This window comes from Pristiophorus japonicus, chromosome 10 (genome assembly GCF_044704955.1).
Source record: "Pristiophorus japonicus isolate sPriJap1 chromosome 10, sPriJap1.hap1, whole genome shotgun sequence".
Taxonomy (NCBI): domain Eukaryota; kingdom Metazoa; phylum Chordata; class Chondrichthyes; family Pristiophoridae; genus Pristiophorus; species Pristiophorus japonicus.
The window spans coordinates 200,176,076-200,248,164 of record NC_091986.1 but is presented as its reverse complement, the minus strand read 5'-3'; the positions used below and the strand labels follow the sequence as shown (position 1 = coordinate 200,248,164).

General features: G+C 47.2%; 1 protein-coding gene across 1 annotated transcript; it reads right to left on the bottom strand.

Moving 5' to 3' along the window:
* Positions 1-19,273: 19,273 nt before the first annotated feature.
* Positions 19,274-50,664, bottom strand: LOC139274900 (regucalcin-like). The gene is made up of 6 exons (XM_070891626.1): positions 50,502-50,664; positions 47,790-47,972; positions 36,095-36,310; positions 34,980-35,111; positions 32,784-32,938; positions 19,274-19,343 (listed from the first exon to the last, which is right to left on the bottom strand). Exons 1-6 carry the CDS (start codon positions 50,662-50,664, stop codon positions 19,293-19,295), a joined length of 900 nt encoding a protein of 299 aa, XP_070747727.1. The 3' UTR covers positions 19,274-19,292.
* Positions 50,665-72,089: the final 21,425 nt, after the last annotated feature.

Sequence of the window (72,089 nt, the reverse complement as noted above, 5' to 3'; positions counted from 1 at the left end):
GACTCACCTCCTGACTCCCCAAAGCCTTTCCACCATCTACAAGGCACAAGTCAGGAGCGTGATGGAATACTGTCCACTTGCCTGGATGAGTGCAGCTCCAACAACACTCAAGGAGCTCGACACCATCCAGGATAAAGCAGCCCGCTTGATTGTCACCCAATCCACCACCTTTAACATTCACTCCCTCCACCACCAGCGCACTGTGGCTGCAGTGTGTACCATCTACAAGATGCACTGCAGCAACTTCGACAGCACCTCCCAAACCCATGACCTCTACCACCTAGAAGGACAAGGACACCCTGGCTTGGAAATATATCACCGTTCCTTTATTGTCGCTGGGTCAAAATCCTGGAACTCTCTTCCTAACAGCACTGTGGGAGTGCCTTCACCACACGGACTGCAGCGGTTCAAGAAGGGGCTCACCGCCACCTTCTCAAGGGCAATTGGGGATGGGCAATAAAGGCTGGTCTTGCCAGCGATCCTCACATCCCGTGAATGAACAATAAAAATTAAAATAGAGCCAGGTCCCCTTTAAGACAGAGCATTCTCGAGGGTCCAGAGAAATGCAGCAGTGCAGAGGATCTGGAGGGACTTGTGCTCTTCTCTAACATCAGAGTGCATTCTCGGAGGTAGGTGGAGCCCAGGAACCAGGTTGTATTATTTGCATGTCATTTAATATAAATAGAATCATTCACTGTAATAAAGCTTGTTATTATAAAAACCACTCGTGTGTGTATCCTGTCACCAGACTAACAACCCTTTGATATAAGAACATAACAACATAAGAACATAAGAAATAGGAGCAGGAGTAGGCCATACGGCCCCTCGAGCCTGCTCCGCCATTCAATACGACCATGGCTGATCTGATCATGGACTCAGTTCCACTTCCCTGCTGCTCCCCATAACCACTTATCCTCTGTCTATTTCTGTCTTAAATTTATTCAATGTCCCAGCTTCCACAGCTCTCTGAGGCAGCGAATTCCACAGATTTACAACCCTCTGAGAGAAGAAATTCCTCCTCATCTCAGTTTTAAATGGGCGGCCCTTTATTCTAAGATCATGCCCTCTAATTCTAGTCTCCCCATCAGTGGAAACATCCTCTCCGCATCCACCTTGTCAAGCCCCCTCATAATCTTATACCTTTTGATAAGATCATCTCTCATTCTTCCGAATTCCAATGAGTAGAGGCCCAACCTACTCAACCTTTCTTCATAAGTCAACCCCCTCATCTCCGGAATCAACCTAGTGAATCTTCTCTGAACTGGCTCCAAAGCAAGTGTATCCTTTCGTAAATATGGAAACCAAAACTGCACGCAATATTCCAGGTATGGCCTCACCAATACCCTGTATAGCTGTAGCAAGACTTCCCTGCTTTTATACTCCATCCCCTTTGCAATATAGGCCACAATTCCATTGGCCTTCCTGATCACTTGCTGTACCTGCTTGATTGTAACCACTAAAAAATCCATGAGCAAAAGTCAGCTGTGAATCAGTGGGTAACACACTCGCTTCTGAGTCAGAAAGCTGTGGTTTCAAATCCTACTCCAGGAGCTTGAGCACATAAATCTAGGCTGACACTCCAATGTAGTGCTGAGGGAGCGCTGCACTGTTGAAGTTACCATCTTTTGGATGGGACGTTAAACCGAGGCCCCGTCTACCCTCTCAGGTGGACGTAAAAGATCCCATGTCACTACATCGAAGAAGAGCAGGGGAGTTATCCTCGATGTCCTGGCCAATATTTATCCCTCAATCAACATAACAAAAACAGATTATCTGGTCATTATTGTCATGGATCTAGACATGTTACTGCCTGTACTATTACAAGGTGTGCCACCAGAGGGCACTATAGTGGGAGACTTGTAGGTTACCTGTACAAGTATGCCAGGCCTAGTATAAAAGACAGGCCACCATGTGTGATCCTCACTCTGGAGTTATATTAAATGGACTAAGGCCACTACAGTTCAAGTGCAATACATTGCCTCGTGGAGTCATTATCAGAGCATCCAAAGACATAAAAATTGGCGACGAGACTACAGACTACGAAAATGGCTAATCTTAGTACGTTGCAGCAGTTCACCGATGTGATGATTGGGATGCCTTTGTGGAGTGGCTCGACCATTTCTTCACAGCAAACGACCTGGCAGGCGACAATCCGGCCACACTGGCTGATAAGCACAGAGTTATCCTGCTAACCAGTTGTGGGTCCACCGTCTATGGCCTCATCAGGGACTTGCTGGCACCAGCGAAGACAATGACCAAAACATACGAGGAGCTTGTAACGCTGATCCAAGAACAACTCAAGCCCGAAGAGAGCATCCTCACAGCCAGACACCAGTTTTATACCTACCGACGGCCCGAAGGTCAGGAAATCGCGAAGTATGCTGCAGACTTCAGGAGGCTGACGGCCTTGTGATTTCGGCAACCACCTCACCGAGACGCTGTGGGATATCTTTGTCATCGTAATCGGCCACAAGGGCCTTCTTCACAGGCTACTATCTGCGGATACCACAGTCACACTGCAGAAGGCCATCACCGTGAGCCAGGCATTCATGACCTCGACCTGCGGCTCTAGGCGGATGACTCATCCTCAGGACTCAAACCTGGCAAGTACTGTACTTGGCGCCTTTTAGAGGCTGGACTGTAGAACATGAATCTCCTCAGGGGAGAGAGAACAGACCCCAGAGTCCCTTAACTCAGAGTCCGCCGAGGGGGGCTAATCATGCAGCACCATGCTGGCATTGCAGAGGGAATCACAGGGCTCACCAGTGCCGTTTTAAGGACTATGTGTGTGACAGCACACAGGGCCACTTCCAGCGAATGTGTAAAAGAAATATGACTCACTGTGTTGATGAAGAGTCTGCAGATGGCCATGAATCCAGCGTGGATTGTGAAGCGATAGTCAGAGAGGCAGCTCAGCCCACGATGAGGTGCATGGAATGTTTACCTGCACCACAGAATGTTCCCCGTTGAGGATGGAAGTCGAGATAAATGGCATTCCAGTCTTCATGGAAGTGGACACAGGGGCGACCCAGTCAGTAATGAATCAAGAAGCCTTTGAGAGGCTATGGGACAATCAAGTTGAATAACCCAAGTTGGTCCTAGTTCAGGCAAAGCTATGCACCTACACCAATGAACTTATCCCAGTCGTTGGCACTGCGGATGTAAAGGTACTCCATGATGGCGCGGTGCACAAGTTACCACTGTGGATTGTTGCAGGTGATGGACCAACGCTACTCGGAAGAAGGTGGATGAAGAAGATTCATTGGAGCTGGGAAACATAGAAACATAGAAAATAGGTGCAGGAGTAGGCCATTCGGCCCTTTGAGCCTGCACCACATTTCAATAAGATCATGGCCGATCAATAACCTCAGTACCTCTTTCCTGCTTTCTCTCCATACCCTTTGATCTCTTTAGCCGTAAGGGCCATATCTAACTCCCTCTTGAATATATCCAATGAACTGGCATCAACAACTCTCTGCAGTAGAGAATTCCACAGGTTAACAACTCTCTGAGTGAAGAAGTTTCTCCTCAACTCGGTTCTAAATGGCTTATCCCTTATTCTTAGACTGTGACCCCTGGTTCTGGACTTCCCCAACATCGGGAACATTCTTCCTGCATCAAACCTGTCCAATCCCGTCAGAATTTTATATGTTTCTATCAGAACTCCTCTCATCTTTCTCAACTCCAGTGAATACAGGCCCAGTCGATCCAGTTTCTCCTCATATGTCAGTCCTGCCATCCGGGAAACAGTCTGGTGAACCTCCGCTGCACTCCCTCAATAGCAAGAATGTCCTTCCTCAGATTAGGAGACCAAAACTGAACACAATATTCCAGGGGAGGCCTCACCAAGGTCCTGTACAACTGCAGTAAGACCTCCCTGCTCCTATACTCAAATCCCATAGCTATGAAGGGCAACATGTCATTTGCCTTCTTCACTGCCTGCTGTACCTGCATGCCAACTTTCAATGACTGATGTACCATGACACCCAGGTCGCGTTGCACCTCCCCTTTTACTAATCTGCCGCTATTCAGATAATATTCTGCCTTCGTGTTTTTGCCACCAAAGTGGCTAACCTCACATTTATCCACATTATACTGCATCTGCCATGCATTTGCCCACTCACCTAACCTGTCCAAGTCACCCTGCAGCCTCTTAGCACCCTCCTCACAGCTCACATCGCCAACCAGCTTAGTATCATCTGCAAACTTGGAGATATTACACTCAATTCCTTCATGTAAATCATTGATGTATATTGTAAATAGCTGGGGTCCCAGCACTGAGCCCTGCAGCACCCCACTAATAACTGCCTGCCATTAACTGTTTATCCCTACTCTCTGCTTCCTGTCTGCCAACCAGTTCTCGATCCATATCAATACATTACCCCCAATACCATGTGCTTTAATTTTGCACACCAATCTCTTGTGTGAGACCTTGTCAAAAGCCTTTTGAAAGTCCAAATACACCACATCCACTGGTTCTCCCTCGTCCACTCTACTAGTTACATCCTCAAAACATTCTAGAAGATTTGTCAAGCACGATTTCCCTTTCATTAATCCATGCTGACTTGGACTGATCCTGTCACTGTTTTCTAAATGCGCTGCTATTTCATCTTTAATAATTGATTCAAACATTTTCCCCATTACTGGTGTCAGGCTAACTGGTCTATAATTCCCTGTTTTCTCTCTCCCTCCTTTTTTAAAAAGTGGTGTTACATTAGCTACCCTCCAGTCCATAGGAACTGATCCAGAGTCGATAGACTGTTGGAAAATGATCACCAATGCATCCACTATTTCTAGGGCCACTTCCTTAAGTACTCTGGGATGCAGACTATCAGGCCCTGTTGATTTATCGGCCTTCAATCCCATCAATTTCCCCAACACAATTTTCTGACTAATAAGGATTTCCTTCAGTTCCTCCTTCTCATTAGACCCTCGGTCCCCTAGTATTTCCGGAAGGTTATTTGTGTCTTCCTTCGTGAAGACAGAACCAAAGTAATTGTTCAATTGGTCTGCCATTTCTTTGTTTCCCATTATAAATTCACCTGATTCTGACTGCAAGGGACCTACATTTGTCTTCACTAATCTTTTTCTCATCACATATCTATAGAAGCTCAGTTTTTATGTTCCCAGCATGCTTCCTGTCATACTCTATTTTACCCCTCCTAGTTAAGCCCTTAGTCCTCCTCTGCTGAATTCTAAATTTCTCCCAGTCCTCAAGTTTGCTGCTTTTTCTGGCCAATTTAAATGCCTCTTCTTTGGATTTAACACTATCCTTAATTTCCCTTGTTAGCCACGGTTGAGCCACCTTCCCTGTTTTATTTTTACTCCAGACAGTATGTACAATTGTTGAAGTTCTTTAACTTAATTTAAAGAATGTGATCTTTAAATGTTTGCAATTGCCTAACCACCGTCAACCCTTTAAGTATCACTCAACAAGTCTATTCTCGCCAATTCACGTCTCATACCATCGAAGTTACCTTTCCTTAAGTTCAGGACCCTAGTCTCTGAACTAACTGCGTCACTCTCCATCTTGATGAAGAATTCTATCATATTATGGTCACTCTTCCCCAAGAATTCTATCATATTATGGTCACTCTTCCCTCGCACAACAAGATTGCTAATTAGTCCTTTCTCATTACACATCACCCAGTCTAGGATGGCCAGCCCTCTAGTTGGTTCCTCGACATATTGGTCCAGAAAATCATCCCTAATACACTCCAGGAAATTCTCCTCCACTGCATTGCTACCAGTTTGATTAGCTCAATCTATATGTAGATTAAAGACGCCCATGATAACTGCTGTACCTTGATTGCACGCATCCCTAATTTCTTATTTGATGCTGTCCCCAACCTCACTACTACTGTTTGGTGGTCTGTACACAACTTCCACTAGCGTTTTCTGCCCTTTGGTATTCCGCAGCTCTACCCATACAGATTCCACATCATCCAAGCTAATGTCCTTCCTTACTATTCCGTTAACTTCCACTTTAACCAGTAACACTACCCTACCTCCTTTTTCTTTCTGTCTATCCTTCCTGAATGTTGATTACCCATGGATGTTGAATTCCCAGCCTAGGTCACCCTGGAGCCATATCTCCGTAATGCCAATTATATCATATTCGTTAATAGCTGCCTGCGCAGTTAATCCACCTTATTACACATACCTCTCACATTGAGGCATAGAGCCTTCAGGGCTTGTCTTTTTAACACACTTTGCCCCTTTAGAATTTTGCTGTAATGTGGCCCTTTTTGATTTTTGCCTTGGGTTTCTCTGCCCTCCACTTTTAGTTTTCTTCTTTCTATCTTTTGCTTCTGCCCCCATTCTACTTCCCTCTGTCTCCCTGCATAGGTTCCCATCCCCCTACCATATTAGTTTAACCCCTCCTCAACAGCGCTAGCAAACACTCCCCCTCGGACATTGGTTCTGGTCCTGCCCAGGTGCAGACCGTCCAGTTTGTACTGGTCCCACCTCCCCCAGAACCGGTTCCAATGTCCCTGGAATTTGAACCCCTCCCTCCTGCACCACTCTTCAAGCCACGTATTCATCTTAGCTATCCTGCGATTCCTACTCTGACTAGCACGTGGCACTGGTAGCAATCCTGAGATTACTACCTTTGTGGTCCTACTTTTTAATTTAACTCCAGCTCCATAAATTCGCCTTGTAGGACCTCATCCCATTTTTTACCTATATCATTGGTACCTATATGCACCACGACAACTGGCTGTTCACCCTCCCCCTCCAAAATATCCTGCAGCCGCTCCGAGACATCCTTGACCCTTGCATCAGGGAGGCAACATACCATTCTGGAGTCTCAATTGCAGCAGCAGAAACGTCTATCTATTTCCCTTACAATAGAATCCCCTACCACTATAGCTCTCCCACTCTTTTTCCTGACCTCCTGTGCAGCAGAGCCACCCACGGTGCCATGGACTTGGCTGCTGCTGCCCTCCCGATGAGTCATCCCCCACCAGCACCCAAGGCGGTGTATCTGTTTTGGAGGGGAATGACCGCAAGGGACCCCTGCACTACCTTCCTTCCACTGCTCTTCCTGATGGTCACCCGTTCCCTATCTGCCTGAGTAACCTTTATCTGCGGTGTGACCAACTCACTAAAAGTGCTATTCACGACATCCCTCCAGCGACCCCTCCAGCGATCGATGTCCCCTGTGCTAAGAGGCAAAGCAAACCCCCACCTGAGGTTGGATCCGGCACCAGAGAGCAGACCAGCACAACACCCGAGGCACAGACCGCTCAGCACGACTGCGTGGAGATGATCCAGCTGAGATGACCTGAACGCACCTTCCAGGCTCCAGTGGCAGAACCCGGGGAGAAGAGGATCAAAGCAGTCGACATCGTGGAGGGAAGAAAGATGGCGCCCAAACCATGAGGTGAGGCGCTGAAGAAAAAGATGGTGGAGGCCAGACCACGAGGTGCAGCGCTGATGAAGCAACACGTGGCACCAAGCGAAGAAGAGGATTGGGGTAAAGATAGCAAGGCTCTCTTAAAGGAGGCCTGCAACCCACCACACTTAAAGGGACAGTTCCACATTCTCAATTAATGTAATAGCAACTGTGAGTTAAATGTAAAGCTTGTAATTGATGATCAGAGTTTTATACACATAATAAGCAAAGAAAAGACTACCGATTGTGATCGGAGCTACAGTTTATCTAGAATGAGTAATGAAACGTTGTGCGATGTAGGGTTTCAACTGCATTCTGATTATGTAGCGGGCAAACACCCATCGGAGCACACAGGTCCAGCGGGCTACCCAACGCTGTAGCCTGCGTCCCTGGGACCAGTGATGCACCATGAAGTGTGGCCACAAGCAACCAATATAGACAAGCTGCAGAGCAAGCGATCTCAGGAGGGCAATGGCACCAACATCGATACCCTGCCCCTGATCGGCTCCATCTCTCAGGCACCCAATGGCACTAACTGCCACGAGCCGAAAGAGCAAACCGCGCTAAGGCGCAGCCCCCAGACCCTATCGCCACCAAGGCTACACCCGGGAACGAAGGGTCACCCACAACAGTCCTCCCAAATGGGACCGGGACCAGCCAGGATCTCAACCCAAATAACGCCCAGGCAAGTGAGTCAGCAGTTCCCTGTGCACTGCCGGACGACTGCTCCTCAGGAACAGCAGCGACCCGGACCGCAAGGATAGGACAGGGCAGTCACAGGCATCTGTGAACCTGCCTGACGCTAGGAGCAATGGCAAAGGCCCCGAGAGTAGGCAACTTGAGCCAACCGGGTTCTCACTGCCAGCACTGGGCACCACGCCGCCACCAGACACCTGGACACCACCCAGCAGTTCTGGCACTAGTTTGTCCTCACGCACTGGTGCTGACACCAGTACTGAGTCCAAGTATGTATCAAGAATGTACCTCACCAGTCAAATGTACTTGCCTCACAACAGTACCACAAATGGAACAATGTGATTGCAAAATTTTTTTTCTGGACTTGAATGTAACTAGCCACCGGCATAATCTATATGTGGGGGGAAGAGAATGGAGTGGTCATGGACTCACAAACAGAAGCCACCAGCACCTCTACTGCCAACGAAACACCACCTACTCACCCAAGATGGAAACGACACTCCGAGGTTCAACCAGATAGAGCTACGCCCAGAGCACAGCCAATGAAGGTGATTTGCACGAAGGACTTGGGGGAGAGTGATGTCATATATCTAGACATGTTACTGCCTGTACTATTACATATGATGTGCCACCAGAGAGCACTGCAGTGGGAGACTTGTAGGCTACCTGTACAGGTGGGCCAGGCCTAGTATAAAAGGCAGGCCACCATGTGTGATCCTCACTCTGGAGTTATATTAAATGGACGAAGGTCACTACAGTTGAAGTGCAATGCATTGCCTCGTGGAGTCATTATCAGAGCATCCAAAGACATAACAATTATCAAATTGCTGTTGGTGGGAGCTTGCTGTGCGCAAATTGGCTGCCGCCTTTTCCACATTACAACAGTGACTACACTTCAAAAGTACTTCATTGGCTGTAAAGTGCTTTGAGACGTCCGGTGGTCGCGAGAAGTGCTATATAAATCAAAGTCTTTCTTTATATAGCACCTTTCACAACCTCAGGATGTCCCAAAGTACTTTACAGCCAATGAAATGTAGTCACTGTTGTAATGCAGGAAACACAGCAGCCAATTTGCACACAGCAAGCTCCCACAAACAATATTGTGATAATAACCAGATAATCTGTTGGTTGAAGGATAAACATTGGTGAGGACACCAGGGATAACTCCCCTGCTCTTCTTTGCATAGTGCCATGGGATTTTTAACCTCCACCAGAGAGAGCAGACGGGGTCTTGTTTTAACGTCTCATCCGAAAGGCGGCACCTCCAGAGGGTAGTACAACATGACGATCCAGGCCGAATTGAACAACCTACCATCAACCCGTCTCAAATCTAGAAGGCCATTTTGGACCGTCACCGAAGCCCTTCAGCGATCTCTCCTCACCCTTGATGACTGATGGTGAAATGCTTGGAAGAACTGCGACCTATGGAATGGATTCCTTATAGAGGACCCCACATTAAACATGAAGGATCAAACCTTCCTCGCAAACAGTGGACAACCATTAACCGCCTTAGAACCGGTCATGGTAAATGCTGCCACCGTCTGCATAGGTGGAAGATTAAAGCAGCCCCATCATGTGATGTGGCGCTCCTAATCAGACCCTGGAGCACCTCATTGAGCACTGCCCTCAGAGGGAATTTGCAGGCAGCCTACAAGATACACTGGGAGCTTTGGCCTGGATATCTGACATAGATATTGACATTTGATTTGCTTTGCTACTATCATACGAAAAAAGAAGGAAAAAAAAGACTTGGATTTATATAGCACCTTTCATGACCACCGGACGTCTCAAAGCACTTTACAGCCAATGAAGAATAGTCACTGTTGTAATGTGGGAAACACAGCAGCCAATTTGCACACAGCAAGCTCGCACAAACAGCAATGCGATAATGACCAGATAATCTATGTTAGTGGTGTTGGTAGCGGGATAAACATTGACCAGGACACCAGGGAGAACTTACCTGCTCTTCTGTGAATAGTGCCATGGGATCTTTAACGTCCACCTGAGAGGGCAGACGGGGCCAAGTTTTAACGTAAGACTGCACCTCTGACAGTGCAGCGCTCCCTCAGCACTGCACTGGGAGTGTCAGCAAAGGTTGTTTGTTCAAGTCTCTGAAGTGGGGCTTGAACTCACAACCTTCTGACTCAGATGCGATGACTCAGAGGCAAGTGTGCTACCAACTGAGCCCAAGTGTTTAATATTTAAATATGAGCAGTGGAAAATAGCTAATGTGGTAGCCTGAAGCATATCCTGCAGAGGGTAGTACGACATGATGATGCAGGCCGACTTGAACAACCTACCACCAACCCATCTCAAATCTAGAAGGCCAAAGCCCTTCAACGATCTCCACTCAGTCTTGATGACCGATGGCAGAATGCTTGGAATAACTGCGACATACGGAATGGATTCCTTATAGAGGACCCCACAGTACAACCTGAAGGATCAAACTTTCCTCGCAAACAGTCATCATCATCATCATAGACAGTCCCTCGGAATCGAGGAAGACTTGCTTCCACTCCTGAAGTGAATTCTTTAGTGGCTGAACAGTCCAATATGAGAGCTACAGACCCTGTCACAGGTGGGACAGATAGTCGTTGAGGGAAGGGGTGGGTGGGACTGGTTTGTTGCACGCTCTTTCCGCTGCCTGCACTTGATTTCTGCACGCTCTTGGCGTTGAGACTCGAAGTACTCAGCGCCCTCCCGGATGCACTTCCTCCACTTAGGGTGATCTTTGGCCAGGGTCTCCCAGGTGTCAGTGGGGATGTTGCACTTTATCAGGGAGGCTTTGAGGGTGTCCTTGTAACATTTCCGCTGCCCACCTTTGGCTTGTTTGCCGTGAAGGACCCCCGCATGGAGCACTTGCTTTGGGAGACTCATGTCTGATATGCGAACAATGTGGCCTGCCCAGTGGGACTGATCGAGTGTGGTCAGTGCTTCAATACTGGGGATGTTAGCCTGGATGAGGATGCTGAGAATGTTGGTGCGCCTGTCCTCCCAGGGGATTTGTAGGATCTTGCAGAGATATTGTTGGTGGTATTTCTCCAGTGACTTGAGGTGTCTACTGTACATGGTCCATGTCTCTGAGCCATACAGGAGGGCGGGTATTACTACAGCCCTGTAGATCATGAGCTTGGTGGCAGTTTTGAGGGCCTGGTCTTCAAACACTCATTTCCTCAGGCGGCCGAAGGCTGCACTGGCGCACTGGAGGCGGTGTTGGATCTCGCTGTCGATGCCTGCTCTTGTTGATAGGAGGCTCCCGAGATATGGGAAGTGGCCCACGGTGTCCAGGGTCACACCATGGATCTTGATGAAGGATCAAACTTTCCTCGCAAACAGTGGACAATCATCAACCGCCTCAGAACCGGTCATGGTAGATGCTGCCACCTTCTCCATAGGTGAAAGATTAAAGCATCCCCATCATGCGACTGAGGAGTTTTTAATCAGACCCTGGGGCACATCATTGAGCACCGCCCTCAGAGGAAATTTACAGGCAGTCTACAAAATATCCACGCTGTTACACCAAAGCTTTGAACTGGATATCTGACATAGATATTAACATTTGATTTTCTTTGCTACTACTATACGAAAGAAGGCGAAGAAGCCCATGTTAACCAGCCATTGGAGAATCCGAGGACCTACATTTGTAAGAATGTATAGAGCTGGGCTTTTCTGTAACTGTGTGACTGGTGAGAAAAAACATACTTCACATCTGGTCTACCCGACTTTGTTCATTAACTGTGCACACTGAGGGTTGAACAGATTTTTTTATTGTGATTACCCGTAGTATCAGATACCACCAATGTTAGGAGGCAAGGAGAAGTAAATCAATTGCAGTACCAATGGTTAGATGCTGCTAATGCTCTCAATCAGTGGTGGGCAAAATCCGGCCCGCAGGCTATATCCGGCTCGCTGGATGGGACAGAAATAGAACGCGAGCCAGAGCTCAAGCTGCACATTCACCTATCCACTTTCACCTCTCATGGGTCAGAGACAGACCCGAACTGCAGCCAAGGAAAAAACATAATAATACTTCATTCAAATTAATAATTTGCAAAAGCGATTCTCTATGGCCTGTTCTTAAAATGATGCTCTCCGTGATTCTGGGTCCCAATGGCGGAGTTCTCATCTGGTACCAATTGGGACGGCATTAGTAATCTTTGCAGCGGGACATAAGGATGACTGAGGTGGAGAATTGATGCTCACACAGGCTCTACAGAGGGTAATGTCATGTATGTAACCTTTACAAAACAACACTGCAATACTGTATATATGTAAGAAATGCACACCTTAACCACAGGGGGTGAACTTGTGGAAGACACTCCTCACCTGGTCATCCAGGTATATAAAGGGAGGTCCCACGCAGGGTCATCACTTCTTGGTCCTGTGAATAAAGGTTCAGGTCATGGAGTGACCTTGTCCGTAGAATGTGCCTCGTGTGGATTTGTGGTATTGTGTCAGGTCTTTACATTGGCGACGAGAAACGGAAATCAACGACCCACGAGAATGGCCACCGGCAGCACAGATGAACGGTACTGTGTTGGTGAGGACTGGGACGATTTTATTGAGAGGCTCCAGCAGAGTTTTGTCACGCAGGACTGGCTGGGAGACGCAGCGGCCGACAAGCGAAGGGCTCATCTGCTGACCAGCTGTGGACCTAAGACTTACGCGCTCATGAAAGACTTGCTAGCACCAGAGAAGCCGGCGGACAAAACTTTTGAAGAGCTCAGCAAACTAATCAGTGAGCACCTCAAACCAGCAAGCAGCGTATACATAGCCCGATACAGGTTCTATACCCAGCGACGTCAGGAAGGACAGAGCATACCGGATTTCGTTGCGGACCTCCGGCGCTTGGCCAGCCTCTGTAAGTTCACAGATGCCTGCAGGTGGGAGATGCTAAGGGATTTCTTTATTGAGGGCATTGGTCATGCTGGGATTTTCAGAAAACTAATTGAGACCTTGGAGGCGGCAGCATTGATGGCTCAGACTTTTATGGCGGGGGAAGAGGAAACCAAGATAATATACAAGCGCAATTCTGCTTCCAACAGATCAGGGAGTCAATATCATAAATGCGACTCAGAGCCCCGCAGGCAAGCAAGGGCAGTTCGACACACCCCAGGCAGCAATAGACCCAAGAGTAAGTCTCCAACAGAGACAATGGCAGGCTGAACGGACATTTACGCCACCCCAGTGGACAATGTGGCCCAGGATGAGGCCATTGACCCCACTAACAGGGTGCTCAAGAGCAGTCAAAGGGACAATCATAGAAACATAGAAACATAGAAAATAGGTGCAGGAGTAGGTCATTCGGCCCTTCGAGCCTGCACTGCCATTCAATGAGTTCATGGCTGAACATACAACTTCAGTACCCCATTCCTGCTTTCTCGCCATACCCCTTGATCCTCCTAGTAGTAAGGACTACATCTAACTCCTTTTCAGCGAGGAATGCCTTGTAACAGCTCTTTTGTTCACAACAATGGGAATCTCAGTTCATGCTGGAGGTGTGGGGGCAGACATGCTGCCAGGACTTGCAGGTTTCGACAGTTCGTCTGCAGAAATTGTAACCTCAGTGGCCATTTAGCCAGAATGTGCAGAAAGCCTGTAATCAGGCTAATATATGAGGCGGATGAACCAGATGAGGGGTCTGCGAGACAGGATGATGCTTGGGGCAAATCAATGGACACTGAAGTTCAGCGGGTTCATGTGGCAAACATTCACAGCTCATATACCAAAACGCCACCTATGATGATGAAAGTCCTATTAAACGGCATCCCTGTACGCATGGAGCTGGACACGGGGGCCAGCCAGTCACTCATGAGTGTTCAACAATTCGAAAAGCTATGGCCACTCAAAGCCAGCAGACCCAAACTAGAACACATTGAGACACAATTACGGACGTACACCAAAGAAATCATTCCAGTGCTAGACAGTGCAATGTTGGCGATCACACACAATGGATCAGTGAACTGGCTGCCGCTCTGGATTGTCCCGGGCAATGGCCCCGCACTGTTGGGGAGGAGCTGGTTAGCTGAGATGAACTGGAAATGGGGGGATGTGCACGCCATGTCATCTGTGGAGCGAAGTTCATGCTCACAGGCCCTACAGTAATTTGAGTCACTATTTCAACCTGGTATCGGGACGTTCAAATGTACCAAAGTAGTGATATGCATCACCCCGGACGCCAGACCAGTGCACCACAAAGCCAGAGCTGTGCTGTATGTGATGCGGGAGAAAATTGAGAGCGATTTGGACCGATTGCTGAGAGAGGGCATCATCTCACCTGTTGAATTCAGCGACTGGGCGAGCCCCATCGTTCCCGTCCTAAAAGCGGATGGCTCGATCAGGATCTGTGGCGACTACAAGGCCACTATCAACCGGGTGTCCCTACAAGACCAATACCCGCTCCCGAGAGCAGAGGACCTTTTTGCCACGCTGGCAGGCGGCAAGCTGTTCACCAAGTTGGACCTCACTTCAGCCTACATGACCCAAGAACTGGCCGACGAATCTAAACAACTGACCACCATCACCACGCACAAGGGACTGTTTGTTTACAACAGATGTCCATTTGGCATTCGATCAGCGGCCGCGATTTTTCAAAAGAACATGGAAAGCCTGCTCAAATCCATTCCTGGAACAATCGTATTTCAGGACGACATCCTCATCACCGGTCGTGACACCGAGGAACACCTCCACAACCTGGAGGAGGTGCTACGCCGACTGGACTGGGTAGGCCTGCGACTCAAGAAGTCGAAATGTGTGTTTTTGGCTCCCGGGGTCGAGTTTCTGGGCAGGAGGGTTGCTGCTGATGGGATTCAGCCTACCCAATCCAAAACGGAGGCGATTCGATGAGCACCCAGGCCCTGCAACACATCGGAGTTGCGTTCATTTCTGGGACTCTTGAACTATTTCGGGAACTTTCTGCCGAACTTAAGCACATTGTTGGAGCCGTTACATGTGCTCCTGCATAAGGGCTGCGATTGGTTTTGGAGGGACTGTCAGGAACGGGCTTTCAATCGGGCGCGGAACCTACTTTGTTCAAATAAGTTGTTGACTCTGTAGAACTCCTGTAAGAAATTGGTTCTGACATATGATGCATCGTCCTATGGGGTTGGGTGTGTGTTGCAGCAGTGTAATGCTGAGGGCCAACTCCAACCTTGGCTTATGCCTCCAGGTCGCTCTCTCAAGCTGAACGTGGATATAGGATGGTTGAGAAGGAAGCACTCGCATGTATCTATGGGGTGAAAAAGATGCATCAGTACCTCTTTGGCAGGAGGTTCGAATTAGAAATGGACCACAAGCCATTAACATCCCTGCTGTCAGACAGCAAGGCTGTCAAGACCAATGTATCAGCTCGCATACAGCGATGGGCTCTCACGCTGGCTGCGTATGACTACACCATCCGGCACCGGCTTCCACTGGCCACCACTGAGGGAGCAGCGGAGCAAAGCGCCGAGATGGTCATAGCTGTCGATGCCTTTGACACCGCAGGCCCCCCCATCACAGCCCGCCAGATCAAAATCTGGACCAACAGAGAACTCCTCCTATCCTTGATTAAGAAATGTGTCCTGACTGGGATTGGGTGCCCACACACGGAGCATGTCCTGAGGAGGTCAGACCATTTCACAGATGGATGGATGAGCTCTCCATCCAAAGCCGACTGCCTACTATGGGGCAGCCGGGTGGTCCTGCCCCAGAGGGTCAGGGAAGCATTCATCAGGGAACTCCACAGCGAGCACCCAGGCATTGTGCTGATGAAGGCCATTGCCCGGTCACATGTGCGGTGGCCTGGAATTGATGCAGACTTGGACCACTGTGTTCGCAGTGCACGACATGTGCCCAGCTAAGTAATGCCCCCAGGGAGGCTCCGCTCAACCCATGGCCCTGGCCCACCAGGCCATGGTCATGTATTCACGTAGACTAGGCAGGCCCGTTCATGGGAAAAATGTTTCTCATTGTGATTGATGCGTCCTCGAAATGGATCGAGTGCATCATTTTGAATTCGTGCACGACATCCACCACCGTGGAGAGTCTGTGTGCAGTCTTTGCGACCCACGGCTTGCCGGACATCCTTGTTAGCGATAATAGCCCATGTTTCACAAGCTACGAGTTCCGGGAGTTCATGTCGGGTAATGGCATTAACCATGTCAGGCCTCCAATGGCCAGGCGGAACATGCGGTCCAAATCATAAAACAAGGCATGCTCCGGATTCAAGGACCCTCCCTTCAATGCCGCCTATCGCGCCTCCTGCTGGCCTATAGGTCCCGACCACACTCGCTCACGGGGGTCCCGCCCGCGGAGTTACTCATGAAATGAACACTCAAAACTCGGCTGTCCCTCATTCATCCAGTCCTGTCCGACATTGTTGAAGGCAAGTGCCAGTCCCAAAACGAGTACCATGACCGAAATTCAAGGGGGAGATGTATAGAAATTGATGACCCTGTATTTGTTATCAATCACACTTTGGGGCCCAAATGGCTTGAGGGTACTGTAATAGACAAAGAGGGGAATAGGGTCATAGTGGTTAAACTTAACAATGGGCAGATATGCCGCAAGCATCTGGACCAAATAAAAAAAAGGTTCAGCATGGACACTGAGGAACTTGAGGATGGTCATGAGATGGTATTCACACCACCGCCAGTGAACGAGCAACAAGAACATTCAGCAGCATGCACAGTCCCTGCGGTCAGCCCAGACAGGCCGGAATCACCACAGGTGACAGACACGCATACCAAGGCTCAACAACCAGAGCCCCAACTGCGGCGCTCCACGAGAGAGCGCAGACCACCCGAGAGACTCAACCTATGATCCCAATAAAATGTTAGGGGGGAGGTGATGTCATGTATGTAACCTTTATGTAACAACACTGCAATACTGTATATATGTAAGAAATGCACACCTTGACCACAGGGGGTGAACTTGTGGGAGACACTCCTCACCTGGTTATCCAGGTATATAAAGGGAGGTCCCACGCAGGATCATCACTTCTTGATCCTGGGAATAAAGGTTCAGGTCATAGAGTGACCTTGTCTGCAGAAAGTGCCTCATGTGAATTTATCATAGTGTGTAAGGACATTACAGGTACAGTTCTATTTCACAACACTGATTTACAGAGACCAGAAGATACCACAACTTTTTCAACTTTTAAATTTGATTCATTTCTCATCATCATAGGCAATCTTGCTTCCACTCTTAGCATGAGTTCCCAGGTGGCTGTACAGTTAAATACGAGAACCACAGTCTCTGTCACAGGTGGGACAGATAGTCATTGAGGGAAAGGGTGGGCAGGGAGCCTGGTTTGCCGCACGCTCCTTCTGCTGCCTGCGCTTGATTTCTGCATGCTCTCGGGGACAATACTCGAGGAGCTCAGCACCCTCCCGAATGCACTTCCTCCACTTAGGGCGGTCTGTGGCCAGGGACTCCCAGGTGTCAGTGGGGATGTCGCACTTTATCAGGGAGGCTTTGAGGGTATCCTTGTAATGTTTCCTCTGCCCGCATTTGGCTCGTTTGCCGTGGGCGAGTTCCGAGTAGAGTGCTTGCTTTGGGAGTCTCGTGTCTGGCATTTATGGAATACATGCAGTATTGAATACATATAGTGTATGTAAGATAGCATCTGACTACTATCTGAATTTTGTTTATGCAATGTTTATGCAATGTGCACTTGCTTGCAGTCCCTTTAAATTTGCTGCGCGGCTGACCACTATGCAGCCACACATGCGCAGTATCTCTTCCAGTGGCAGGAGCTGGGGAGCAGCCTGCATGGGACCGTGCAATTGGTGGAACATTGGTGGGCAGCCCTCAACAGCTCACCAAAGCGTGTTAACTGGACCTCCAGTCCAAATAATTGCTCTGCTCTGCTCTAGATTGTCCAAGGAAAGGAGGGAAAGAGCACCACAGTTTGAGGCCCTGCAGTTATAGTATTACTTGCAGTCACAGGCTGCAAGCACAGACATTAGTCGGTCTCAGGATGTGGGCGTCACTAGCAATGCCAGTAGTTTGCCCTATCAGGAGCAAGCTCTGCTCATGCAGCCTTAGAATCTGCATAACATTATGTTACCTTGGTAGCTATTATAAGAAATAGGAGCATATAAGAAGTAGGCCATATGGCTCCTCGAGCCTGCTCCGCCATTTAATACGATCATGGCTGATCCGATCATGGACTCAGCTCCATTTCCCCGCCCTCTCCCCTTAACCCTTTATCCCCTTATTGTTTAAGAAACTGTCTATTTCTGTCTTAAATTTATTCAATGTCCCAGCCGCCACAGCTCTCTGAGGCAGCGAATTCAACAGATTTATAACACTCTGAGAGAATAAGTTCCTCCTCATCTCAGTTTTAAATGGGCCCTTATTCTAAGTTCATGTCCTCTAGTTCTAGTCTCCCCCATCAGTGGAAACATCCTCTCTGCATCCACCTTGTCAAGCCCCCTCATAATCTTATAGGCTTCGATAAGATCACCTCCTATTCTTCTGAATTCCAATGAGTAGAGGCCCAACCTACTCAATCTTTCCTCATAAGTCAACCCCCTCATCTCCGGAATCAACCGAGTGAACCTTCTCTGAACTGCCTCCAAAACAAGAATATCCTTTCGTAAATATGGAAATCATCTAAGGTTAAACTACTAGATGGGAGCATCTGCTTTCTCATAGCATTAAAAAGGCTTGTATTGTGTTTACAAAGTGTGCTGGAGTTTCAATAGGCCACTTTTTCCAAACCCTACCCAGTGCCAAGTCCACATTGGGTGAGACCATTTCCTGGAGAGGATTCTCGCACCTTTTAGATTCAGTGTGTTACTGCATTAAATCCACAGACTAATTTGAGGTACTGTATTATAGTAAAGAGTTTATCATAGTTATGCAATGGTTAATTAACGGCTCTGTCTTCAATGGAGGGATGCAGACCCCATGGAGTACTACATCAGTAAGAGTCACTCCCATCAGGAGGGGGGAGGGAGAGAAATTGAGAAAAAAATAAAGCAACACACACCCTTTTTAAACAGAAGTAGCATGGATGGAAACATTGCCACACTCTGTGAGTTGGCACAACTCTGTCCAGTTTTAGGTGGGTACACATTACAGGGAAAATGGAAAGAAAGTAGAGTTTCCAGTAAGATTTTGTCCGGTTTTTCTTTTCCCTGTTTGAAAACCCTGCAGCAGTTCATTAGGTCTCTTTTCGGTTGGCACTGAACCAGCTTGTGGAAATATTCTATCCCATAAACGAATATGGTGGAATCCCCTTCACACCCAATCCAGAAACCTGGAAAGTAAAATAAAATGGTGCTCATTCATTTGGAAACTTCTCAGTTATTACCTCAGAGAGTGACTATCTGTCAATAAATAGAGTAAACCCTCAGCTCATACCATAAATAAGTCATTGAAAGTCACACTGAGTTTAGGTAGACTCGTCTCATATGGGGCTCCGCAATGGTTGAGGAGGTGTAGGAGAGGCGGAACAGCAGAGTCGGGAGGCCAACAAAAGGCCCATCAGTCGGGAGGCACCAGCGGGAGGTCGAGGAGGTGTAGGAGAGGCGGAGCAGCAGAGTCGGGAGGCCTACAAAAGGCCCATCAGTCAGGAAGGGCCAGCGGGAGGTCGAGGAGGTGTAGGAGAGGCAGAGCGGGACATCAGTGAGGCCTACAGAGGCCAATCAGTCGGGGAGCCAGCGGGAGGTCGAGGAGCCCAGCTGGTGCAGCTGCAGCAGGGACGCAATAAAGAAGTAGAAAGAAATCAAAAGGTGACATCACAGCCAAGGGGGTAAGTGATTGGCTGGTGATTGGTAAGTAGCTTTTCTTTTTTCTTGAGGTCCTACGAGACGAATTTAGGGAGCTAGGAGCTAAATTAAAAAGTAGGACCTCAAAAGTAGTAATCTCTACTACCAGTGCCACGTGCTAGTCAGAGTAGGAATCGCAGGATAGCTCAGATGAATACGTGGCTTGAAGAGTGGTGCAGAAGGGAGGGATTCAAATTCCTGGGACATTGGAACCGGTTCTGGGGAAGGTGGCACCAGTACAAACTGGAGGGTCTGCACCTGGGCAGGACCGGAACCAATGTCCGAGGGGGAGTGTTTGCTAGTGCTGTTGGGGAGGAGTTAAACTAACATGGCAGGGGGATGGGAACCTATGCAGGGAGACAGCGGGAAATAAAATGGAGGCAGAATCAAAAGATAGAAAGGGGAATAGTAAAAATGGAGGGCAGAGAAACCCAAGGCAAAAAACAAAAAGGGCCACATTACAACAAAATTCTAAAGGGGCAAAGTGTGTTAAAAAGACAAGCCTGAAGGCTCTGTGGCTCAATGCGAGGAGTATTCGGAATAAGGTGGATGAATTAACTGCGCAGATAGCAGTAAACGGATATGATGTAATTGGCATCACGGAGACATGGCTCCAGGATGACCAAGGCTGGGAAATCAACATCCAGGGATATTCAACATTTAGGAAAGATAGACAGAGAAGAAACGGAGGCAGGGTGGCGTTGCTGGTTAAAGAGGAAATTAATGCAGTAGTAAGGAAGGACATTAGCTTGGATGATGTGGAATCGGTATGGGTGGAGCTGCGGAATACCAAAGGGCAGAAAACGCTAGTGGGAGTTGTGTACAGAACACCAAACAGTAGTAGTGAGGTTGCGGACAGCATCAAACAAGAAATAAATGATGCATGCAATAAAGGTACAGCAGTTATCATGGGCGACTTTAATCTACATATTGATTGGGCTAACCAAACTGGAAGCAATGCGGTGGAGGAGGATTTCCTGGAGTGTATTAGGGATGGTTTTCGAGACCAATATGTCGAGGAACCAACTGGAGAGCTGGCCATCTTAGACTGGGTGATGTGTAATGAGAAAGGACTAATTAGCAATCTTGTTGTGCGAGGCCCCTTGGGGAAGAGTGACCATAATATAGTAGAATTCTTTATTAAGATGGAAAGTGACACAGTTGATTCGGAAACTAGGGTCCTGAACTTAAGGAAAGGTAACTTCGATGGTATGAGGCGTGAATTGGCTAGAATAGACTGGCAAAGGATACTTAAAGGGTTGACGGTGGATAAGCAATGGCAAACATTTAAAGATCACATGGATGAACTTCAACAATTGTACATCCCTGTCTGGAATCAAAGTAAAATGGGGAAGGTGGCTCAACCGTGGCTAACAAGGGAAATTAAGGATAGTGTTAAAACCAAGAAAGAGGCATATAAGTTGGCTAGAAAAAGCAACAAGCCTGAGGACTGGGAGAAATTTAGAATTCAACAGAGGAGGACAAAGGGTTTAATTAGGAGGGGAAAAATAGAGTACGAGAGGAAGCTTGCAGGGAACATAAGAACATAAGAATTAGCAACAGGAGTAGGCCATCTAGCCCCTCGAGCCTGCTCCGCCATTCAACAAGATCATGGCTGATCTGGCCGTGGACTCAGCTCCACTTACTCACCCGCTCCCCATAACCCTTAATTCCCTTATTGGTTAAAAATCTATCTATCTGTGACTTGAATACATTCAATGAGCTAGCCTCAACTGCTTCCTTGGGCAGAGAATTCCACAGATTCACAATCCTCTGGGAGAAGAAATTACTTCTCAACTCAGTTTTAAATTGGCTCCCCCGTATTTTGAGGCTGTGCCCCCTAGTTCTAGTCTCCTCGACCAGTGGAAACAACCTCTCTGCCTCTATCTTGTCTATCCCTTTCATTATTTTAAATGTTTCTATAAGATCACCCCTCATCCTTCTGAACTCCAACGAGTAAAGACCCAGTCTATTCAATCTATCATCTAGCAGCGTCGGAGGTGCGTGGAGAGGCGTGAGTTCCGGGGTCGGCGAGAGGCCTATAAAGGCCCAACGCGGCGGCAGTCGGGAGCAGCGTCGGAGGTGCGTGGAGAGGCATGAGTTCCGGGGTCGGCGAGAGGCGTACTTGTGCAGCTCCAAGGAGAAGGCAAAAAAGAAGTTGAAAGAAACAGAAAGGTGACGTCACAGCCAAGGGGGTAAGTGATTGGCTGGTGATTGGTGAGTAGCTGTTCTTTTTTCTCTTCTATAACAGTGAGTAAACTTTAGCATTGTTGTTGCTTATCAAAGGGTTAAGTCATGGCAGGACAGCTCGGTCACGTGTTATGCTCCTCCTGTACCATGTGGGAACTCAGGGACGACACCAGTGTTCCTGACGACTAAGTGCGCGGGAAGTGTATCCGCCTCCAGCTCCTGATGGACCGCGTTGCGGAGTTGGAGCTGAGGGTGGATTCACTCTGGAGCATCCACGATGCTGAGAATGATGTGAGTAGCACGTGTAGCAAGTTGGTCGTACCGCAGGGAAAGGGTCCACAGCCAGATAGGGAATGGAAGACCAGCAGGAAGAGCACTGCAAGGAAGGTAGTGCAGGGGTCCCCTGTGGTCAACACCTGAAAAACAGATACACTGCTTTGGGCACTGTTGGGGGGGATGACTCATCAGGGGAGGGCAACAGCAGCCAAGTTCATGGCATCGTGGCTGGCTCTGTTGCACAGGAGGGCAGGAAAAAGAGTGGGAGAGCGATAGTGATAGGGGATTCAATTGTAAGGGGAATAGATAGGCATTTCTGCGGCCGCAACCGAGACTCCAGGATGGTATGTTGCCTCCCTGGTGCAAGGGTCAAGGATGTCTCGGAGCGGGTTCAACATTCTAAAAAGGGAGGGAGAACAGCCAGTTGTCGTGCACATTGGTACCAACGACATAGGTAAAAAAAGGGATGAGATTCTACGAAACGAATTTAAGGAGCTAGGAGCTAAATTAAAAAGTAGGACCTCAAAAGTAGTAATCTCGGGATTGCTACCAGTGCCACGTGCTAGTCAGAGTAGGAATCGCAGGATAGCGCAGATGAATACGTGGCTTGAGCAGTGGTGCAGCAGGGAGGGATTCAAATTCCTGGGGCATTGGAACCGGGTCTGGGGGAGGTGGGACCAGTACAAACCGGACGGTCTGCACCTGGGCAGGACCGGAACCAATGTCCTAGGGGGAGTGTTTGCTAGTGCTGTTGGGGAGGAGTTAAACTAATATGGCAGGGGGATGGGAACCAATGCAGGGAGACAGAGGGAAACAAAAAGAAGACAAAAGCAAAAGACAGAAAGGAGATGAGGAAAAGTGGAGGGCAGAGAAACCCAAGGCAAAGAACAAAAAGGGCCACTGTACAGCAAAATTCTAAAAGGACAAAGGGTGTTAAAAAAAACAAGCCTGAAGGCTTTGTGTCTTAATGCAAGGAGTATCTGTAATAAGGTGGATGAATTAACTGTACAAATAGATGTTAACAAATATGATGTGATTGGGATTACAGAGACGTGACTCCAGGATGATCAGGGCTGGGAACTCAACATCCAAGGGTATTCAACATTCAGGAAGGATAGAATAAAAGGAAAAGGAGGTGGGGTAGCATTGCTGGTTAAGGAGGAGATTAATGCAATAGTCAGGAAGGACATTAGCTTGGATGATGTGGAATCTATATGGGTAGAGCTGCAGAACACCAAAGGGCAAAAAACGTTAGTGGGAGTTGTGTACAGACCTCCAAACAGTAGTAGTGATGTTGGGGAGGGCATCAAACAGGAAATTAGGGATGCATGCAATAAAGGTGCAGCAGTTATAATGGGTGACTTTAATATGCACATAGATTGGGCTAACCAAACTGGAAGCAATACGGTGGAGGAGGATTTCCTGGAGTGCATAAGGGATGGTTTTCTAGACCAATATGTCGAGGAACCAACTAGGGGGGAGGCCATCTTAGACTGGGTGTTGTGTAATGAGAGAGGATTAATTAGCAATCTCGTTGTGCAAGGCCCCTTGGGGAAGAGCGACCATAATATGGTGGAATTCTGCATTAGGATGGAGAATGAAACAGTTAATTAGAGACCATGGTCCAGAACTTAAAGAAGGGTAACTTTGAAGTTATGAGGCGTGAATTGGCTAGGATAGATTGGCGAATGATACTTAAGGGGTTGACAGTGGCTGGGCAATGGCAGACATTTAGGACCGCATGGATGAACTACAACAATTGTACATTCCTGTCTGGCGTAAAAATAAAAAAGGGAAGGTGGCTCAACCGTGGCTATCAAGGGAAATCAGGGATAGTATTAAAGCCAAGGAAGTGGCATACAAATTGGCCAGAAATAGCAGCGAACCCAGGGACTGGGAAAAATTTAGAACTCAGCAGAGGAGGACAAAGGGTTTGATTAGGGCAGGAAAAATAGAGTACGAGAAGAAGCTTGCAGGGAACATTAAGACGGATTGCAATAGTTTCTGTAGATATGTAAAGAGAAAAAGGTTAGTAAAGACAAACGTAGGTCCCCTGCAGTCAGAATCAGGGGAAGTCATAACGGGGAACAAAGAAATGGCGGACCAATTGAACAAGTACTTTGGTTTGGTATTCACTAAGGAGGACACAAACAACCTTCCGGATATAAAAGGGGTCAGAGGGTCTAGTAAGGAGGAGGAACTGAGGGAAATCCTTATTAGTCGGGAAATTGTGTTGGGGAAATTGATGGGATTGAAGGCCGATAAATTCCCAGGGCCTGATGGACTGCATCCCAGAGTACTTAAGGAGGTGGCCTTGGAAATAGCGGATGCATTGACAGTCATTTTCCAACATTCCATTGACTCTGGATCAGTTCCTATCGAGTGGAGGGTAGCCAATGTAACCCCACTTTTTAAAACGGGAGGGAGAGAGAAAACAGGGAATTATAGACCGGTCAGCCTGACATCGGTAGTGGGTAAAATGATGGAATCAATTATTAAGGATGTCATAGCAGCGCATTTGGAAAGAGGTGACATGATAGGTCCAAGTCAGCATGGATTTGTGAAAGGGAAATCATGCTTAACAAATTTTCTGGAATTTTTTGAGGATGTTTCCAGTAGAGTGGACAAGGGAGAACCAGTTGATGTGGTACATTTGGACTTTCAGAAGGCTTTCGACAAGGTCCCACACAAGAGATTAATGTGCAAAGTTAAAGCACATGGGATTGGGGGTAGTGTGCTGACATGGATTGAGAACTGGTTGTCAGACAGGAAGCAAAGAGTAGGAGTAAATGGGGACTTTTCAGAATGGCAGGCAGTGACTAGTGGGGTACCGCAAGGTTCTGTGCTGGGGCCCCAGCTGTTTACACTGTACATTAATGATTTAGACGAGGGGATTAAATGTAGTATCTCCAAATTTGCGGATGACACTAAGTTGGTTGGCAGTGTGAGCTGCGAGGAGGATGCTATTAGGCTGCAGAGTGACTTGGATAGGTTAGGTGAGTGGGCAAATGCATGGCAGATGAAGTATAATGTGGAAAAATGTGAGGTTATCCACTTTGGTGGTAAGAACAGAGAGACAGACTATTATCTGAATGGTGACAGATTAGGAAAAGGGGAGGTGCAACGAGACCTGGGTGTCATGGTACATCAGTCATTAAAGGTTGGCATGCAGGTACAGCAGGCGGTTAAGAAAGCAAATGGCATGTTGGCCTTCATAGCGAGGGGATTTGAGTACAGGGGCAGGGAGGTGTTGCTACAGTTGTATAGGGCATTGGCGAGGCCACACCTGGAGTATTGTGTACAGTTTTGGTCTCCTAACCTGAGGAAGGACATTCTTGCTATTGAGGGAGTGCAGCGAAGGTTCACCAGACTGATTCCCGGGATGGCGGGACTGACCTATCAAGAAAGACTGGATCAACTGGGCTTGTATTCACTGGAGTTCAGAAGAATGAGAGGGGACCTCATAGAAACATTTAAAATTCTGATGGGTTTAGAATGTTCCCAATGTTGGGGAAGTCCAGAACCAGGGGTCACAGTCTAAGGATAAGGGGTAAGCCATTTCGGACCGAGATGAGGAGAAACTTCTTCACCCAGAGAGTGGTGAACCTGTGGAATTCTTTACCACAGAAAGTTGTTGAGGCCAATTCACTAAATATATTCAAAAAGGAGTTAAATGAAGTCCTTATTAGTAGGGGGATCAAGGGGTATGGCGAGAAAGCAGAAATGGGGTACTGAAGTTTCATGTTCAGCCATGAACTCATTGAATGGCGGTGCAGGCTCGAAGGGCCGAATGGCCTACTCCTGCACCTATTTTCTATGTTTCTATGTTTCTATAAGGTAACCCCCTCATCTCCGGAATCAGCCTCATGCATCGTCTCTGTACCCCCTCCAAAGCTAGTATATCCTTCCTTAAGTAAGGTGACCAAAACTGCACGCAGTACTCCAGGTGCGGCCTCACAAATAACCTATACAGTTGCAGAAGGACCTCCCTGCTTTTGTACTCCATCCCTCTCGCAATGAAGGCCAACATTGCATTCGCCTTCCTGATTACCTGCTGCACCTGCAAACTAACTTTTTGGGATTCACGCACAAGGACCCCAAAGTCCCTCTGCACCGCAGCATGTTGTAATTTCTCCCTTTCAAATAATATTCCCTTTTACTGTTTTTTTTCCCAAGGTGGATGACCTCACACTTTCCGACATTGTATTCCATCTGCCAAACCTTAGCCCATTCGCTTAACCTATCTAAATCTCTTTGCAGCCTCTCTGTGTCCTCTACACAACCCGCTTTCCCACTAATCTTTGTGTCACGTGCAAATTTTGTTACACTACACTCTGTCCCCTCTTCCAGGTCATCTATGTATATTGTAAACAGTTGTGGTCCCAGCACAGATCCCTGTGGCACACCATTAACCACCGATTTCCAACCCGAAAAGGACCCATTTATCCCGACTCTCTGCTTTCTGTTAGCCAGCCAATTCTCTATCCATGCTAATACATTTCCACTGACTCCGCGTACCTTTATCTTCTGCAGTAACCTTTTGTGTGGCACCTTATCGAATGCCTATTGAAAATCTAATTACACCACATCCATCGGTAAAACTCTATCCACCATGCTCGTTATATCCTCAAAGAATTCCAGTAAATTAGTTAAACATGATTTCCCCTTCATGAATCCATGCTGCATCTGCTTGATTGCACTATTCCTATCTAGATGTCCCGCTATTTCTTCCTTAATGATAGCTTCAAGCATTTTCCCCACTACAGATGTTAAACTAACCGGCCTATAGTTACCTGCCTTTTGTCTGCCCCCTTTTTTAAACAGAGGCGTTACATTAGCTGCTTTCCAATCCGCTGGTACCTCCCCAGAGTCCAGAGAATTTTGGTAGATTATAACGAATGCATCTGGTATAACTTCCGCCATCTCTTTTAATACCCTGGGATGCATTTCATCAGGACCAGGGGACTTGTCTACCTTGAGTCCCATTAGCCGGTCCAGCACTACCCCCCTAGTGATAGTGATTGTCTCAAGGTCCTCCCTTCCCACATTCCTGTGACCAGCAATTTCTGGCATGGTTTTTGTGTCTTCCACTGTGAAGACCGAAGCAAAATAATTATTTAAGGTCTCAGCCATTTCCACATTTCCCATTATTAAATCCCCCTTCTCATCTTCTAAGGGACCAACATTTACTTTAGTCACTCTTTTCCATTTTATATACCTGTAAAAGCTTTTACTATCCGTTTATATGTTTTGCGCAAGTTTACCTTCGTAATCTATCTTTCCTTTCTTTATTGCTTTCTTCGTCATTCTTTGCTGTCGTTTAAAATGTCCCCAATCTTCTATTTTCCCACTCACCTTGGCCACCTTGTTCGCATTGGTTTTTAATTTGATACTCTCCTTTATTTCCTTGGTTATCCACGGCTGGTTATCCCTTCTCTTACCGCCCTTCTTTTTCACTGGAATATATTTTTGTTGAACACTATGAAAGAGCTCCTTAAAAGTCCTCCAATGTTCCTCAATTGTGCCACCGTTTAGTCTGTGTTTCCAGTCTACTTTAGCCAACTCTGCTCTCATCCCACTGTAGTTCCCTTTGTTTAAGCATAGTACGCTCGTTTGAGACACTACTTCCTCACCCTCAGTCTGTATTACAAATTCAACCATACTGTGATCACTCATTCCGAGAGGATCTTTTACTGGGAGATCGTTTATTATTCCTGTCTCATTACACAAGACCAGATCTAAGATAGCTTGCTCCCTTGTAGGTTCTGTAACATACTGTTCTAAGAAACAATCCCGTATGCATTCTATGAATTCCTCCTCAAGGCTACCCCATGCGATTTGATTTGACCAATCGATATGTAGGTTAAAATCCCCCATGATTACTGCTGTTCCTTTTTCACATGCCTCCATTATTCCCTTGATTATTGCCCACCCCACCGTGAAGTTATTATTTGGGGGCCTATAAACTACGCCCACCAGTAACTTTTTCTCCTTACTATCTCTCATCTCCACCCACAATGATTCAACATTTTGTTCATTAGAGCCAATATCGTCTCTCACAACTGCCCTGATATCATCCTTTATTAACAGAGCTACCCCACCTCTTTTCCCTTCTTGTCTATCTTTACAAATCGTCAGATACCCCTATATGTTTAATTCCCAGTCTTGGCCACCCTGCAACCACGTTTCTGTAATGGCCACCAAATCATACCCATTTGTAATGATTTGTGCCGTCAACTCATTTACTTTATTTCAAATACTGCGTGCGTTTAGGTAGAGTGTTTTAATACTAGTTTTGAAACCATGATTTTTAGTTTTGACCCCTCCTGCAGCCTCTTTACATTCAGTGGCCCTTTTTGTTTTTTGCCTTGGGTTTCTCTGCCCTCCACTTTTACTCATCTCCTTTCTGTCTTTTGCTTTTGTCTCCTTTTTGTTTCCCTCTGTCTCCCTGCATTGGTTCCCATCCCCCTGCCATATTAGTTTAACTCCTCCCCAACAGCACTGGCAAACACTCCCCCTCGGAAATTGGTTCCGGTCCTGCCTAGAACATAAAAACTGACTGCAAAAGCGTCGATAAATATGTGAAGACAAACGTAGGTCCCTTGCAGTCGGATTCAGGTAAATTTATAATGGGAACAAAGAAATGGAAGACCAACTGAACAAATAATTCGGTTTTGTCTTCACGAAGGAAGACACAAATAACCTTCTGAATGTACTAGGGGACAGTGGGTCGAGTGAGAAGGAGGAACTGAAGGATATCCTTATTAGGCGGGAAATTGTGTTCGGGAAATTGATGGGATTGAAGGCTGATACATCCCTGGGGCCTGATAGTCTGCATCCCAGAGTACTTAAGGAAGTGGCCCTAGAAATAGTGGATCAATTGGTGATCATTTTCCAACAGTCTATCAAATCTGGATTAGTTCCTATGGACTGGAGGGTAGCTAATGTAACACCACTTTTTAAAAAAGGTGGGAGAGAGAAAACGGGTAATTATAGACCGGTTAGCCTGACATCAGTAGTGGGGAAAATGTTGGAATCAATCATTAAGGATGCAATAGCAGCGCATTCGGAAAGCAGTGACAGGATCGGTCCAAGTCAGCATGGATTTATGAAAGGGAAATCATGCTTGGTGAATCTTCTGGAATTTTTTGAGGATGTAACTAGCAGAGTGGACAAGGGAGAACCAGTGGATGTGGTGTATTTGGACTTTCAAAAGGCTTTGACAAGGTCCCGCACAAGAGATTGGTGTGCAAAACCAAAGCACATGGTATTGGGGGTTATGCACTGACGTGGATAGAGAACTGGTTGGCAGACAGGAAGCAGAGAGTCGGGATAAACGTTGCCTTTTCAGAATGGCAGGCAGTGACTAGTGGAGTGCCGCAGGGCTCAGTGCTGGGACCCCAGCTCTTTACAATATATATTAATGATTTAGATGAAGGAATTGAGTGTAATATCTCCAAGTTTGCAGATGACACTAAACTGGGTGACGGTGTGAGCTGTGAGGAGGACGCTAAGAGGCTGCAGGGTGAGTTGGACAGGTTAGGTTAGTGGGCAAATGCGTGGCAGATGCAGTATAATGTGGATAAATGTGAGGTTATCCATTTTGAGTGCAAAAACACGAAGGCAGAATATTATCTGAATGGCTGCAGATTAGGAAAAGGAGAGTTGCAACGAGACCTGGGTGTCATGGTTCATCAGTCCTTGAAAGTTGGCATGCAGGTACAGCAGGCGGTGAAGAGGGCAAATGGTATGTTGGCCTTCATAGCTAGGGGATTTGAGTATAGGAGCAGGGAGGTCTTGCTGCAGTTGTAGAGGGCCTTGGTGAGGCCTCACCTGGAATATTGTGTTCAGTTTTGGTCTCCTAATCTGAGGAAGGATGTTCTTGCTATTGAGGGAGTGCAGCGAAGGTTCACCAGACTGATTCCAGGGATGGCTGGACTAACATATGAGGAGAGACTGGATCAACTGGGCCTTTATTCACTGGAGTTTAGAAGGATGAGAGGGGATCTCATAGAAACGTATAAAATTCTGATGGGACTGGACCGGTTGGATGCGGGAAGCATGTTCCCGATGTTGGGGAAGTCCAGAATCAGGGGACATAGCTTTAGGATAAGAGGTAGGCCATTTAGGACTGAGATGAGGAGAAACTTCTTCACTCAGAGAGTTGTTAACCTGTGGAATTCCCTGCTGCAGAGAGTTGTTGATGCTAGTTCATTGGATATATTCAAAAGGAAGTTAGATATGGCCCTTACGGCTAAAGAGATCAAAGGGTATGGAGAGAAAGCAGGAAAGGGGTACTGAGGGAATGATCAGCCATGATCTTATTGAATGGTGGTGCAGGCTTGAAGAGCCAAATGGCCTACTCCTGCACCTATTTTCTATGTTTCTATGAATACCTGGGCCTCACATGCTTGCAAGGTCTCAACGTCTATCCCTAGCAAAGCAGCACTAGTACTTCTGGATTCGGAAGATTGGCTGAGATTCTTGCTCCTGATCATACTCCCACTATCTAGTGACCCCCGAGTGGAAAGTGGAGATGGATCGATGGAAAAAAGTTAGTTGGTTCATGGCATGACCAGGCTGGGCGAATGAAGTCTTCATGAAGCTTAACGCCACACACACACACACATGAGTAATGCCCACTTGGCAGGGTGCCAGTGGAAAGCCAATGCTGATAGGACTGAACCCAGCCTGGAGTCAATGCCAGCAGGAGAGGAGGTGGCAGGACAAAGGTGTCATAAAAAGGAGTAAAAAAAACCTATGACTAACATAAAATTAAACAATTAAATAAGATTTTTAACTTATGCATCTTTATATTCTGTCCTGAAAAAGCAGTCTTTTTTAAGTATCTGCTGTATCCAGTCTTTCGCACTTGTCCGTGAGTAGTATTCTGCCTCTGAGTCAGAAGGATGTGGGTTCATAATCCCACTCCAGAGAATTGAGCACAAAATCTCGGCTGACACGCCCAGTGCAGTACTGAGGGAGCGCTGCTCTGTCGGAGGTGCTATCTTTCATTAAACCGAGGCCCCGTCTGCTCTCTCAGATCGATGGAAAATATCCCATGGCACTATTTCGAAGAAGAGGTGTCCTGGCCAATATTTATCCCTCAACCAGCTTCACTAAAACAGGTTTTCTGGTCACATTATCATATTACTGTTTGTGGGAGCTTGCTGTGCACAGATTGGCTGCTGTGTTTCCCACATTACAACAGTGACTAGGCCTCAAAAGTACTTCATTGGCTGCGAAGCGCTTTGGGAGGTCCTGAGGTTGTGAAAGGCGCTATATAAATGCGAGCCTTTCATTCTTTCATTTTTATAGGATTCCCTCATTCCTCTCCACCATCTTCAGAAATTGGTCAGTAAAGAACTGAGCCATATTGACCTAGAAACTTTGATCACTAGTCTGTACTGAGTTAGCTGATCATCCGTGGGGTAACCCTAATGGAAAGAGTGCTGCTGAGCTAGGCGGAGGACAAATTAGCCAGGATTTTCAGTCCTGATTGCTATTTAGTGATCCCTGTATGAAATCACATCTGTGTGAATGGCACTTGAGGAGATGACCAAGTTTGACAGCGGGATCCGCACAGACAAATCGTCTGCTATATGCTCGCTATCGAGCTTTACATAGGACATAGAACCATAGGAACATGGGAACAGGATTAGGTCAGTTAGCCCTCGAGCCTGTTGCTCCATTCAATGAGATCATGGCTGATCTGCGACCTCACTCCATAGACCCGCCTTTAACCCATATCTCTTCATACCTTTGGTTAACAACAATCTCAGATTTTAAAATTAACAATTGACCTAGCCTCAATTGCTGTTTGCGGAAGAGAGTTCCAAACTTCTACCATCCTTTGTATGTAGAAGTGTTTCCAAACTTCATTCCTAAAAGGTCTGGCTCTAATTTTTAGACTGTGCCCCCTCGTCCTAGGCTCACCAACCACTGGAAATAGTTTGTCTCCATCTACCCTATCAGTTCCCCTTATTATCGTCACGCTTGAACAATAACCACTTGAGTGAAGTTGGAGCCGTCTGCAATTATCCCAGGATGCATTAGTGCCTTAAAAGAAAGACTTGCATTTATATAGCGCCTTTCACGACCACCGGATGTCTCAAAGCGCTTTAAAGCCAATGAAGTACTTTTGGAATGTAGTCACTGTTGTAATGTAGCAAACGCGGCAGCCAACTTGCACACAGCAAGCTCCCCACAAACAGCAATGTGATAATGACCAGATAATTTGTTTTTGTTATGTTGATTGAGGGATAAATATTGGCCAGGACTTCCCTGCTCTTCTTCGAAATAGTGCCATGGGATCTTTTACGTCCACCTGAGAGGGTAGACGGGGCCTCGGTTTAACGTCTCATCTGAAAGACGGGAGAGGAGGGAAGCCAATGGGAGGATGCATTTGTAAATTCTACCTGTCGCTAGTTGTACTAGGAATCTGGTAAGACAATTTCACATACCTTAAAAATCCCACCTGCCTGTGGCTCTCTCCGAAGCGACTCTTCGTCCATTCTTTTGGTAGCTGATGTTACATAAAGATCAGAATAATCCTTCCCTCCGAAGCAACAAGACGTTGTTTTGCTAACGGGCAGTTTCACTGTCTGGATTCTTTTACCTGAAAGAAACACTCCTCCTTTGTCATTGGTCCAATTGTGTGCAGTAAACCAAGCTGCAATTTCTAATATTGGTGCAGCGCTGAGAGTAGGGAGACCCAGTATGCGCTATTAGCAGCCAGACTCAGGTAGGAGCAGGGCTGAGTGGACAATGGCATTGGATGGCAATGGAAGGGGAGAATGAATCACAATGAGATGGACAAATGGATTGCAATGGAAGAGAGAGAGATAAATGTCAATGAATGGGGAGAAGGAAGGGGAAATGGCTGGCACAGAGGGAAGGGAACATAGATGGTAATGAAGGGGAGAGGGAGGGACGAAGAAGCTGGGAGCAACATTCGCTGGGGAATGGAAGAAGCGTACAAGCTCAGTGGGATTGAATGGGGAGAAGAGTGCCAGCATGAACTGGAGGAGAAACAAGATCCAGCCTTTCCATCACTGCTACTTGATTGAAGCACATCTCCGATGGGCAGAACTTCCATCCACCACAGAGATACTTGTCGACCTGAGCTGACTTCCAAATGGCGTTGACATCTTATTTTTAACGGTTGTGCTTTTAGATATAAAAGCTTTTTCCCATCTACCCAAATGTAGCCAGCCACATCTCCAGCAACAGCTTCCCTTCCCACCCCACACCTTTGCCTCTCGAGTCCCCAGATATCTGTCCTTGGCTCCCTTCGCTTCCTTATCTACATGCTACCTTTCACTGCCATCTCCTGCAAGTGCAGGATCAGCCATGTATTCCAATGATAGCCTCCTCCAACTTTCCACCTGTTCTCTCAATCCCATCAACACCTCCATTCTGTCAGACTGCCTGTCCAATATTGTTTTCAGGATGAGTTAAAACATCTTCCAAACGGAACATCAGGAAGACTAAAGCCTCATTTTTAGTTCCTGAAAAAACCCCGCTTCCTTGCCACAGATTCTATCTACCATCCCGCCCACTTTAAAACAAAAATATGTTTTCATTCACAGGATGTGGGCATTGCTGACAATGCCAGCATTTATTGCCCATCCCTAATTGCCTTTGAGAAGGTGGTGGCGAGCCACCTTCTTGAACCGCTGCAGTCCATGTACTCCCACAGTGCTGTTAGGGAGGGAGTTCTAGGATTTTGACCCAGCGACATGAAGGAATGGCGATATATTTCCAAGTCAGGATGGTGTGTGACTTAGGTAACTTGGAGGTGTTGCAAAGAAGCCATGGTGAGTTGCTGCAGTGCATCTTGTAGATGGTATACATTGCAGACATGATGCATTGGTAGTAGAGGGAGTGAATGGTTAAGGTGGTATTTGGGGTGCGAATCATGTAGACTATTTAGTCCTGGATGATGTTGAGTTTCTTGAGTGTTGGAGCTGCACTCATCCAGGCAAGTGGAGAGTATTCTATCACACTCCTGATTTGTGCCTTGTAGATGGTTGAAAGGCTTTGGGGAGTAAGGAGGCGAGACACGCACCACAGAATAACCAGCTCTTGTTGCCACAGTATTTATGTGGCTCATCTTGTGAAGTTTCGAGTCAATGGTGACCCCCAGAATGTTGATGGTGAGGGATTCAGGGATGGTAATGCTGTTGAATGTCAAGGGGCGGTGATTAGACTTTCTCTTGTTGGAGATAGTCATTGCCTGGCCCTTGGGTGGCATGAATGTTACTTGCCACTTACCAGCCTAAGCCTGATGTTGCCCAGGTCTTGCTGCATGCGGGCACGGACTGCTTCATTATATGAGGAGTTGCAAATGGAATTGAACACTGTGCAATTATCAGTGAACATGCCCACTTCTGACCTTATGATGGAGGGAAAGACATTGATAAAGCAGCTGAAGATAGTTGGGCCTAGGACACTGCTCAGGATGCACCAATCCGTGTGAAACCTTGGCATCCTCCTCAACCCAGAGCTGAGCTTCAAGCCCCATTATCCTTTCAATCATCAAGACCACTTACTTCCATCGCCACAACTTTGCCCACCTGTGTGTGTGTTTTCGCTGATTTTGAAAAACTATACTACCAAACATCTAACAGTAGAAAATCCCCAAATGGTTTGCTTACCTGTCTCTGGGTCAATACGTAGGACCCTTCCACCGTTATAACAGGCGACCCATAGTTTCCCTTCACTATCGATGCACTGTCCATCAGGAATACCTTCTTCTTGTTCAAGCTTGTACACAACCCTCCGATTTGCTATCCAAAATAAACAGTGTAGAGTTTACATATCACAAATCGATGGAATGCTCACCACTTGCCTGGATGAGCGCAGCTCCAACAACACTCAAGAAGCTCGACACCATCCAGGACAAAGCAGCCCGCTTGATTGGCACCCCATCCACCACCTTCAACATTCACTCCCCCCACCACCGACACACCGTGGCTGCAGTGTGTACCATCCACAAGATGCACTGCAGCAACTCGCCAAGGCTTCTTCGACAGCACCTCCCAAACCCGCAACCTCTACCGCCTAGAAGGACAAGAGCAGCAGGTGCATGGGAGCACTATCAACTGCAAGTTCCCCTCCAAGTCACACATCATCCTGTCTTGGAAATATATCGTCGTTCCTTCATTGTCGCTGTGCCAAAATCTTGGAACTCCCTCCCTAACAGCACTGTGGGAGTAACTTTCGCTCATGGACTGCAGCAGTTCAAGAAGGCGGCTCACCACCATTTTCTCAAGGGAAATAAGGGATGGACAATAAATGTTGGCCTTGCCAGCGATGCCCACATCACGGAACGAATAAAAAAAACTCAACGAGTGATCTACATGTGGAATAGACTTCCAGATGGCAAAAACATTGGAATCTTTTGAGAAACAATCAGATGCGAAGATGGGGATGGAGGCTGTAGGGTCTTTTTGGATGATATAAATCCAAGTCTTCCTTCTTTCTTCTAAGATAGGCCAATAGCATTCCTTATCTGTATGTATCTCAAGGGCAGTTAGGGATGGACAGTTAACGCTGGCCTTACCAGCGACGACCACATCTCAGGAACCAATAAAAAATAATACTCCCATTTCCTGTATGGACCTGCACGTAGAATAGACCAGTAGTATCTCTCCAGCGGGGTCTTTTACTGCACAACGTGACATTGTCGGAATAAATGCAGCCTTTGCAGCATCACCCACAACCCATAAAACAAAATCAAAATAATTCAGAATAAACTTGTAATACTTACAGATCTTTCCTGACTGCAAGTCATAGTCAAACGCATCCACAGTAAAACATAAGCTGTCTATGTAATAGAAGATCTTGTGATCCAGTGACCAGTCCAGACCATTGGAAATGTCCACCTGGTCAAAGTGCTTGACCACAGAGTGATCGGGTTGCAGCGCGTAAAGTGATCCCTGATGCCTTTCTAATTCACCAGGACGAGTCTCCATTGCCATGGTCCCTGAAACAAGAAGGCCATATTAAAAGAGAATCGGAAATAATACAGAGCAAATAATACTACCCCAAGCAATCCAGGGCTTATAATCTCAAAATAGGACAGCTAAGGGGAACGGGCTTGAATCGTTTATTAAGATGCTACCTCTTTCACTATCTCCCCAACAACACACACACAGATACATAAAGCTTCTCCCCTTTTGAAGGTCATTTTTTTGTGAGGCAACTCAGCAAGTTTCACCAGGCTAGCCAACAACAAAGTAAAGAAAAAGAAAAAAAAAACTTGCATTTATATAGCGCCTTTCACAACCACCAACTAATGAAGTACTTTTGAAGCGTAGTCACAGTTGTAATGTAAGAAACACAGCAGCCAATTTGTGCACAGCAAGTTCCCACAAACAGCAATGACCGGAAAATCTGTTTTAGTAATGTTGATTGAGGGATAAATATTAGCCAGGACACTGATAAGGCTGAGGGGAGACTTGATTCAGGTGTATAAAATTATGAGGGGCCTGGATAGAGTGGATAGGAAGGACCTGTTTCCCTTAGCAGAGGGGTCAACAACCAGAGGTCATAGATTTAAAGTAATTGAGGGGAGGCATAGAGGAGATATGAGGGGAAATTTCTTCACCCAGAGGGTCTGAAACTCACTGCCTGAAATGGTGGTAGAGGCAGAAAGCCTCATCACATTTTAAAAGTACTTGGATGTGCACAAAGTGCCATAACCTATAGGGCTACAGACCAAGAGTTGGAAAGTAGGATTAGGTTGGATAGCTCTTGGGCGGTTGGCTCGGACATGATGGGCCGAAATGGCCTCCTTCCGTGCTGTAAATTTCTATGATTCTATGATAACTCCCCTGTACTTCTTCGAAATAGTGCCATGAGATCTTTTACGTCCAACCTGAGAGAGCAGACGGGGCCTTGATTTAACATCTCATCTGAAAGACAGCAACTCCGACAGTGCAGCGCTGCACTGGAGTGTCAGCTTAGATTTTTGTGTTGTAAGTCTCTGGGGTGGGCCTTGAACCCACAACCTTCTGACTCAGAAGTAAGAGTGCTACCCACTGAGCCACAGCTGACACTAACTAGCAGGTTGACTGGACACTGGTCAGGGACCCTAGCTGATTCCCTCCCCTTCCCCAAGTCTGAAGAAATTGAAGCCAATCACAACTGCCTTACCTGAGCTCAGGCAACCCAGTACAGACCAGGGAGTGAGCCTGGAACCTTGCGGGCCTGTATTGCTCAGTATCACTCCTTCTGAGCACTGTTGGACATCTGGGCTACTATATCAGTGTATGGCATCGGATGTGTGATCATTCTTTACTAAATGAGCTGAAGTTCTATGTTTTTTTTAAATATCTCTATTCTGTGTTTATTTGCTTTTGCAAATCAGCTTTGGTTTATGCCGCAGTGTCAACTGTGGCTCAATTGGTGGCACCTTCACCTTCGAGTCAGAAGGTTGTGGGTTCAAATCCCACTCCAGGGACTTGAGCACAGAAATCTAGGCTGACATTCCAGTGCAGTACCGAGGGAGTGCTGCACTGTCGGAGGTGCCGTCTTTCAGAGGAGATGTTAAACTGATTTCCCAGGTAGACATAAAAGATCCTATGGCAATATTTTGAAGAAGAGCAGGGGAGTTATCCCTCAATCAACATCTAAAACAGATTATCTGATCATTGTTGTTTGTGGGAGCTTGCTGTGCACAAATTGGCTGCTGCATTACAACAGTGACTACACTTCAAAATGTACTTCATTGGCTGTAAAGTGCTTTGAGACATCTGGTGGTCATGAGAGGTGCTATATAAATGCGAGTCTTTCATAGAAACAAATGGAAATATGATAGTCAGTGAAAATAGCAAAAGTTTAATGCTTGGTTGTTTTGTTAGGCATTATAACGGAATATTCCGTTTTCCTTTTAATTTTAGTGCGTGTTTGCTTTAATTGGAAAGTTTGTTTTCTTTCAAACATTGCTGATAATTACTCAGTGTTCCGTAACAATCTCATCTCAGTATAACACAATCAGTTCACAAAATTGACCTTAACATGTACTGAGATTAGTTTGTACAGTTTAGTTAACAAAGAACTTTGCTCAATGCCTGAATACAGTGGCTGGCAATGTTTCCACTAATCTTTTTTTTAGGTGCCCGGCTTCTTTAACAGGCTGCGCGGCCCATTCAAAATTCTGCCCCTGCCCGGTTATTCCATTGTGAAGCCGCTGAGCGGCCTGCACGGGACCTTCAGAGCACTGCGCGGCCATGCAGCTTAACGGGAGCATCAGCAGCTTGGCGTGTCAATAAGAAACTCAACTTAACCAGGTGTCCGGTTTAAACGAGTAATAATTACATCGTGTTTGAGGAGCCTTATATGTTGGGGCTTTTTGACCAGTTCGTGAGAAGTGGTTTTGGTTTCTGAAATGCAATTCGATTGGAGTTCGGAATAAGTCACGCTGACGCAGAGAGGCCTGAGATTTGGAAAGCACCTTCCTGCTGAAACACAAACTGTTCCCACGGTCACAAACCCACAATATATAATCTTCCTCAAACACATGGAAATGCTCTCAAGGTGCATTCACAGGAAGGTTGAGACCATCTGCCATGTTAAGCGTACATACCACTCCAGGGAGCAGCACGTGCTGGAGCAGGAGAGGAACGGCAATGAAGAGTGCCGTCACCAAGATCCAGGTCGCTGATTGGAGTGTGGGCAGGTACAGCAGGAGCGGTGAGGTCGGGACGAAGGAGCGACGAGAGATTGTAGAGCGACGTGATCAGGGCCCAGGAGAGGCGCGAGTTCGGGCCCAGAAGAGACGAGGGCCCAGGGGCAGCACGGGCCAGCCCACACTGCGATATGTTTGCGCACTAGGTCCATTGAGCAGAGCTGGTCTCCAGTCGCCTTGGTTAATCCTTGCCACTGGACCAAGGGGTATTCATCATCATAGGCAGTCCCTCGAAATGAGGATGACTTGCTTCCAGGCCAAAAAATGATAAGTTCACAGGTGTTTCAATGAAGCACCTAATATTCCAGGTCCAGAATTAAATCTTGAAGGATGGAAGATGCCTGTGCTTGGAGTTTTTTAAATCGTGTGGTGGCCGTTGCACACCAGCCACCACATGGGCTTGACAGAGCTAGGTCTTGGTCCAGTGGCAAGGAGTAACCAAGACGACTGTTCTCACGAGCTACAGGGGTATTATTACTCTGCTGTCCGTATCCTAACTCGCACCAAGTCCCGTTCACACATCACCCCTGTGCTCGCTGACCTACATTGGCTCCAAGTCCGGTAATGCCTTAATTTTAAAAATTGCTTTCAAATCACTCCACGGCCTCGCCCCTCTCTATCTCTGTAACCTCCTCCAGCCCTCCAACCCTCTGAGATCTCTGCATTCCTCCAATTCTGGCATCTTGTGCATTCCTAATTTTAGTCACTCCACCATTGGCGGCCGTGCCTTCAGCTTCCAAGGTCCTCAGCTCTGGGATTCCCTCCCTAAACATCGCCTCTCTACCTCTCCTCCTTCAAGAAGCTCCTTAAAACCTACCTCTTTGACCAGCCTTTTAGACACCTGTCCTAATATCTCCTTCTGCAACTTGGTGTCAGATTTTATTTGATAATGCTCCTGTGAAGCGCCTTGGGATGTTTTATTACATTAAAGGTATTGTGTTTCTAACACAGATGAGACTGAACACAGGGAGGTTAAAGTAACAGTGACCTCAGTCTTTATTAAGAGACTCCAGAGTGAGGGACAGTGCTCCCAAGGAACGCTGGGATCCCTTGGGACTTCGGGGGATGGACTTCCTGGTGGCGGAACATGGGAGTGCATTGTTTACAGATGCACAACATCACTCCCCATCAAAAGTCAAAGTGAAAACTATTTACAAGGTGAGGCAGACGGAAGCCTTTCTTTCCCTGGTGGACCACCTCAGTACAAATGTCTGTTCTGGTGTGTTGGCTGTGCCCTCGCTGAGTAGGCGTGTTCTTGGCCCTGCAGGGCTCCTGGGTGAGCCTGGCCTTGCTGGTCTGTTGGGTTCGATTTCCTGGTCCGGCGTGGTGTTGTTGATCCTTTGGGTGTGTGTTGTGGGCTCGAAAAAGATGGTGTCTGCTGTGGGTTGTTCAGGGCAGTCTGTGAACCGCAGCCTCGTTTGGTCCAGGTGCTTTCTGCAAATTTGTCCATTGTCTAGTTTGACTACAAACACCCTATTCCCTTCTTTAGCTATCACCGTGCGCGCGATCCACTTGGGGCCATGTCCATAGTTTAGCACATACACAGGGTCATTCAGATCAATTTCCCGTGACACAGTGGCGCGACCATCGTTTACATTTTGTTGCTGCCGCCTGCTCTCTACCTGATCATACAGGTTCGGGTGAACCAGCGAGAGTTTGGTTTTAAGTGCCCTTTTCATGAGTAACTCAGCCAGGGGCACCCCTGTAAGCGAATGGGGTCTTGTGCGGTAGCTGAGTAGTACTCGGGACAGGCAGGTTTGGAGTGATCCTTCTGTGACTCATTTAAGACTCTGTTTGATGGTTTGTACTGCCTGCTCTGCCTGCCCATTGGGGGCTGATTTAAACGGGGCTGAGGTGACATGTTTGATCCCATTGCGGGTCATAAATTCTTTAAATTCGGCACTGGTGAAACATGGCCCGTTGGCACTGACCAGTATGTCAGGCAGGCTGTGGGTGGCAAACATGGGCCTCAGGCTTTCAATGGTGGCGGTGGCGGTGCTTCCCGACATTATTTCACATTCAATCCATTTTGAAAAAGCATCCACCACCACCAGGAACATTTTACCGAGAAACGGGCCCGCATAGTCGACATGGATCCTCGACCATGGTCTGGAGGGCCAGGACCACAAACTTAGTGGTGCCTCTCTGGGCGCATTGCTCAACTGAACACACGCTGCATTGCTGTACACAGGACTCTAAGTCAGAGTCGATACCGGGCCACCACACGTGGAATCTGGCTATTGCTTTCATCATTACTATACCCGGGTGTGTGCTGTGGAGATCCGAGATGAACGTCTCCCTGTCCTTTTTGGGGAGCACTACGTGGTTACCCCACAACAGGCAGTCTGCCTGAATGGACAGCTCGTCGTTTCACCTCTGGAACGGCTTGATTTGCTCTTGCATTTCAACGGGAATGCTGGCCCAGCTCCCATGCAGTACACAGTTTTTTTACTAGAGACAGCAGAGGATCTTGGCTGGTCAAGTCCTAATCTGGCGGGCCGTGACAGGTGATTTATCATTTTCAAATGCTTCCATGACCATCAACAAGTCTGCGGGCTGCGCCACCATCAACAAGTTTGCAAGCTGTGCCATTTCCACCCCCGTGGTGGGCAATGGTAGCCGACTGAGAGCATCCGCACAGTTCTCGGTGCCTGGCCTGTGGCGGATGGTATAGTTATACGCTGATAGCGCGAGTGCCCACCTTTATATGTGGGCTGAGGCATGAGTAATTATCCCCTTGTTTTCAGCGAACAGGGATATGAGGGGCTTGTGATCGGTTTCCAGCTCAAATTTGAGGCCAAACAGATACTGATGCATTTTCTTTACACCGAACACAAACGCTAATGCCTCTTTCTCAATCATGCTGTAGGCCCTCTCGGCCTTAGACAAGCTCCTGGTGGCATAGGCGACAGGTTGCAACTTCCCCGCAATGTTAGCTTGTTGTAATACACGCCCGACTCCATTCGACGACGCATCACATGCTAGCACAAGTCTTTTACACAGGTTATACAATACAAGCAGCTTGTTGGAGCATAAAATGTTTCTGGCTTTCTCAAAAGCAATTACTTGTTTTTTTTCCCCATACCCAGTTCTCACCTTTACGCAATGACACATGTAGGGGCTCTAAGAGGGTGCTTAACCCTGGTAGGAAGTTACCAAAATAGTTGAGGAGTCCCACGAACGACTGCAGCTCTGTGACATTCCGTGGCCTGGGCGCGTTCCTGTCTTGGCGTCTGTGGGCCGAATGCCGTCCGCCGTGATCTTTCTCCCCAAAAACTCCACTTCTGTTGCCATGAAGATGCATTTCGACCGCTTCAGCCGCAGCCCTACGCGATCCAGTCGCTGGAGGACCTCCTCCAGGTTTTGTAGGTGCTCGACGGTATCCCGACCCGTGACCAATATGTCGTCCTGAAAAACCACTGTGAATGGGAACGACTTGAGTAGGCTCTCCATGTTTCTCTGGAAGATCGCTGCAGCTGACCTAATTCCAAACGGGCATCTGTTGTAGATGAACAGTCCCTTGTGCGTGTTGATGCAGGTGAGGCCCTTCGAAGACCCCTCCAGCTCCTGCGTCATGTAGGCCAAAGTCAGGTCGAGCTTGGTGAATGTCTTGCCTCCTGCCAGCGTCGCAAATAGGTCGCATGCCTTAGGTAGTGGGTATTGGTCCTGTAGCGAGAAACGATTAATAGTTACTTTATAATCTCCGCAAATCCTGACCGTGCCATCACTTTTGAGTACTGGAACAATCGGGCTGGCCTACTCGCTGAATTCCACTGGGGAGATGATGCCCTCGCGTTGCAGCCTCTCCAGCTCGATTTCCACTCTCTCCCTCATCATGTGAGGTATCGCTCGCGCCTTGTGGTGAATGTGTCGTGCCTCTGTGACCAAGTGGATCGGCACCTTCGCCCCGGAAAAGTTTCCAATGCCTGGCTCAGAAAGGGAAGGAAATTTGTTAAGAACCTGGGTACATGATGCCTCATCGACATGTGATAGCACTCAGATGTCATCCTAGTACCAGCGGATTTTGCCCAGTCTGCTCCTTCCAAGCAGTGTGGGGCCATCGCCCAGGACAATCCAGAGTGGCAATTCGTGCACCGTGCCCTTGTAGGTGACCTTGAACATGGTGCTGCCCAGGACAGTGATAAGCTCTTTTGTGTACGTTCTCAGTTTCGTGTGGATGGGGCTCAGGGCTGGTCTGAGTGCATTGTTGCATCACAGTCTATCAAACATCTTTTTACTCATGATGGATTGGCTAGCGCCAGTGTCCAGTTCCATGGCTACGGGTAAGCCATTCAATTTTATATTTAGCATTATAGGTGGACATTTCGTTGAAAATGCGTGCACCCCGTGTACTTCAGCATCTGCCTCCTCTCTCTCAGGCTCAAAATTGCTTTGATCCACCATGGACCGATCTTCCTCTTCCATGTGGTGGTTAGCAGGTTTTGCAGAGCTTGCAGTTTGTCTGCAAGCTCGTTGGAGGTGCCCCATTGTTCCACAGCTCTTGCAAACATACCCTTTGAAGCGGCATGAATAGGCTGAATGGAAGCCTCCACAACGCCAACAAGGTGTGAATTGCCTTGCATTCATCCTTTGTTGGGGACTCTGAGTCATCTGGGTCACCTCAGGCCTGCTGGCAGTTGCAGACTCGTGGTTTCTGCCCTGTACATTTCTGCTCGCAAACACAGTTCCAATTAATTTATGAACATTGCTAGCACATGTGTGCTGAGAGATTTGTTTAATGTTATCACTGGTCAGGCTGGACTGGCTGCAATGCGAGGTCATCATCTCCCCAGTGGAATTCAACGAGTGGGCCAGCTCGATTGTTCCAGTACTCAAAAGTGATGGCACGGTCAGGATTTGCGGCGATTATAAAGTAACTATTAATCGTTTCTCGCTACAGGACCAATACCCGCTACCGAAGGCAGACGACCTATTTGCGACGCTGGCAGGAGGCAAGACGTTCACCAAGCTCGACCTGACTTCGGCCTACATGACGCAGGAGCTGGAGGGGTCTTCGAAGGGCCTCACCTGCATCAACACGCACAAGGGACTGTTCATCTACAACAGATGCCCATTTGGAATTCGGTCAGCTGCAGCGATCTTCCAGAGAAACATGGAGAGCCTACTCAAGTCGGTACCATTCACAGTGGTTTTTCAGGACGACATATTGGTCACGGGTCGGGATACCGTCGAGCACCTACAAAACCTGGAGGAGGTCCTCCAGCGACTTGATCGCGTAGGGCTGCGGCTGAAGCGGTCGAAATGCATATTCATGGCAACAATAGTGGAGTTTTTGGGGAGAAAAATCGCGGCAGACGGCATTCGGTCCACAGATGCCAAGACTGGAATGCGCCCAGGCCAAAGAACGTCACGGAGCTACGGTCGTTCGTGGGACTCCTCAACTATTTTGGTAACTTCCTATCAGGGTTAAGCACCCTCTTCGAGCCCCTACATGTGTCATTGCGTAAAGGTGAGAACTGGGTATGGAGATTAAAAACCAAGTAATTGCTTTTGAGAAAGCCAGAAACATTTTATGCTCCAACAAGCTGCTTGTATTGTATAACCTGTGTAAAAGACTTGTGCTAGCATGTGATGCGTCGTCGAATGGAGTCGGGTGTGTATTACAACAAGCTAACATTGCGGGGAAGTTGCAACCTGTCGCCTATGCCTCCAGGAGCTTGTCTAAGGCCGAGAGGGCCTACAGCATGATTGAGAAAGAGGCATTAGTGTGTGTGTTCGGGGTAAAGAAAATGCATCAGTACCTGTTTGGCCTCAAATTTGAGCTGGAAACCGATCACAAGCCCCTCATATCCCTGTTTGCTGAAAACAAGGGGATAATTACTCATGCCTCAGCCCACATACAAAGGTGGGCACTCGCGCTATCAGCGTATAATTATACCATCCGCCACAGGCCAGGCACCGAGAACTGTGCGGATGCTCTCAGTCGGCTACCATTGCCCACCACAGGGGTGGAAATGGCGCAGCCTGCAAACTTGTTGATGGTGGCGCAGCCCGCAGATTTGTTGATGGTCATGGAAGCGTTTGAAAATGATAACTCACCTGTCACGGCTCGCCAGATTAGGACTTGGACCAGCCAAGATCCTCTGCTGTCCCTAGTAAAAAACTGTGTATTGCATGGGAGCTGGGCCAGCATCCCCGTTGAAATGCAAGAGCTAATCAAGCCGTTCCAGCGGCGAAAGGACGAGTTGTCCATTCAGGCAGACTGCCTGTTGTGGGGTAACCGCATAGTGCTACCCAAAAAGGGCAGGGAGACATTCATCTCGGATCTCCACAGCACACACCCTGGTATAGAAATGATGAAAGCGACAGCCAGATCCCACGTGTGGTGGCCCGGTATCGACTCTGACTTAGAGTCCTATGTACGTGTGCTCAGTTGAGCAACGCGCCCAGAGAGGCACCACTAAGTTTGTGGTCCTGGCCCTCCAGACCATGGTCAAGGATCCATGTCGACTATGCAGGCCCGTTTCTCGGTAAAATGTTCCTGGTGGTGGTGGATGCTTTTTCAAAATGGATTGAATGTGAAATAATGTCAGGAAGCACCGCCACCGCCACCATTGAAAGCCTGAGGGCCATGTTTGCCACCCACAGCCTGCCTGACATACTGGTCAGTGCCAACGGGCCATGTTTTACCAGTGCCGAATTTAAAGAATTCATGACCTGTAATGGGCTCAAACATGTCACCTCAGCCCCGTTTAAACCAGGCCCCAATGGGCAGGCAGAGCGGGCAGCACAAACCATCAAACAGAGCCTTAAACAAGTCACAGAAGGCTCACTCCAAACCCGCCTGTCCCGAGTACTGCTCATCTACCGCTCAAGACCCCACTCGCTCACAGGGGTGCCCCCGGCTGAGCTACTCATGAAAAGGGCACTTAAAACCAGACTCTCGCTGGTTCACCCCAACCTGCATGATCAGGTTGACAGCAGGCGGCAGCAACAAAATGTAAACGATGGTCGCGCCACTGTGTCACGGGAAATTGATCTGAATAACCCTGTGTATGTGCTAAACTATGGACATGGTCCCAAGTGGAGCGCGGGCACGGTGATAGCTAAAGAAGGGAATAGGGTTTTTGTAGTCAAACTAGACAATGGACAAATTTGCAGAAAGCACCTGGATCAAACGAGACTGCGGTTCACAGACTGCCCTGAATAACCCACAGCAGACACCACCTTTTTCGAGCCCACAACACACACCCAAAGGATTAACAACACCACCCCGGACCAGGAAATCGAACCCATCACGCCCAACAGCACAGCAAGGCCAGACTCACCCAGCAACCCTGCAGGGCCAACAACACGCCAACCCAGCGAGGGCACAGCCAACACACCAGAACAGACATCTGCACCGAGGCGGTCCACCAGGGAAAGAAAGGCTCCTTACTGCCTCACCTTATAAATAGTTTTCACTTTGATTTTGGTGGGGAGTGATGTTGTGTATCTGTAAACAATGCACTCCCATGTTCCACCACCAGGGAGTCCATCCCCCGAAGTCCCAAGGGATCCCAGCATTCCTTGGGAGCACTGTATATAAGCCGGCCCCTAAGGCCTGTTCCTCACTCTGGAGTGTCTTAATAAAGACTGAGGTCACTGTTACTTTAACCTCCCTGTGTTCAATCTCATCTGTGTTAGAAACACAATATCTTTAACGTAATAAAACATCCCAAGGCACTTCACAGGAGCATTATCAAATAAAATCTGACACCAAGTTGCAGAAGGAGATATTAGGACAGGTGTCTAAAAGGTTGGTCAAAGAGGTAGGTTTTAAGGAGCTTCTTGAAGGAGGAGAGGTAGAGAGGCGATGTTTAGTGAGGGAATCCCAGAGCTGAGGACCTTGGAAGCTGAAGGCACGGCCGCCAATGGTGGATTGACTAAAATTAGGAATGCACAAGATGCCAGAATTGGAGGAATGCAGAGATCTCAGAGGGTTGGAGGGCTGGAGGAGGTTACAGAGATAGAGAGGGGCGAGGCCGTGGAGAGATTTGAAAGCAATTTTTTAAATTAAGGCATTACCGGACTTGGAGCCAATGTAGGTCAGCGAGCACAGGGGTGATGTGTGAACGGGACTTGGTGCGAGTCAGGATACGGACAGCAGAGTAATAATACTCCTGTAGCTTGTGAGAACATTCGTCTTGGTTACTCCTTGCCACTGGACCAAGACCTAGCTCTGTCAAGCCCATATGGTGGCTGGTGTGCAACGGCCACCACACGATTTTAAAAAATCCAAGCACAGGTATCTTCCACCCTTCAAGATTTAGTTCTGGACCTGGAATATTAGGTCCTTCATTGAAACACATCCTTTTTTGGCCTGGAAGCAAGTCATCCTTCTTTCGAGGGACTGCCTATGATGATGAATACCCCTGTACTTGAGGGATACTCAAGAGGTCAGATTGAAGGAGCGAATTGAAGGAGCGAAGAGATCACGGAGGGTTGTGGGGCTGGAGGAGATTACAAAGATAGGGAGGGGCGAGGCAGATTTGAAAACAAGGATGAGAATTTTAAAATCAAGGTGTTGCTTAACCGGGAGCCAATGTAGGTCAGGGGTAGGTCAGGGGTAATGGATGAATGGGACTTGGTGAGTTGCGATACTGGCAGCAGAGTTTTGGATGAGCTTAAGTTTATAAAGGTGGAAGATGGGAGGCTGGCCAGGAATGCGATGGAATAGTCCGGTTTAGAGTTTACAAGGCGTGGATGAGGGTTTAATCAGCAGATGAGCTGAGGCAGAGATGGAGTCAAGACACATTTCAAACTGTCAAACCTGCAAGAAAGCGTCCAGCGGGATCCACCTTGCCATCATTGAATCTGATGTTGGGTTTTTCATTGTCAATTCGTGCTATGTCAGTAGCCACCTTTTTCTCCCAGTCCAAAGAGGCAAAGCTTTTTCCAGTAGCCAGGACGTATCCCCCAGAACTCCGGGGAACTACAGCACCAACTGGAGCATCTGAAAAACGGAGGACGCGCAAGGAGCAATTACATTCAGAGAAATCTTTATACAAAGTTCCCTCCAAGTCACACACCATCCTGACTTGGAAATATATCGCCGTTCCTTCATCGTCACTGGGACAAAATCCTGGAACTCCTTCCCTAAGAGTACTGTGGGAGTATCTTCACCACACGGACAGCAGTGGTTCAAGAAGGCGGCTCATCACCATCTTCTCATGGGCAATTAATAATGCTAACATTGCCAGCGACGCCCACACACCATTAATGATTTTCCTTTTAAACTTTCATTTATCTAGCGCCTTCAACATAGTAAAATGTCACAAGGCGCTTCACAGGAGCATTAGTAAACAGACATTGACACCGAGCTAAAGAAGGAGACATTAAGACAGGTGACCCAAGGCTTGGTCAAAGAGGTAGGTTTGTCTTAAAGGAGGATGGCGAGGCGTGTAGGTTCAGGGAGGGGATTCTAGAGCCTAGGGCCTAGATAGTTGAAGGCACGGATGCCGATGATAGGGTGAAAGAAATTGCGGTGCATAAGAGGCCAGAATTGGAGCAGTGCAGAGTCCTTGGAGGGCTGGCAAAGGTTACAGAGGTAGGGAAGGTCGAGATCATGGAGGGATTTGAAGATAAGGTCGAGCATTTTAAAATTGAGGCATTGGTGGGCCAGGGGCCGATGTAGGTCTGTGAGCGCAGAGGTGATGAATAAACAGGACTTAGTGCAGGTTAGGATGAGACGCTCTCAGGTGGACGTACAAGATCCCAGGGCACTATTTCAAAGAAGAGCAGGGGAGTTAGCCCCGGTGTCCTGGCCAATATTTATCCCTCAATCAATATTACAAAAAAACAGTTTATCTGGTCATTATCACATTGTTGTTTGTGGGAGCTTACTTGTGCGCAAATTGCCTGCCGCGTTTCCCACAGTGCAACAGTGACTACACTCAAAAAGTGCTTCATTGGCTGTAAAGCGCTTTGAGACAGTCAGTGGTCGTGAAAGGCGCTATATAAATCCAGGTTCTTCTTCTTTCTTTAGGATATGGGCAGCAGAGTTTTGGATGAGCTTAAGTTTATGGAGGGTGGAAGATTGGAGGTCGGCCAGGAGAGCATTGGAATAGTCAACTCTGGAGATAACAAGCATGGATGAGGGTTTCAGCAGCAGATAGTCTGAGGCAGAGGGCAGAGACAAGCGATATTACAGAGGTGGAAGCAGGCAGTGTTGGTGATGGAGAGGATATGGGATTGGAAGCTCAGTTCAGGGTCAAATAAGACGCAGAGGTTGCCTGGTTCAGCCTCAAACAGTGGCCAGGAAGAGGAATGGAGTCGGTGGCTAGGGAGGAGTTTGTGGCAGGGGTTAAAGACAATGGCTTCGGTCTTCCCAACGTTTCATTGGAGGAAAGTTTGGCTCATCCGGGTCTGTAAGTCAGACACGCAGTTTGACAACTAAGAGGCAGTGAAGGGGTCGGGAGAGGTGGTAGTGAGGTAGAGCTGTGTGTCGACAGCGTACACGTGGAAACTGTCATTGTGTTTTCGGATGATGACACCATGCAGATGAGAAAATAAGTTATTCAGTGAAAATGCTGACTGCACACTGAATTTCCCAGTAGTCAACAGCAAATTATTTTTTTCAATGGTGTTATAATTATTGTTTATCTTGACAGTAATGGCAAATTGTGCTGGTCTTTCCCATCACTTACAGTACTTTGCCTTCAACAATTTTCTCCACTCCACCACTGAAGGCTTTGCTGGAGTTTGATTCCAGGGTGCTGGAAGCCCTCCAGTGCCTGGCCCAAGTGGCCATTTCTTCAAGTTTCAGCAGATTATTCCACCATAGAGTGCGTCAAGGCTGAACCCAAATCTGTTTTCACCAAACAGCCACACACACATGTGCTTTCCAGCAGGAGTCTAATACAGAGGATACCCATACAGGTCATCAAGGAAGCAAGACAATATGAAGAATATGACCGTTAGGGGGAAAAATGCTAATATCACCTGGTCACTAAGTTTAGCGCCCGCCGATATTTAGCGCCGGCAATACCAATATTGATATTTAGCGCCCTAAGAGTGGAGTGGAGCACTAAGGGAAGTGATCCACACTTCCCTTCTGGCGCTACTAAAGTTCTGGCGCTCAAAGGGGAGGTATCTGAAAACTTTTTTTAAATTGCAAATTACCTAATTTGAACACAAGGCACAGCAAAGAAAGTCAAATCAGTCCAAATAAAGTTAAAATCTCTAAAACTTACCTGATACACTCATTCCTTTCATTAGCGCCCCGGGACATCTCTGTACCTACTTTGTCTGGCGAGATTAGCGCCAAGCGGTAAGGCAGGCAAAATCATTCAAGTTGGCTTCCGTGGCATTAATAGGTGGCGCTAATCTATTCAATTTTTTGCCATGGTGTCTCCACCCAGAATGGCAGGTCAAGATTGGGAACTTTCTGGAGTTAAGTGGCATAGGGAGTTGGTATAGCCAATGTCTGTGTCCATGCTACTTGTACTCTATTTGTTACTAAATGGAGGTATAATTTTCTTACCAACACGGACTTTCTCCACTTGGTTACTGGTGGGATTCCATCTGTACACGTTCTTTTCAACGGCATCTACATAGAGAAGAGTGCCATGTTTTTCTTCCCAAACAGGACTTTCTCCAACCGAGTACTTCTCTTTCACAACACAGTCAATTTTAACGGATGCCATTATCTGAAACGAAAAGGTAGTAATTGCCTTTCTCTCTTAGTACCTGGATTAATTAAATCTTTCTACCATTCACTGTAACAAGAACATGAAAGCCAGTTTGCTTCATAAACTGTGTCATATAGTGCCAACTGTCCACTTAAAAAACAATTCTCAGGATGTGGATGATGCTGGCAAGATGATGGTGGAAGCACAGGGTTAATGGGAATGTTGTTTTAAAACACTGTAGCCAAGTTGGAAGCCATGTATTAGACTGCCACCATAATTACAAAGCAAAACAGACAGAAGCATAGTGTCAGCAGTTAATAAGTAGTAGATGGTATAAAAAAGTTTCATGAAACCTTGTTACAAGAGACACTGGGCAAAGATGAAACCTTGTGACAGAGACAATGGGCAAAGATAAAACCTTGTGACAGAGACAATGGGCAAAGATAAACCTTGTGACAGAGGCAATGGGCAAACATAAGACGGTTGAGATAACAGAATACAACTGCTGAGAGTTTACATGATTAACAATTGACAGTTGCTCACGTAAGCTTTTAGCTTGTCAACTGTCAAGTTTCGCTTCCGCTTGATTATATAGAAATAAATTGCAACAACCACTGTAACAGAGACTTCGGGATGCCGAACGGCCTCTCCTGCTTGTATTAAAGAATTCTCGTATCGTGGACTATGTGACTTCAAGTGGTGTTTATTGCCACAACGGGCCTTTTAAAAAAAGAGTTGCATTTATATAGTAGCTTTCATGTCCACTGGACGTCCCAAAGTGCTTTACATCCAATGACGTACTTTTGGTTTGAAGTGAAGTCACTGTTGTAATGAAGGAAACACAGCAGCCAATTGGCACACAGCAAGCTCCCACAGACAGCAATGTGATAATAACCAGATAATCTGTTTTAGTGATGTTGGTTGAGGGATAAAAAACAGCACTTCCAACTGCGTAGCACTCCTTCAGTACTACACTGGGAGTGCCAGCCTAGATTTTTGTGCTCAAGTCTCTGGAGTGGGACTTAAACCCACAACCTTCTGACTCAGAGGTGAGGGAGCCACCCATTGAGCCACTGCTAACACCACAAACCACTGCAGTAAAATCCACTCCAATTCCAGGTACAGTAGCTTAATGGTGATGATACTCGACGGTTTCAGTAGTTATGGTTTTGCTACTCATAGACTTTTCCTCAAAGCCATTTTTGAGTTAGCAACTTTTTGAAACTGTTAGCTTTTGCTAGTTTTCCAGGTTGATATGTAGGATGTATGTTTGTGCCTACGATTCCTCAGGTGGAAATTGCTGATATCAGACAGGACTTGGCAAAGGCCTAGTTGTGCTGTTTTACATCGACATGGTGAGGGGGTTGAACTGAGAATTTGCAGTTTTCTCTCAAAAATTTCATAAGGAATGTAATTTTTTCTATAAAAAAATCAATGCTGAGAATTCAGGTTAAAGTAAATTCAAGTGCATCTTTTCACACACAGCAGCAATACTTTCACTTACTAAATGGATTGATAAAGGCTGCATGTGCACTCAAGAATCCGGTATAACTCCACTATAGATATCCAAACCTGTACATGTTGTACAGTGTGTACTTGCCTGTGTGTGTTACTCTGATCAAGCTATTCAGTGTACCTCAGGAGTTGAGATTTGCAATGGCACACTGGGTGTAACAGTGACAATCCATGCCACACCTGATGACTATCCCCATTTTGGAGGGGAGAAGTGTTATATATGCAGACCATAGATATACTCTCTGTGCAGTCACTGTATAGTTGCATAAGATGGAGACATGTTACCTGATGTACTAACAATAAGGTTTACACTGTATATATACTTGCTGGCACCACTAGAGGGTGCAACTGGTGGAGACTGGAGTTTCCTGCCCTGGTGGCAGGGGCTGTATAAAAGGGGAGCCACCATGTGGCTGCCTCACTCGGGAGTTACGAATAAAGGACCACGGTCACTACAGTTTGAGTACAACACATTGCATCGTGGAGTCATTCATAGGTACATTACAGACATAATAAGAAGTATCTCTTTGAGGTTGAGGTGACCCCCAAGATGAATAACGTGGTGAATGAAGATCGGAACCAAGTCAATCGTCTGTGGTGGACTCAGGAATCCAAGGTAGACAAGGTAGACAAGTCCCCTGGTCCTGATGAAATGCATCCCAGGGTATTAAAAGAGATGGCGGAAGTTATAGCAGATGCATTCGTTGTAATCTACCAAAATTCTCTGGACTCTGGAGAGGTACCAGCGGATTGGAAAGCAGCTAATGTAACACCTCTGTTTAAAAAAGGGGGCAGGTAACTATAGGCCGGTTAGTTTAACATCTGTAGTGGGGAAAATGCTTGAAGCTATCATTAAGGAAGAAATAGCGGAACATCTAGATAGGAATAGTGCAATCGAGCAGACGCAACATGGATTCATGAAGGGGAAATCATGTTTAACTAATTTACTGGAATTCTTTGAGGATATAACGAGTATGGTGGATAGAGGTGTACCGATGGATGTGGTGTATTTAGATTTCCAAACGGCATTCGATAAGGTGCCACACAAAAGGTTACCGCAGAAGATAAAGGTACGCGGAGTCAGAGGAAATGTATTAGCATGGATAGAGAATTGGCTGGCTAACAGAAAGCAGAGAGTCGGGATAAATGGGTCCTTTTCGGGTTGGAAATCGGTGGTTAGTGGTGTGCCACAGGGATCGGTGCTGGGACCACAACTGTTTACAATATACATAGATGAACTGGAAGAGGGGACAGAGTGTAGTGTAACAAAATTTGCAGATGACACAAAGATTAGTGGGAAAGCGGGTTGTGTAGAGGACACAGAAAGGCTGCAAAGAGATTTAGATAGGTTAAGCGAATGGGCTAAGGTTTGGCAGATGGAATAAAATGTCGGAAAGTGTGAGGTCATCCACCTTGGGAAAAAAAACAGTAAAAGGGAATATTATTTGAATGGGGAGAAATTATAACATGCTGCGGTGCAGAGGGACCTGGGGGTCCTTGTGCATGAATCCCAAAAAGTTAGTTTGCAGGTGCAGCAGGTAATCAGAAAGGCAAATGGAATGTTGGCCTTCATTGCGAGAGGGATGGAGTAAAAAAGCAGGGAGGTTCTGCTGCAACTGTATAGGGTATTGGTGAGGCCGTAACTGGAGTACTGCGTGCAGTTTTGGTCACCTTACTTAAGGAAGAATATACTAGCTTTGGAGGGGGTACAGAGATGATTCACTAGGCTGATTCCGGAGATGAGGGGGTTACCTTACGATGATAGATTGAGTAGACTGGGTCTTTACTCGTTGGAGTTCAGAAGGATGAGGGGTGATCTTATAGAAACATTTAAAATAATGAAAGGGATAGACAAGATAGAGGCAGAGAGGTTGTTTCCACTGGTCGGGGAGACTAGAACTAGGGGGCACAGCCTCAAAATACGGGGGAGCCAATTTAAAACCGAGTTGAGAAGGAATTTCTTCTCCCAGAGGGTTGTGAATCTGTGGAATTCTCTGCCCAAGGAAGCAGTTAAGGCTAGCTCATTGAATGTATTCAAGTCACAGATAAATAGATTTTTAACCAATAAGGGAATTAAGGGTTACGGGGAGCGTGCAGGTAAGTGGAGCTGAGTCCACGGCCAGATCAGCCATGATCTTGTTGAATGGCAGAGCAGGCTCGAGGGGCTAGATGGCCTACTGCTGTTCCTAATTCTTATCTTCTTATGTTATGTTCCAATACCTGAACCAGGATCATCCGGGACATTTTCGATGAATGACTAGCCAGCCTGGCTTACTATGGAGGAGTAGACCTGTTGGTGGGGGTGGGGATTCTTCCCATTTGGTTGCAGAAATCAATGTCCTTACAGAGCTTGCATTGATACAGCGCCCTTCATGACCTCAGGATATCCCAAAGTCAAGAAGCACTTTTTAAAGCGTAATCACTGTTGTATTGTAGGAAACAGCACAGCAAAGTCCCACAAACAGCTTAGTGATAATGACCAGATACTGTGTTTTTTTTTAGTGATGTGGGTTGAGGGATAAATATTTGCCAAATAGGAGAATATCCCTGTTCTTCTTTCATATCCGCCTAAGAGAGCAGAAGGGGCCACATTGTCCACATGCCCGACACAAGACTCCCAAAGCAAGCGCTCTACTCAGAACTCCTGCACGGCAGGCAATCCCCAGATGGGCAGAGGAAAAGTTTCAAGGACACCCTCAAAGCCTCCTTGATAAAGTGCAACATCCCCACCGGCATCTGGGAGTCCCTGGCCAAAGACCGCCCTAAGTGGAGGAAGAGCTTCCGGGAGGGCGCTGAGCACATCGAGACTCATCACTGAGAGCATGCAGAAAACAAGCACAGGCAATGGAAGGAGCATGCAGCAAACCAGACTCCCCACCTGATATGTATGTAAACTTGTAGATACCTTGTACAGCCACCAGAGGGCTCATCCCCTGGAGTCCCAAGGGATCCCACAATCCCTTGGGAACACAGATACTTAAGGAGGCCTCACAGGCTGGAGAGGTACTCTGGAGACCTGCAATAAAAGACTGAAGTCACACTTTACTTTGAGCTCACAGTATCCAGTCAGACTCTTTATTCATATATAACAACTGGCGACAAGATACAGATGACAAACTCAACGAAGCAGAGAACAGTGGGCATCCTGGAGAAATTCTCGGAGGGAGATGATTGGGAAACCTTCATGGAGCGACTCGACCAATACTTCGTGGCCAACGAGCTGGAGGGAGAAACGAACGCTGCCAAACGGAGGCCGATTCTCCTCACCGTCTGCGGGGCACCAACGTATGGCCTCATGAAAAATCTGCTTGCTCCAGCAAAACCCACAGAGAAATCGTACGATCATTTGTGCACACTGATCCGGGAGCATCTGAACCCGAAGGAAAGCGTTATGATGGCAAGGTATCAGTTTTACACCTACAAAAGGTCTGAAGGCCAGGAAGTGACGAGTTATGTCGCCGAGCTAAGACGCCTTGCAGGACATTGAGAATTTTAAGGACATTTGGAGTACATGCTCAGAGACTTTTTCGTACTTGGCATTGGCCATGAAATGATACTTCGCATACTTTTGACTGTAGAGTAACCAACATCGGAGAGACCAGCCGGTGCAGCTGCAGCAGGGTGAGAAGGCAAAAAAGAAATAGAAAGAAATCGAAAGGTGACGTCACAGCCAAGAGGGTAAGTGATTGGCTGGTGATTGGTAAGTAGTTTTTCTTTTTCTTTTCTTTATCAGTAAGTAACCTTTAGCATTGTTGTTGCCAAATTAAGTTTATCTAAGGGTTAAGTCATGGCAGGACAGCTCGAACACATGTTACGCTCCTCCTGTACTATGTGGGAAGTCAGGGATGCTTCCGGTGTCCCTGACGACTACGTGTGCGGGAAGTGCATCCGCCTACAGCTCCTGACGGACCACATTGCGGCACTAGAGCTGCAGGTGGATTTACTCTGGAGCATCCACGATACTGAGAATGACATGAATAGCCCGTTTAGTGAGTTGGTCTTCCGCAGGTAAAGGGTACACAGTCAGATAGGGAATGGAAGACCAACAGGAAGAGCAGTGCAAGGAAGGTAGTGCAGGGGTCCCCTGCGGTCACCCCGCTGCAAAACAGATACACCGCTTTGGGTTCTGTTGGGGGGGATGACTCATCAGGGGAGGGCAGCAGCAGCCAAGTTCATGGCACCATGGGTGGCTCTGCTGCAAAGGAGGGCAGGAAAAAGAGTGGGAGAGCTATAGTGATAGGGGCTTCAATTGTAAGGGGAATAGATAGACATTTCTGCGGCTGCAACTGAGACTCCAGGATGGTATGTTGCCTCCCTGGTGCAAGGGTCAAGGATGTCTCAGAGCGGGTGCAGGGCATTCTGAAAAGGGAGGGTGAACAGCCAGTTATCGTGGTGCATATAGGTATAGGTACCAACGATATAAACGAAAAAACAGGATGAGGTCCTACAAGATGAATTTAGGGAGCTAAAACGTAGGACCTCAAAAGTAGTAATCTCAGGATTGCTACCAGTGCCACGTGCTAGTCAGAGTAGGAATCGCAGGATAGCTCAGATGAATACATGGCTTGAGGAGTGGTGCAGAAGGGAGAGATTCAAATTCCTGGGACATTGGAACCGGTTCTGGGGGAGGTGGGACCAGTACAAACCGGACGGACTGCACCTGGGCAGGACCAGAACCAATGTCCTAGGGGGAGTGTTTGCTAGTGCTGTTGGGGAGGAGTTAAACTAATATGGCAGGGGGATGGGGCAGTGATAGGATTGATCCAAGTCAGCATGGATTTATGAAAGGGAAATCATGCTTGACAAATCTTCTGGAATTTTTTCTGGATGTAACTAGTAGAGTGGACAAGGGAGAACCAGTGGATGTGGTGTTATTTGGACTTTCAAAAGGCTTTTGACAAGGTCCCACACAAGAGATTGGTGTGCAAAATCAAAGCACATGGTATTGGGGGTAATATACTGACATGGATAGAGAACTGGTTGGCAGACAGGAAGCAGAGAGTAGGGATAAATGGGTCCTTTTCAGAATGGCAGGCAGTGACTAGTGAAGTGCCGCAGGGCTCAGTGCTGGGAACCAGCTCTTTACAATATACATCAATGATTTGGATCTCCAAGTTTGCAGATGACACTAAACTGGGTGACGGTGTGAGCTGTGATGAGGATGCTAAGAGGCTGCAGGATGACTTGGACAGGTTAGGTGAGTGGGCAAATGTATGGCAGATGCAGTATAATGTGGATAAATGTGAGTTTATCCACTTTGGGGGCAAAAACGCGAAGACAGAATATTATCTGAATAGCGACAGATTAGGAAAAGTGGAGGTACAACGAGACCTGGGTGTCATGGTTCATCAGTCATTGAAAGTTGGCATACAGGTACAGCAGGTGGTGAAGAAGGCAAATGGTATGTTGGCCTTCATAGCTAGGGGATTTGAGTATAGGAGCAGGGAGGTCTTACAGCATTTGTACAGGACCTTGGTGAGGCCTCACCTGGAATATTGTGTTCAGTTTTGGTCTCCTAATCTGAGGAAGGATGTTCTTGCTATTGAAGGAGTGCAGCAAAGGTACATCAGACTGATTCCCGGGATGGCTGGACTGACATATGAGGAGAGACTGAATCAACTGGGCCTTTATACACTGGAGTTTAGAAGGATGAGAGGGGATCTCGTAGAAACGAATAAGATTCTGATGGGACGGGACAGGTTAGATACGGGTAGAATGTTCCCGATGTTGGGGAAGTCCAGAACCAGGGGACACAGTCTTAGGATAAGGGATAGGCCATTTAGGACTGAGATGAGGAGAAATTTCTTCACTCAGAGAGTTGTTAACCTGTGGAATTCCCTGCTGCAGAGAGTTGTTGATGACAGTTCATTGGATATATTCAAGAGGGAGTTAGATGTGGCCCTTACGGCTAAGGGGATCAAGGGATATGGAGAGAACGCAGGAAAGGGGTACTGAGGGAATGATCAGCCATGATCTTATTGAATAGTGGTTCAGGCTCGAAGGGCTGAATGGCCTACTCCTGCACCTATTTTCTATGTTTCTATGTTTCTACAGGGCAGGCCCCACATGCCTGCAGTTGCACGTCTTCAGATGTCTCAGAGTCCACCATCAAGGGTGATGAATGCTCGGCCATTAACCCCTTGTTGGCGCTGCGGGAGTGATCATCGTTTCCATTCATGCCACTTCAAAGGATACGTTTGCAAGGGCTGTGGAACAATGGGACACCTCCAACGTTTGTGCAGGTGAGCTGCAAACCCTGTTAATCCTGCAAACCACCATGTTGTAGAGGAGGACAGATCCACAGTGGATCATGATGAACCAGAGCTTCAGACCAAGGAGGCAGAGGTAGATGGGGTGCACACATTTACCACAAAGTGTCCCCCGATAATGCTGAAGGTTGAATTAACTGGACTCTCGGTGTCAATGGAGCTGGACATAGGCGCGAGCCAGTCCATTATGAGCAAAAAGACTTTTGAAAAATTGTGCTGCAGCAAGGCCTCAAGGCCAGTCTTGACTCCCATTCGCACGAAACTGAGAACTTACACCAAAGGAACTGATTCCCGTAATCGGCGGTCCAACTGTAAAGGTCTCCTACGATGGAGCGGTGCACAAGCTACCACTCTGAGTGGTACTGGGCGATGGTCCCACGCTGCTCGGCAGGAGCTGGCTGGGAAAGATACACTGGAACCGGGATGATGTCCGAGCGCTCTCGTCCGCTGACAACACTTCGTGTGCCCAGATCTTAAACAAGTAACCTTCGTTGTTCGAACCAGGCATCGGAAAGTTCCAAGGAGCAAAAGTGCAGATCCACTTAATTCCGGGGGCGTGACCCATCCATCACAAGGCGAGAGCAGTACGGTTCATGATGAGAGAAAGGGTAGAGATCGAGCTGGACTGGCTGCAACGAGAGGGCAACATTTCGCCAATCGAATTCAACAAGTGGGCCAGTCTGATTGTTCCAGTCCTCAAGGGCGACGGCACCGTCAGAATCTATGGTAATTACAAAGTAATTATCAATTGTTTCTCCCTACAGGATCAATACCCACTACCAAAGGCTGACAACTTTTTTGCTACGCTGGCGGAAGGAAAGCAGTTCATGAAGCTGGACTTGACCTCGGCCTACATGACGCAGGAGCTGGAGGAATCATCGAAGGGCCTCACCTGCTTCAACATGCACAAAGGTCTCTTCATTTATAACAGATGCTTGTTTGGAATTCGATCAGCCGCAGCGATATTCCAGAGAAACATGAAAAGCTTACTGAAGTTGGTCCCGCGCACGGTAGTCTTCCAGGACGACATCTTGGTTACAAGTCAGGAGCATCTGCAGAACCTGGAGGAGATTCTTAGTCAACTCAACCGCGTGGGGCTCAGGTTGAAACGCTTGAAGTGTGTTTTCATGGCGCCTGAACTGGAGTTCCTGGGGAGAAGAATCTCGGCGGACAGCAACAGGCCTACCGATTCGAAGACAGAGGCAATCGAGAACGCACCAAGGCCTCAGAACATTTCTGGGACTCCTGAACTACTTTGGGAACTTCTTACCAGGTCTCAGCACACTGTTAGAACCACTGCACGCCTTACTGTGTAAAGGAGACGAATGTTTATGGGCCAAAAGCCAAGAAAATGCCTTTGTAAAAGCGAGAAAATTGTTTTGCTCAAAAAAATTGCTTGTGTTGTATGATCCATGTAAGCGTTTGTTACTAGCATGTGATGCGTTGTCGTATGGCGTCGGGTGCGTATTGCAACAAGCTAATGAATCTGGGAAATTGCAACCAGTTGCTGATGCATCCAGAAGTCTGTCTAAGGCTGAGAGAGCCTACAGCATGATTGAAAAAGAAGCGTTAGCGTGTGTCGATGGCGTAAACAAAATGCATCAATATCTGTTTGGGCTAAAATTTGAATTGGAAACGGACCATAAGCCACTGATATTCCTGTTTTCCAAGAGTAAGGGGATAAGTACGAATGCATCGGCCCGCATCCAGAGATGGGCGCTTATGCTGTCCACATACAACTACACCATCCGCCACAGGCCAGGCACAGAAAACTCTTCCTTTGCACATCACGGGGGTGGAAATGGCGCAGCCCACAGATTTAGTCATGGTTATGGAAGCATTCGAGAGTGAGCAACCCGACAGATTAGAACCTGGACGAGCCAGGACTCCTTACTGTCCCGAGTAAAAAATTATGTGCTTCACAGCAGCTCGTCCAGTGTCCCAGTGGAAATGCAGGAAGAGATAAATCCATACCAGCGGCGCAAAGATGAAATGTCTATACAGACAGACTGCCTTCTGTGGGGCAATCGGGTAGTGGTCCCCAAGAAAGGCAGAGACACTTTCATCAGTGACCTCCACGGTACCCACCCAGGCACGTGATGATAAAAGCAATAGCCAGATCCCACGTGTGGTGGCCCGGTATTGATACGGACTTATAGTCTTGCATGCACAGATGTAACACATACTCGCAGTTAAGCAATGCACCCAGGGAGGCGCCACTAAGTTTATGGTCTTGGCCCTCCAAACCGTGATCCAGGGTCTATGTCGACTATGCAGGCCCGTTTTGGGGTAAAATGTTCCTTATGGTTGTAGATGCATATTCCAAATGGATTGAATGTGAGATAATGTCGGCAAGCATGTCCGCTACCACCACTGAAAGCCCGTGGGCCATGTTTGCCACGCACGGACTACCTGATGTCCTTGCGAGTGACAACGAGCCATGTTTTACCAGTGCCGATTTCAAAGAGTTCATGACCCGTAACAGCATCAAACATGTTACATCTGCCCCATTCAAACCAGCATCCAATGGTCAGGCAGAGAGAGCAGTACAAACTATCAAGCAGGACTTGAAGAGGGTAACTGAAGGCTCACTGCAGACTCGCCTAGCCGAGTTCTGCTTAGCTACCGCACGAGACCCAAGTGGCTTCCCGGCACTATTGTGGCCAAAGAGGGGAGCAAGGTGTTTTGGGTCAAACTTTCAAATGGACTCATTCACCGGAAACACTTGGACCAAATCAAACTCAGATTCACAGAGTATCCTGAGCAACCCACTTTGGACCCTACCTTCTTTGACCCCCCAACATACACGCCAGTGGCAATGTAACCCCACTTTTTAAAAAAGGAGGGAGAGAGAAAGCAGGGAATTATAGACCGGTCAGCCTGACCTCAGTAGTGGGTAAAATGATGGAATCAATTATTAAGGATGTCATAGCAGCGCATTTGGAAAATGGTGACATGATAGGTCCAAGTCAGCATGGATTTGTGAAAGGGAGATCATGCTTGACAAATCTTCTGGAATTTTTTGAGGATGTTTCCAATAAAGTGGACAAAGGAGTACCAGTTGATGTGGTATATTTGGACTTTCAGAAGGCTTTCGACAAGGTCCCACACAGGAGATTAATGTGCAAAGTTAAAGCACATGGGATTGAGGGTAGTGTGCTGACGTGGATTGAGAACTGGTTGTCAGACAGGAAGCAAAGAGTAGGAGTAAATGGGTACTTTTCGGAATGGCAGGCAGTGACTAGTGGGGTACCGCAGGGTTCTGTGCTGGGGCCCCAGCTGTTTACATTGTACATTAATGATTTAGACGAGGGGATTAAATGTAGTATCTCCAAATTTGCGGATGACACTAAGTTGGGTGGCAGTGTGAGCTGCGAGGAGGATGCTATGAGGCTACAGAGTGACTTGGATAGGTTAGGTGAGTGGGCAAATGCGTGGCAGATGAAGTATAATGTGGATAAATGTGAGGTTATCCACTTTGGTGGTAAAAACAGAGAGACAGACTATTATCTGAATGGTGACAGATTAGGAAAAGGGAAGGTGCAACGAGACCTGGGTGTCATGGTACATCAGTCATTGAAGGTTGGCATGCAGGTACAGCAGGCGGTTAAGAAAGCAAATGGCATGTTGGCCTTCATAGCGAGGGGATTTGAGTACAGGGGCAGGGAGGTGTTGCTACAGTTGTACAGGGCCTTGGTGAGGCCACACCTGGAGTATTGTGTACAGTTTTGGTCTCCTAACTTGAGGAAGGACATTCTTGCTATTGAGGGAGTGCAGCGAAGATTCACCAGACTGATTCCCGGGATGGTGGGACTGACCTATCAAGAAAGACTGGATCAACTGGGCTTGTATTCACTGGAGTTCAGAAGAGTGAGAGGGGACCTCATAGAAACGTTTAAAATTCTGACGGGTTTGGACAGGTTGGATGCAGGAAGAATGTTCCCAATGTTGGGGAAGTCCAGAACCAGGGGTCACAGTCTAAGGATAAGGGGTAAGCCATTTAGGACCGAGATAAGGAGAAACTTCTTCACCCAGAGAGTGGTGAACCTGTGGAATTCTCTACCACAGGAAGTAGTTGAGGCCAATTCACTAAATATATTCAAAAGGGAGTTAGATGAAGTCCTTACTACTCGGGGGATCAAGGGGTATGGCGTGAAAGCAGGAAGTGGGTACTGAAGTTTCATGTTCAGCCATGAACTCATTGAATGGCGGTGCAGGCTAGAAGGGCTGAATGGCCTGCTCCTGCACCTATTTTCTATGTTTCTATGTTTCTATGACACCACGGTTGGCCATGAAGTAGAACCCACCATCCGCAACAGCCCAGCAGGACTCACGACACCAGGCAGCCCAGTGAGGGCCCAACAAACGATTTACCAAAATCAGCATTTGATCTGGTTGTGACGATCAACCAGGGAAAGAAAGGCCCCACATCGACTCACCTTATAAATAGTTACACAGTTGACGTTGGGGGGGGGGAGTGTTGTTATGTATGTAAACTTGTATATACCTTGTACAGCCACCAGAGGGCTCATCCCCTGGCATCCCAAGGGATCCCACAATCCCTTGGGAGCACAGCTACTTAAGGAGGCCTCACAGGCTGGAGAGGCACTCTGGAGTCCTGCAGTAAAAGACTACGATCACACTTTACTTTGAGCTCATAGTATCCAGTCAGACTCTTTATCATATAAAACACCACCCACCCTTTCCTCCGATGACTGTCTGTCCCACCTGTGACAGGGACTATAATTCCCATATTGGACTGTTCAGTCACCTGAGAACTCACTTTTAGAGTGGAAGCAAGTCTTCCTCAATTTCGAAGGACTGCCTATGATGATGATGATTACGTCTCATCTGAAAAACGGCGCCTCCGACAGTGCAGCGCTCCTTCAGTACCGCACTGAATTGTCAGCCCAGCTTTTGTGCAAAGTCTCTGGAGTGGGATTGTGAACCAATGACCTTCCGGCTCAGAGGCACGACTGCTATCTCTTAGCCACGGCTAACACCTTAATTTAATTCATTTTAATTCATAGGTGATAGTGGATTCGAATTAATGCTTGGATAGTTTATGGGAGGTACAACATTTGAACAGATTTTGGGTTTCTAACCATAAAGCTACTTCAGTATCTATTAAGATAAAATAAAATAGTCATGTCTAATTAATGAATAATCCCCGTGCACTGTTTACCCACCCTTGTTGAACAGTGTATCAGTACTGGCACTGGTGTCAATCACCGCAAATCCCAAACCAAATTCCAGGTTTTCAGGTCATATCCTTACTGTTAATTAAACAAACCAACAGCCCCCGAGGCAGGCAGCTGAGCTCTCTGGGTTGCCCGAAAGGCTTACACTTGCAATGTGTTCAGCCCTGGAATCCAATCCCCATTGATATCGCAGAAGCTGATCCGAAATCCTGGAACTGTGAGTTGGATTTGGAGGCCAGCGTTTATACCAGAACAACTGCACGATTGAAAGATTTTGTACATTCACAAATGCCACAAAGTATTTTTCTTGACACCGCAATTCAAGCTGCAGACTTTCTGTGATGAATGATGGAGGGGTGGAAGGGAAGGTGAAGGTTCATATCACGAAACACTGAAAGTTAACGTGCGGGTGCAGCAAGCAATTAAGAAAGCAAATGGTATGTTGGCCTTTATTACAAGAGGATTTGAGTATAAGAGTAAAGACATCTTACTGCAATTATATAAGCCCCTGGTGAAACTACACCTGGAGTATTGTGCACTGTTTTGGTCTCCTTACCTAAGGAGGGATATACTTGCCATCGAAGGAGTGCAACGAATGTTCACCAGACTGATTCCTGGGATGGGGGGATTGTCCTATGAGGAGAGATTGAGTAGACTAAGCCTATATTCTCTAGCGTTTAGAAGAATGAGAGGTGATCTCTTTGAAACATACAACATTCTTACAGGGCTTGTCAGGGTTGATGCAGGGAGGATGTTTCCTCTGGCTGGGGAATCTAGAACCAAGGATCACAGTCTCAGAATAAGGGGTCGGCCATTTAGGACTGAGACGAGGAGAAATTTCTTCACTCAGAGGGTGGTGAATCTTTGGAATTCCCTGCCCCAGAGGGCTGTGGAGGCTCAGTCTTTAAATATATTCAAGACAGAGATCGATAGATTTTTGGATATTAAGAGAATCAAGGGATATAGGGATAGTGCAGGAAAATGGAGTTGAGGTAGAAGATCAGCCATGATATTAAATGGCGGAGCAGGCTCGAGGGACCAAATGGCCTATTCTTGCTCCTATTTCTTATGTTCTTATGTTGTAATAATGTGAAAAGGGCAGCTTTAACAAACAGAACAAAATGACATCCCTGATGGCAATCAGCACCAGTAGCAACCATTTACCTTTACCACTGATTCAACATAGCATGGCTAGCAAAGTTGGCAGAGAAAAAAATCTTTAAAATAAAATCTCCCACCTTGTAATAGACCCTTTAAATTTGAACCCCTGCCCCACCCCATCCACTGCCTTAATAACACTGGATGTCAGTAATGAGCAATATGTCGGATGATGTATTCCCATCATTAATATATAATTTTGAGTACCATCAAGATAAAACAATACAGTGCTCTGGTCAGACTGAGTGAGTACTGTGTCCAGATGTGGTCACCAAGAAATAAGGGAGATGGTAGAGAGAATAACCACAAGGCTGACCCCTAGTTTCAAAGGTCTGAGTCATGAGGATAAGACAGAAGAAACCTACAATTTTCAGTCTGGAAATGAGATGAAGACGTCTTATAGAGGTATATAGGATAAGGGAATACGATCATACACACAATGACAGAGAGGTAAAGACACTCTGGCCCATTGCGATACCTTGTGTATCACAACATATACCCTCCACCCCTCCTGAAACCATGTGATCTCCTGGGAGAGGTGAAAAACCAGATAAAAAACCCAGGCCAATTTGGGGAGGGGAAACTGGTAAATTCCTGTCCGACCCATCTAGGCAATCGAAACTAGTCCAGGTGATCAATCTGAATGGAAAAGGTTAATCCGGAATACTATTTTGAATTCAACTGTGGGAAAAGCATAAGGAGGTAGCGGTTCAAGCTGGCAAAAGACCAATTTAGGACTGATATCAGAAGGTCCTTCTTCACTCAAAGAGTGATCTATGAGACAAAAACTTTGGGATCTTTTGAGAAACAATCAGATGCTACAGTGGGGTTGGAGGCTGTAGCGTCTTTTTGGATTATGATAGGCCAAATAGCACTCCTCGTGTGTCAGCTGTGGCTCAGTGGGTAGCACCCTCGTCTCTGAGAAGATTGTGGGTTCAAGTCCCACTCCAGGTACTTAAGCTTATAAATCTAGGCTGAAACTCGAGTGCAGTGCTGAGAGAGTGCTGCACTGTCGGAGATGCCGTCTTTCGGATGAGCCATTAAACCAAGGCCCTGTCTGTCCTCTCAGGTGGATGTAAAAGATCCTCTGGCACTATTTCGAAGAAGAACATTGGAGTTATCCCTGGAGTCCTGGCCAATATTTATCCCTCAATCAGCATCACTAAAAACAGATTATCTGGTCATTATCACATTGCTGTTCGTGGGAGCTTGCTGTGCGCAAATTGGCTGCCTTGTTTCCCACATGGCCACAGTGACTACACTCCAAAAGTAATTAATTGGCTGTAAAGTGCTTTGAGATGTCCGGTGGTCATGAAAGGTGCTATATAAATACAAGTCTTTCTTTTTTCCTTATCTGTATGTATCTTATGATCAGAGTGCCCAACAGCATCTTGAATGACTCCAGAATGCTGGCCTTTATTGCCCTACTCAGGGAAGTCATTCCCGGTATTTGTCAATCAACCCGGTTCCCTTCTCTCTGAAAGAAAGGGGAGTATTCACAGTTCATTTCATAGGGAAAACAGCTGCTATAGAATGAGTGATCTGAAAACAGATTAAACTGCCTCTACTCATCATCATAGGCAGTCCCTCAGAATCGAGTAAGACTTGCTTCCACTCCTGAAGTGAGTTCTTTGGTGGCTGAACAGTTCAATACGAGAGCCACAGACTGTCACAGGTGGGGCAGAGAGTCGCCGAGGGAAGGGGTAGGTGGGACTGTTTTGCCGCACGCTCCTTCCGCTGCCTGCGTTTGAATTCTGCATGCTCTCGGCGTTGAGACTCGAAATGCTCAATGCCCTCTCGGATTCACTTCCTCCACTTAGGTTGATCTTTGGCCAGGGATTCCCAGGTGTCAGTGGTGATGTCGTACTTTATCAGGGAGGCTTTGAGGGTGTCCTTGTAACATTTTCGCTGCCCCTTTGGCTCGTTTGGGAGTCTCGTGTCTGCCATGCGAACTATATGGCCTGCCCAGCGAAGCTGGTCGAGTGTGGTTAGTGCTTCAATGCTGGGGATGTTAGCCTGGACGAGGATACGGATGTTGGTGCGCCTGTCCTCCCAGGGGATTTGTAGGATCTTGCGGAGACATCGTTGGTAATATATCTCCAGCGACTTGAGGTGTCTTCTGTATATCGTCCATGCCTCTGAGCCATACAGGACGGCGGCTATTACGACAGCGCTGTAGACCATGAGCTTGGTGGTAGATTTGAGGGCCTGGCCTTCAAACACTCTTTTCCTCAGGTGGCCGAAGGCTGCACTGGTGCACTGGAGGCAGTGTTGAATCTCCACATCAATGTTTGTTCTTGTTGATAAGAGGCTCCCGAGATATGGGAAATGGTCCACGTTGTCGAGTGCTGCGCCATGGATCTTGATGACTGGGGGGCAGTGCTGTGCGGTGAGGTCAGGCTGGTGAATGACCTTTGTTTTACAGATGTTTAGCGTAAGGCCCGTGCTTTCATATGCTTCAGTAACTACATTGACTATATCCTGGAGTTCAGTCTCAGAATGTGCGCAGAAACAGGCGTCGTCCGCGTACTGCAGCTCAACGACAGAGGTTAGGGTGATCTTGGACCTGGCCTGGAGGCAGCTTGGTTAAACAGCTTCTCACTGGTTATGTAGTTTAATTCCACTCCAGCAGGGAGCTTGTTGGCAGCGAGGAAGATTGAGAAGAGGGTTGGGGCGATGACGAAGCCCTGTTTGACCCTGGTCCGGACGTCGATTGGGTCTGTAATGGATCCGTTGGTAAGGATCACAGCCTGCATGTCGTCGTGGAGCAGGCGAGGGATGTTGACAAACTTTTGGGGGCATCCGAAACGGAGGAGGACGCTCCATAGACCCTCGCCTTTGTAAGGTCGAAAAAGGCCATGTATAAGGGCTGGTGCTGCTCCCTGCATTTTTCCTGCAGCTGTTGCGCTGCAAAAATCATGTCCATTGTGCCCCGCAGGGGACGAAATCCACACTGTGACTCCAGGAGGAGCTCCTCGGCCACAGGGAGAAGGCGGTTGAGGAGAACTCTAGCGACAACTTTCCCAGTGGCTGATTCCCCTGTAGTTGCCGCAGTCGGACTTGTCCCCCTTTTTTAAAGATGGTCACGATCACTGCATCTCTGAGATCTCCTGGCACGTTCTCCTTTCTCAGATGAGAGAGATGAGGTCATGTATCCGCACCAACAGCGCCTCTCCGCCATTTCGCACCTCAGCAGGGAATCCATCCACTCCCGTAGCCTTCTTATTCTTGAGCTGTTTCATGGCTTTTCCTACCTTGTGCAACGGTGGGGTTTCACTGAGGTGGTGGCGGGTCGCATGCTGCGGGATGGAGTTGAGAACACTCACAAACACTCACAAACAAATACATCGTCATCATCATCGGCAGTCCCTCGAACGAGGATGACTTGCTTTCACATGAGTTCACAGATGTTTCAATGAAGGACCCGATATTCCAGTCCTGAACTCCAGGGGTGGAAGATGCCTGTGCGTGGATTTTTTTAACATATGGTGACCATTGCACATCAGCCACCACACGGGCTTGACAGAGCTAGGCTTTTATTCAGTAGCAAGGAATAACCAGGACAACTGGAAACCTGCTCTGCTGCACGGACCTAGTGCGCGCACATATCGCAGTGTGGGTTGGCCCGTGCTGCCCCTGGGCCCTCGGCTCTTCTGGGCCCCATACCCTCATTCACCGCACCTCTGCCATGATCTCTCACCGCACCTCCGCATCAAACATTCGCCGAACCTCTGTCACGATTACTCGCCGAATCTCAGCCATGACCTCTCTCCGCTCCTCCGCCACAATCTCTCGCCGAATCTCCGCCACGAACACTCGCCGAATCTCAGCCACGATCTCTCATCGCCCCTCCGCCTCAATCACTCGCCGTACTTCCGCCATGATCCCGCACCGCTCCTCCGCCTCAATCACTCGCCGTACGTTCGCCACAATCTCTCGCCGCTCATCCGCCCCGACCTTCCCGCTGCTCCGCTGTTCCAAGGCTTCACCGATGTTCCTGCCCACGCTCCAAACGGCGACCTGGGTTTTGATGACATACACACACAGTGGCAAAGAGGCCGTCCTGAGAGCTTGGACCTGGCCCCGAATCTTCCTTGGAGCCCAGGCCACCAATGCGGAACTCCCTTTTCAAGAGATGGGGGCTGCCTTCAACCTCCCTTGTTCGAGACGCTCAGAGATTTGCTTTCAAGTCGATTGGGCAATGTTACTGTTGTTTAGTTGTGACCCCAGCCAGAGAATAGACACTGCCTCGGCCCACCAGTATCCACACAGTAACATTACAAGGGAAACACATGGGGAAACATGCCCCTGAACATTTACAGAAGGGGAGGAAAGAAAACCGAAAAGATAATGGTAAGTACCTGGTGGCTGTACGTTTCCTCCGCTGCTTTAGATCGATGTGAACAGATTTCAGTTGAAAAAACAAACCCATGAAGAGGTTGGTCAATCATTAATGGGAATATTTTGTTACGTTTATCCCTGTCAGCACGTTAGATTATTTTTTAGATGTAGGTGACTTGGCCTGATTCTATGTCTGTCTGTGCTGGATCTCCCTAAATCTCACAGCACATTTATTGACCAACTGGAACTGAAAAGACTTTTCTTATAAATGTAATTTTACACATTATCCCATGTTTGGAGCTTGAATTGTCTGGAATTCCCTCCCAACCTCTCCGCCTCTCTCTCCTCCTTTAAAACGCTCCTTAAAACCTACCTCTTCAACTGCCCTCATATCTCCTTCTGTGGCTCGGTGCCAAATGTTATTTACTAACGCTCCTGTGAAGCGCCACTGGGATGTTTTGCTACGTTAAAGGCGCTATGTAAATGCAAGTTATAGTTGTTGACCACATGACTCTGGAGTGCAAGCACACTATGACCGGTTGTCCCAGTAACGCTCCAGGTAACCAGTGAGTACCACACGGGATTGACTATTTCCTCCAACCTGAACTGACACTTGTGATTTTAGTTATTCGCCCCGAGACTCCATTCCCAGTGTGGAATCAGGCCCGACGGCAGTTAACTGATCAGATAATCCCACAACATGGAGCTTACCATGCCTGATTTGAAGTATTTGCAATTTCTGGTCATTAAAAGGAATAGGGCATGCTGATCTCCCACCCTTCCCAGTCTTGCAATTTCGGAGCTGTCGTACATTCATAAGAAATAAGAAATAGGAGCAGGAGTAGACCATTTGACCCCTCGAGCCTGCTCCGCCACTTAATAAGATCATGGCTGATCCGATCATGGACTCAGCTCCACTTCCCTGCCCGCTCCCCATAATCCTTTATTCCCTCGTCCTTCAAAAATCTGTCTATCTCCGCCTTAAATATATTCAATGACGCAGCCTCCACAGCTCTGCAAAGAATTCCACAGATTTACAAACCTCCCTTACAAAAAAGAGGAAATTTCTCCATCTCCGTTTTAAATGGGCGGCTTCTTATTCTAAGACTATGTCCCCTAGTTTTAGTTTCCCCTGTGAGTCGAAATATCCTCTCTGCATCCACCTTGTCAAGCGCCCTCATTATCTTATGTGTTTCGATAAGATCATCTCTCATTCTTTTGAACTCCAATGTGTTTAGGCCCAACCTACTTAACCTATCCCTCATCTCTGGTATCAACTTAGTGAACCTTCTCTGAACTGCCTCCACTGCAAGTATATCCTTCCTTAAATACGGAGACCAAAACTGTACGCAGTGCTCTAGGTGTGGCCTCACCAATACCCTAAAAAGTTGTAGCAGGACTTCTCTGTTTTTATACTTTATCCCAAATGTAATAAAGGCCAACATTCCATTTGCCTTCCTGATCACTTGCTGTACCTGCATACTTACTTTTTGTGTTTCATGCACAAGGACCCCCAGGTGTCTCTGTGCTGCAGCACTTTGCAATTTTTCTCCATTTAAATTATAATTTGCTTTTCTATTATTTCTGCCAAAGTGGATAACCTCACACTTTCCCACATTATACTCCATCTGCCAAATTTTTGCCCACTCACTTAGTCTGTCTATGTCCCTCTGCAGATGTTTTGTCTTCTCCTCACAATTAGTTTTCCCACCCATTTTTGCGGGGGATTTTAGTTTGAGCAGACTATCTTTTTATTGGTGTCCTGATTGTTTGGAGGAGGTGGGGCACTTGTAGACATCCATGGTGACATTGGATTGTGCCTAATAAATTACTGGTCTAATACTCACTGAGAAGGCAGTAACCTGGCTAAAATATTTTACTGAACCAAATATGGACAGTCCTCCAACATCAAGCCATCCAGTCTACAGCTGTTGATATATTTTATCTCCATGATCACAACACAGTATGTGCACTTTAGCAAGCAACTTTTTATCTTATCTTTATTTGCACATGTGCTTAGGGTTTAGTATTTGACTTTTTGTACATTTTCTCGTTTGAGGCCTCCCTATGCATTGGATTTGGTTTGAACCCAGCACAGGCTTTAAAAACAGGAGTTAATAGATCTCAAATGTATGAGGACACAAAAAATCTGCAAAAGGACATAGACAGGCTAAGTGAGTGGGCAAAAATTTGGCAGATAGAGAATAATGTTGGATAGTGTGAGGTCATGCACTTTGGCAGAAAAAAATTAAAGAGCAAGTTATTATTTAAATGGAGAAAGATTGCAAAGTGCCGCAGTACAGTGGGACCTCGGGGTACTTGTGCATGAAACACAAAAGGATAGTATGCAGGTACAGCAAGTGATCAGGAAGGCCAATGGTATCTTGGCCTTTATTGCAAAGGAGATGGAGTATAAAAGCAGGGAAGTCTTGCTACAGCTATACAGGGTATTAGTGAGGCCACACCTGGAATACTGTGTGCAGTTTTGGTTTCCATATTTACGAAAGGATATACTTGCTTTGGAGGTAGTTCAGAGAAGGTTCACTAGGTTGATTCCGGGGATGAGGGGGTTGACTTATGAAGAAAGTTGAGTAGGTTGGGCCTCTATTCATTGGAATTCAGAAGAATGAGAGATGATCTTATCGAAACATATAAGATTATGAGGGGGCTTGACAGGGTGGATACAGAGAGAATGTTTCTACTGATGGGGGAGACTAGAACTAGAGGGCATGATCTTAGAGTAAGGGGCCGCCCATTTAAAACTGAGATGAGGAGAAATTTCTTCTCTCAGAGGGTTGTAAATCTGTGGAATTTGCTGTCTCAGAGAGCTGTGGAAGCTGGGACGTTGAATAAATTTAAGACAGAAATAGACAGTTTCTTAAATGATAAGGGAATAAGGGATTATGGGGAGCGGGCAGGAAAGTGGACCTGAGTCCGTGATCGGATCGGCCATGAT

Bases quoted from the DNA above. Each gene is read 5' to 3' on its own strand.
- LOC139274900 (XM_070891626.1), bottom strand. From the start codon at position 50,664: ATGGCATCCGTTAAAATTGACTGTGTTGTGAAAGAGAAGTACTCGGTT. The intron at 36,311-47,789 runs GTTTGACAGTTT...TTCTTGTTTCAG, and splicing joins CGCTGGACGCTTTCTTGCAG to GGACCATGGCAATGGAGACT. The intron at 32,939-34,979 runs GTAAGCAAACCA...TGTTTCTTTCAG, and splicing joins ACGTATTGACCCAGAGACAG to GTAAAAGAATCCAGACAGTG.